Source organism: Lucilia cuprina, chromosome 2 (assembly GCF_022045245.1).
Source record: "Lucilia cuprina isolate Lc7/37 chromosome 2, ASM2204524v1, whole genome shotgun sequence".
NCBI classification, from domain to species: domain Eukaryota; kingdom Metazoa; phylum Arthropoda; class Insecta; order Diptera; family Calliphoridae; genus Lucilia; species Lucilia cuprina.
This window is the reverse complement of record NC_060950.1, coordinates 54,857,647-54,929,735: the sequence shown is the minus strand read 5'-3', so window position 1 is coordinate 54,929,735 and position 72,089 is coordinate 54,857,647. Positions and strand designations below refer to the sequence as shown.

Sequence of the window (72,089 nt, the reverse complement as noted above, 5' to 3'; positions counted from 1 at the left end):
TTTTAATTACATCTACTTCTACTCTTGAAGAAAGCAGAGGGATGTCCGGTACTTTTTCGATATTCGAACTTTTAAGGGGTGAGACACCTGTTTCGTACTTTTTTTAAAGGGATTTTTTATATTTGGGGGTAAAAAGGGAAAAAACCTTCTTGATTATCTTACACAATATTTGTTTTACAAGGAAAATTCTAATTACATCTACTTCTACTCTTGAAGAGAGCAGAGGTATGTCTGATACTTTTTCCATATTCGAACTTTTATTGGAATATTATTTTAACTATAGGATCCAATTCGGGTAAATTCTTTGATACAAACCTAAAATTTATTCCACTATTTCATTATTCAAATTGTATTTTTCATAACCAGTGCTTAATAAATAACATTTTATTTGGGAGACACTTTTGTACTTTTTAATATGTATTTTGTTTGGGTAGCGAAGCAACCAGGGTTGTATAAGTAAATATATAGCAAAATCACAGGGTCTCAGAATATATGTACTTTGTTAGGTTTAAGATAAATTTTTTTGCATAACTTAATATCAAAAACTTCCGGAGTTATTAAATTATTAATAATTTTATGTTTTTTTTTTTTTTTTTTTCTTTTTGTATGAACCACCAGGTCTTTTAAAATTCTTGTCTTACGATCAACTGAATTGTGCATAAAAATATTTTCTTATCAAACGCGATCGATGAAAACGAAAATATATTGTTTTCAATAAAATAAAACTGTTTAAATATTTGAATACTATTGCTTGTTTAATTTAATTAAATATACTAATATAATGTTAAACAAAACAAAGCAACGATTTTAGGTTGTTATAAAAGAAGTCGAAATATTTAAACAGATGAAATTCTAATCCACATACACGGAGAGAATAAGTAAGGCAGGTCCAATCTTAGGGTATCATACAACAGAAAAGAATTAAATTAAAATGTTATATGAAAAGTGTTTCATGTGTTGGTGATGTTATGATATGTTTTGAAAACATGACACAAATTTAATAATTCTCGCATGTTTAATTTTCCTAATTACATGCATTTCAATCTGTTATTTAAATAAAAATTTTGAATAGATTTTTTTTTAATCTATTTTAATTTAATAGTCTAAACAAATGTTTAGTTTTAAAGAACTTAATTGTAGAAAATTTAACATTTAATGTTGAAAACATTTTCATGTTTTTATGCTTGACAATTTTTTAAAAGATCCAAATCGCGAGATTTATATAAGATATTTTTCAGACAAATTGTAACTTAAAATGTGCATATGTAAGTTGTTTAGTTGTAAATTAAATAATTTGACATAAATTAATTAAAACGCAGCTACTGCAGATAAATTATGAAAATAATAAAGGCAATGAATCTAATTGGAATTTATTCAAAAAGCCGCCTTCACGCGAGTACAAATCTGTCAAAATTTTGTTTAGAAGATTACGGATGGAATCGCCAAAACGCAATCTGTAATAAAACACATTGAGAGAAAATATGAATGGAAAATTTCAAAGTCAAAGTTTATTCATAAAGCCGCCTTCACACTACTACACAAGTAATGTGATCTGTCAAAATTTTGTATAGAAGACAAATTGGTTCGGTTCAGTAAACCAGAGTAATAAGGTCGACTTGCTAACCTAACCTATGTTATACGGATGGAATTTCATTTAGCTTTACGTACATAAGTGTGATCATGTGAAATGCCTTAAGTAGTTATTGTTTGCACAAATGTATTGACTAATTTAAGGCTAAAATATTGTATATAAATAAAGTCCAGAGATGTATAATATTGTACATATTAAAATTTTGATATTAACGAATAATTTAAATTCGTAAATTTAAAGTTTTTTATTTACAAGATGTTAAAATATGTAATAAAATGTTACAAATACATATGTATTTTCTAAATCGAGGATGGACAATTTTGATACTAATCGATTGACTGCAACTTTCTCTATAGTCTATGGACTAGTTCATTGGCTAATTTATACTCCAGTCTACATGCTAGGCAAAAAAAAAAACTAATCTATTAAATAGTCTATAGACTATAGTACCACTAGACTAGTCAATTCGATAGTTTTAAATTTTAAACGCACACTTAGTTCGGTTTTTGACCTAAAAACCATATTATCAAAGTGACTTGATATTAATAAGTTAAAATATAATAAGCCAAAAATGTTACATTTTTTGCAATAAATTCACAATGATCATTTTTATTTCTAATACCCTATTTTCTAATAAAACTACTATAAAAGTTAGATAAGATTAGATAAAACGTAAAAAAGGTTTGGTTTTTTGATTAATTAAATTAAATTTTATTAGGCAATAATAATAGATTTGTTCTGTCATCTATTTGTTTTTAGTTATGTTGAATTTTAATTTTTATATTATTCATATAATTTTTTTACGAAAAACTGTTTTTCTGAAAGAGTCTTCACATGAGGGTAAATATCAATTATAAACCGATCCATAGAGATATTTTCCATACAATTAGTAATCTTTTTAAGTCCAAAGAGCTTTAGTTCATATAGCTCTCATATAGAACCTACTTACTTCAGAAAATCAGTTGGTAGCCAATAAACATACACAAACAAGTTCTAGTTAAGTTTTAGTTTAGTTCTAGTACTGCTCTACTTCAGTGGTTGTTCAGCTATAATACTATTCTAGTTTATTTCTAGTTCGATTCTCCAGCTGTAGATCAGATTTAGTTCAATTAAACATATTTCATTTGTAGTTCTGTTCTAGTTCTGTTCTAGTTCTGTTCTAGTTCTGTTCTAGTTCTGTTCTAGTTTTATTCTAGTTTTGTTGTAATTCTGTTCTAGTTCTGTTCTAGTTTTATTCTAGTTTTGTTCTAATTCTGTTCTAGTTCTGTTTTAGTTCAGTTCTAGTTCTAGTTCAGTTCTAGTTCAGTTCTAGTTCAGTTCTAGTTCAGTTCTAGTTCAGTTCTAGTTCAGTTCTAGTTCAGTTCTAGTTCAGTTCTAGTTCAGTTCTTGTTAAGTTCTAGTTCAGTTCTAGTTCAGTTCAAATGATACTGTTTAATTTGTGAACTTTATTTTATTTATTTAACAATTAAAAAATTAATTGCACTTTTTAATTTTTTTAAAGATTTTATTATAGATTTTATTTAATAAAATAGATTACAGTTGTAGTTTAAATACTACTGCATCGCTTTTCTAATGAAATTATCTTTGCAGTTTTTTTTATTCTTTATACACAATTGAACCCATTTGACTTTGTTCTGTCTGATTGTAAGTAGACTGGATTACAAACAATTAAATAAAACTAAATTATAATTTAAGCATTTGCACTTCAATATTTATTTATACAAGTTTTGTAAAATGCATTTTTTCTTAAGTTTTTTTATTAAAAAAAAAACGACGTATGTAAGTATTTGTACTTTTCTTTGTTATATTTTAATTGTAATTGTTGAACTAAAACATTGTAATGACTAATACTTACTTAAAAAATAACATTTCAATGACTACTACATACCGTCTGCATTACTTAGAAGGAGTCAAGTAAGGACTCACTAATAGCTTTGACTTGATATATTGTTTTCAAATTAATTTCTTTTACACAAAAGGGAAAAACATTTTTGTTTCAATACTATTAGTAGACGGACTGGACATTCATATCATCGTGTTGTAAGTAATTACTGATTTACTGATTTGTAAGCAAGCGTGCTAATTGCCTCCAATGTATCACAAAGTTAAAATAATGATTAAAAATGCTATTTTTGGTACGCAATAGTTTTGGATCGCAATAGTTTGCGATATGAACAGTCCGTTTCATTGTTCAGTCTCATATTCATTATCAATTAATTTAAAATATAATGTTCAATCACAAAAGAAATGTAATTATTCTTACATACTTGTAAATATGTTTCTTTGAAAAAAATGCAAGTTTCTCTTTGAAGTGTAAATAAAATTTGTATACGATAAAATTCCAATAAAGTTAGGAAATCATAGAAAGGTTCCTCATGTTAACTTTATAAAGAAATGTTAAAAACTTATCATTTAAGATGTAATTCAATTAAAATATACATGTTTACTTAATTTGAAAAACAAGTAAAAACTAAAAATTATTTTCTCACTTAGCAGATGTCATCAAATAATATAAAAGAAATAGTAAGTAACATTACATTAGAGCGGTAGTAGAACTGAATTAGAACTGAACTAGAACTGAACTAGAACTTCACTAGAATTGCACTAGAACTGAACTAGAACTGTACAAGAACTGCACTAGAAGTGAACTAGAACTGAACTAGAACTAAACTAGAACTGAACTAGAATTGACCTAGAACTGAAATAGAACTGAACTAGAACTGAACTAGAACTGAACTAGAACTGAACTAGAACTGAACTAGAACTGAACTAGAACTGAACTAGAACTGAACTAGAACTGAACTAGAACTGAACTAGAACTGAACTAGAACTGAACTAGAACTGAACTAGAACTGAACTAGAACTGAACTAGAACTGAACTAGAACTGAACTAGAACTGAACTAGAACTGAACTAGAACTGAACTAGAACTGAACTAGAACTGAACTAGAACTGAACTAGAACTGAACTAGAACTGAACTAGAACTGAACTAGAACTGAACTAGAACTGAACTAGAACTGAACTGGAACTGAACTAGAACTAAACTAAACTAGAACTGAACTAGAACAGAACTAGAACAGAACTAGAACAGAAAAAAAATAAAGTTCACAAATTAAACAGTATCATTTCAATTTATCGACCAGAACTAGAACGGAACTAGAACTGAACTAGAACTGAACTACAACTAAACTAGAACAGAACTAGAACAGAACTAGAACAGAACTAGAACAGAACTAGAACAGAACTAGAACAGAACTAGAACAGAACTAAAACAGAACTAGAACAGAACTAGAACAGAACTAGAACAGAACTAGAACAGAACTAGAACAGAACTAGAACAGAACTAGAACAGAACTAGAACAAAACTAGAACAGAACTAGAACAGAACTAGAACTGAACTAGAACTAAACTAGAACTGAACTAGAACAGAACTAGAACTGAACTAGATCTGAACTAGAACTGAACTAGAACTGAACTAGAACTGAACTAGAACTGAACTAGAACAGAACTAGAATAGAACAAGAAAAGAACTAGAACAGAACTAGAAAAGAACTAGAACAGAACTAGAACAGAACTAGAACAGAACTAGAACAGAACTAGAACAGAACTAGAACAGAACTAGAACAGAACTAGAACAAAACTAGAACAGAACAAGAAAAGAACTAAAAAAGAACTAGAACAAACAAACTAGAAAAGAACTAGAACAGAAAGAAATATAATAATCTCTGTACATGCCTAACACATTTCTTTAACTACCCTCGATACTAAATTAAAAATAAATAATATTTTAACAAAGAAATTGTTAAGAATTTCAAAACCATTTTATCGTTATCAATAATATTGTCGGCAATTATAATTAATAACACTCATAGGAGGCAAGGCTAGATAGGAAACACAGATGCACATAGAATTGCAGCAGAACAAAACAAATATTTCTTGGGTCGTAACTCAAAATTTCTTATTTCATATTTGCTTTAATTTTAAATATTCTTCTGATGTCTAAATCTTAAAAATATATATTTTCATTGAATGCTGCATCTAAGTATATAAAAGTGTTAATAATCAATTTGTGTGCACAATACTTCCCCATATGCACATTTGTGTGCGTGAAGCAATGATAATATGGTGTCAAGTGTATAAGATCTGATGACAGATGACATTTGCTTTTGTGTACGAGCATTGCTCTGCAGATTAAGGAATCATTCATTGCGACCGTCATTTAAAATGCAATTTGAATATAAAACAACAAAACAGAAAACAAATGAAATGATAAAATAAATAAATTTATTTTAATCTGTCCCCAACCACTTAGTATGCCGTAAAAATAAAAAATTTAAAGAAACTACTACAATTTTTTTTCATATAAGACGCACTGAAACATTCCACAACTAAACATACATACATATGTACATACATATGTATGCCTAAGTACAGCAGCAGTTGTACAGATTAATCTCGATTTAAAATAAAAAATGTGTTCAAAACATAAGAGGGGTTTTCTAGTACTAACTATTAAGTATGAGTAGATTTCTATACATATTGGGGGGCGTTGACACAGGGGAAGTTCTCACAGTTGATCGTTGTTGCATGCTTAATTTAATCACCATATTTTGTTGGGGTTGAAAGCTAAAATAAAATACAAAACAAAACTGATTTCGTTGGATATTTTGAACAGCTATAACGAATTTAAAAATCTCTAAATTAAACACAATCGAAAACGATCAATTAATAAAAGCTGTGCCATATAGATCAAAAATTAAATTTAAAATGTGATGTTGTTTTTTTATAAAATACCCCTCGGGGGCATGTTACCTTGGTGAAGCCTCCACCTTGGTTTATTGCAATCCCGGGGAATAAAAAGGTGGCCAATACCTGGCCGGGGCAAAAAAATTTGTTACAGTCTAATGCCTGGCTTAGTCCTTGCATAGATTGAAAAGAGGTCAGACCAGAGCACCGCATAATCTGGTAATACGGGTGGCCAGTTGGTTGAGGTTCCTTCGGGATCCACGTAGTGTCTGTGGTTTAAACCCAAATTCGCGGGAAGGATATGTGGGGCTTAAAAGACTCATGTAAGGTAAAGCCAATATTTCGCGATAAGTTGTTGTTGTTGTAACAGCTCGACTGTGGCCGATAGTTCTTTCCTGGGGAAAAAACTTTCGGTTGGTACAGTTGTCGCTAGGTTGACAATCTTTGGCCGAGTATGACGCGGGTCGTTCCGGAGCGAAGATCCAATTGTCGTGGGAACGTCGCGATAAGTTCGGAGCTGTTGCTGAAACAACAGATACCCCGCAGCGAAGTGACTGTGGGACTAAGCGTTGGAAATGAGCTGGTATTAAGTGTATATGGTACGGGACGAATGTGAGGTACGGCGGGCCTCATCCCACGCGTCTACCTATAATGAATGTGTCGTATGTTTTTCTCTCATGAATGTGTTCTATGAATGACATGTGTGCTGGGTTGTATAATGATGGATGAAAGGTTCCTTGTCCAGTTATGTTCAGAGTATGCTCTGTTCATATCAGAATTACCACAGTGTGTTTCTGTGAGTAAAAACAGTGTCCCCGGCTTATTTGATGGATTCGTACTTCGGTCTACCGGTTACGTCTCTAGGTGCTGTTGCCGAATTAACAGAGGCCAACCACTGGTTAGAGATTAGATAGCTCGAGTACTTCAGTAAAGAGCTTGTACATGGACCGGTCAAATCCAATGTACAAAAATTGCCACCTGAGTTCTTCATTGATGAATTCAGGAGCGATGGTAGACCGTTGTCAAGTCTACCAAGTGGATGAAAAAGACCACCGTGGGGTAGGGCACCATGTCAGGTACTCACGTAAAACTCTCGACATTCATTGATTTAAAATTTCAGCCACGATTTACAATAACTGTTTAAATAAAGATTTATTTTACTGATCTTTATATTTTTGTAAAAAATAAACTTATAGTACCAAATATATGCCTCTTCTGTAAACAGGATATGCAAAACTTACTATTCCTACTTGCATGGCAATTTTAATTGTTTATGCCTACCAGCACTCAACATATAATGTCCACAATTGAGTAGTAGCGGTCTATAAAAACTCAAAACTTGATGAATTCAGGAGCGATGGTAGACCGTTGTCAAGTCTACCAAGTGGATGAAAAAGACCACCGTGGGGTAGGGCACCATGTCAGGTACTCACGTAAAACTCTCGACATTCATTGATTTAAAATTTCAGCCACGATTTACAATAACTGTTTAAATAAAGATTTATTTTACTGATCTTTATATTTTTGTAAAAAATAAACTTATAATACCAAATATATGCCTCTTCTGTAAACAGGATATGCAAAACTTACTATTCCTACTTGCATGGCAATTTTAATTGTTTATGCCTACCAGCACTCAACATATAATGTTCACAATTGAGTAGTAGCGGTCTATAAAAACTCAAAACTTTTTTTCTACATAAAACGGAAAATAATTGCGATAAAATTTATAAGTATGTACAGTGGTTTGTACTTATGTATAGGGTTTATTAGTTTTAAATGTTGTTTTTAATTTAATCATCTCTTTACATTTGTTGTTAAACCACAAAATGTTATAAATTTATATTTAATGAAAATGATTTGATGTTTTAATTAAATTATAGTTTGAAACGCATTGATAAAAAAACATAAAATGTTTTTAGAAAACTATAAATTGACTATCTATTTCGATATATTAAGTCAGAATGTTTTACAGGAAGTTATTAAAAGTACGGTATAGCTGTCAGGAAAGAGTATTTCTAAGTCGGGATTTTATCTCTAGTATTCTGAGTAAACGATGCATAGAATCCTTAGGAGTTTAAACGATGCTGAATTTAGAGGTATCTGCTACGAAAAGTAATATTTCTATTTAGCAAGATTTCAACTAGGACAGAACTAGAACAGAATTAGAACAGAATTAGAACAGAAATAGAATAGAATAGAATTAGACCAGAACTAGAATAGTACTAGAACAGAACTAGAACAGAACTAGAACAGAACTAGAACAGAACTAGAACAGAACTAGAACAGAACTAGAACAGAACTAGAACAGAACTAGAACAGAACTAGAACAGAACTAGAACTAGAACTGAACTAGAACAGAACTAGAACAGAACTAGAACAGAACTAGAACAGAACTAGAACAGAACTAGAACAGAACTAGAACAGAACTAGAACAGAACTAGAACAGAACTAGAACAGAACTAGAACAGAACTAGAACAGAACTAGAACAGAACTAGAACAGAACTAGAACAGAACTAGAACAGAACTAGAACAGAACTAGAACAGAACTAGAACAGAACTAGAACAGAACTAGAACAGAACTAGAACAGAACTAGAACAGAACTAGAACAGAATTAGAACGGAACTAGAACTGAACTAGATTTGAAACAGAACTAGAACAGAAAGAACAAGTAGGAAAGTATAGTCGGGCATGGCCGACCATATAATACCCTACACCATGAGTATATTTTTAACATTTTTATTTTTTATAAAGAAACTTTTATGTTGAATATTTTGATGACCTAAAAGTGATTAAAATTTGATCCCGATATATGATTGAAAACTAATTATTCAAAAAAACAATAACAAAATGATCACAACTGGTGTTTAATATATGATAGTTTTAAAAACTTATTTTGTGATCATATTTTAAGCAGTTGGAAGATCAAAAATGGATTCTCATATAAATGTTTTTGTTTATAATTAACCAGCAACACTTTCACCTAAAAATTACACGAAAACAATTAAAAATTTAGTCGAATCTGATTAAAAAAAGCATTTCTGTTGTAACAAACATAAAAATCACTCCAAAAGACTCAAAAAAGACTATAATATGATTCGAAAATAACTCTAAAACGACCAGTAATTTGACTCATTATTGAATCAAAAAAAGAGTCAGAACTGATCAAAAAGTGGGGCTCATAAACCACTCGTTTAGAGGAGTCGCGAGTAGCGTACCATTTTCTCCCGACGAATGCATCATTTATGATCAGAAAATAATGCATATATGAGCATTTTAATCGTGCAAAAGAGTCATAAAAGACTCGAATGTGATCAAAAATTTCAAAAAATCTTAGATGGGTACTTACTTATATACTATATACATACATATGTTTTCTATGTATGTATATGTCAATCAACAAAATGCCAGACAATTCTAAGATAAAATTAAATAAATTTTTATTCTCTTCTATTACTCAACCATAGCAAAAACTATTATTCAATCCAAGCAAAATCTTGGTAATAACATGTACTAACAAAAATACTTACTTTTCAGGTGCTTTTATAATGACATACATATAATCAGATTCATAAGTACTTAATTTTGAGTTTTAACGTTTTAGGTCCAATCTTTAGGTAATGATTTGCAATTAAATTAAAATTAATTCTCGAATGTTGTTTTTGAGTACTCAGTTGGTGTTTAAATTTAAGACGAAAATGCAAACAACTGATGCAAAAACATTAATATAGATTTCATATTTTTCTTTTTTTTTCTTTAATTTTCATAATACATTTGCAATAGTCTTCTTCTTTTGTATAAAACATGCATTGTTTTGATAACAAACAGTGACGTTTTGTGTTGTTTTGTATGGCAACTCTGCGAAGTTTAATCTTGTTTTCAAAAATAAGGTGATTAACATCAGATTCATTAATTTGTAGATTAGGGGCGAGTTTTTCTAATAAAGATAATCTTCATTCTTTGGTTAAATCTGGTTTAATATATGTTTCGTGTTTTTTCAGTTATCAGTAAAGTTACTTATTATTATAGTTATTTAACTGAGTGTAATTGGCCAATTAAACTCAAGCTATAAGTGAGAAACACAATTAACAAAAATAATAAAACAATGAACTTAATATTTAAAGTAAATTACAATTTCTGATTTGTTTTGTTTTATATTATATATTGTTTTAAAAGTTTATTTAAAAATTTTCCAAAATTGCCACTGCTGTTTATGTTTTTGAGTAAAAAGTTGGCAATACTAACAAAGTTAACTGAACTTAAACCTGAAAAACACAGTCATCAGTTAAAGTCGGCCTAAATTTGTTCCGAGTTTAATCTAACAGCAAGTTAAGCTTAGTTTAACTGAGAAGTAAGAAACCCGCCCTAACTAATCTAAATTTCAATTGCATTTGATCGCTAATTCAAAAACTTCCTCTTATTTGCTAATATGTATATGTGCTAGCAACTCTCTTTTACTCACACGAAAAGACATAAGTTCTTGATGCTCAATGAAATTACTAAGCAGTGGTGTTGTGAGTTACAAACAAAAGGCCTCGGTTCATATTCTGTGTGAGGTTTTTAAGCCTAAAATAAAAAAACTTGAACTCTCCATTTGTAAGTACTTATTTAAGTAGTTATTATGTAAGCGAGAGTATTATGTAATGATTAAAATAGCTAATGACAAATGAAATTAGTTTTCAATCAAAGTTTTTGCTAGTATGAATACGCATTTACATCTTTTAAATGAGTATTAACCACTTAATACAATATTTATTACAACAAAATGCAATATTAACGTTTTTTAATTACAATAATCTAAAAAAATCATATGATTAATGTACAATGTTTTACAGTACACCGTTATATTATGAGAAAATTAAATAAAATATTTATTTTTCATAAAATCTTGTTAATATCAAAGATATTTACAATTTTTTTTTTTATTTTTCAATTAGCATAAAATAGTTTCTAGTTAAAGGTCACAGAGTAAATAAAACATATCAATATGAATAATTAAAAAAATATAATACACACACAAACTCTGATGAGTAAGATCATCATCATTATATTTTTTATTATTTGGATTTTTTTTATTTAATTGTAAAACTGAATAAAAAAGCAAATAATAGTAAAAAAATAAAAAAAAACATTGTTGTTATGGTTTTTGACTTTTACTTTCTTTTCGAAACCATGAGATAGATTCATGGCCCTGTATATAGTTTTATTTTCATCTTCTCTTTTCTTTTTGTTTTTGTCATTCGTGGCAATTGCAAAAATTGTCACTGTTGGCAGCATTTCTGGTTTAAATTTATTTTGTTTTCTTAAGATTTTTCAATGAAAAGCGTTTAAATTATTGTGGTTTTGAGGAAGTTCATAAACGATTTCTTTTCTTTATAATTTATGATTATCGTTCAGTATTTATTTTTTTCGTTTGTTTTCTTATTACCTTTTTCTACTTTTGCTGTGAAAGTAACTTCAACTTCATAAATGATCTACTAGCAAAACACTAGAAAAAGTATGAGAAAAAAAGAAAAATAGTCATCAATTTGATCATAATGATGACAACATTTTATTAATATTGTTATTTCTATTTTTGTTTGTATAATCTTTTTTTATTGGCAATATGTTAACTTGGTTTACTTCCCTCTCCTGCTGTGCTGGCGTCAAGTAGATGATAATTAAAATGTTTCTGTGTATATGCAATATCTTATCAAAAATACCGTAATGTATAGAAAAAAGTACATATATAAGGAATATATGTATTTAAGTTATGTTTAAACCCTTCACTAGTGTATATGTATAAAAGTTATACAACATTCGATTCGAGAAATGTTCTATTGAAAATCAGTGAAATCGTTCATAAATAGTTGGATATATAGGCAAAAAATCAAATAATTTACAAAAAATCAAATATGAATTTAGTTTGTCATAATAAAACATTTATGCATACATTAAAGTGAAATATTTGATGGGGGCTATTTCATAGCGTGGGGTCATATGAGGACCTATATAATAGAATTCGTGAGGTCGTCAAGTCTAGTACAGAACTTATAAAACTAAGTTTGTCGAGTTACGAGTATAATTATGAACTTAAAAGCCCTATTTGGCGGATTCAGTTGTATGAGGGCTAGGTCAAATAATGGGCCTATGTAAACCAATGTCAACAGGCTTCGTCAACGGTATCATAGAAGATTATGTGTCAAATTTCATTTAATTATATCAGTTGGGCTAGGAGAAGAGCATGTGCAAATTTCATAGAATTATCTTCAAAGTTGCGACCTGTAGTTTTGATTTATCTATCTATCTATCTATCTATCTATCTATCTATCTATCTATCTATCTATCTATCTATCTATCTATCTATCTATCTATCTATCTATCTATCTATCTATCTATCAGGGATGGAAAAAGAAATTTTGTTTGCAGTATCAAAAAATATTTCAGAGAGTACTTTTTTGGATCTCAAAGTACTTAGGTTCGGTTGATAGGAGGATCTGTACTACATCAAATCCGAAAAAATGCACCTAGGCCACAATCGGGTGTGTTGTGCACTCTTTATCATGAAAAAAATAACTAAATGAATTATTCCAATCAGTGTTAGTCAGGAATGTTATTTCCGGAATAACATCACTTCCAAGATAGTTGGATCTATCTTCGACGAATGACAGGCAGTGGCAAAGAAGTGCTCCAGAGTTTCACTGTCCTCTCCACATGTTCTACATACGTCTGAATCCGCACGTCCAATTTTGCATAAATGTGCTCGTAATCCTGTGTGTCCACTCAGAACACGTACTATTATACTAACTTCAGACTTGCTCATTTTGAGGAGATTTTTTGTCTTGCTCTCATCAGGGACACCTCATAGGATTTTCGTAGTTTTACCCACTGTTTCATTATTCCAAGAGGTCTTATGGGATTCTCTCACCCATATTTTAGTTCAGCTTTTGTTGCGTCGAATGGTTTTGCGTTTGTCAGTTTAACTGCCTTGAGCTCCCTTTCCTTTAAAGCTATTACATTCGCTCTTTCGTTACAGACTACTCCCGAGTGGGCCTCTGGGAGAGTATTCTGTTAAAGCTTTCTTACAATCCAAAGTACAATCTTTTTATTTTTTTTTTTTTGCTAAAAGTTTATAATTTCTGAAATATGTTTATACATTTTAAAGTTCAAAGTTATATGTTGATATGGTGTCCGTCCCTCAATGTTAACACCTTTGATAAAATTTGATGAAGTTTTCCCAGGAAGTGCATGGTATCTCATAGCTACAATACAAATATTACCACGATATTGTACTTTGTAAAATGTTATATTTAAAGCGCTCATGGCGCGTTTTCTCAAAACTCAGGACATAATATCTTAGATTCCAGATGTGATGGAGAATATGAAGTAAAGTGGTGTAGGGTAGAAAAATTATTTTACTAGACAGATTTACTACCGGTCAAACGATAATCGGATATTGAGATTGTAGCCCTGAAAGTATCAAATAATACTCGGGAATATCACGGTACTTTTGCACATCAAATAGTATCAAAAAATGTACTATCGTACCAATTTTGCCATCCCTGCTATCTATCTAACGTTTTTAGCACATACGATCCGACAGAGGTCCAGTAAAAACCTTTATCGAATTCTTACTAAGTGACTACAGAATCCTAATCCTGTTAGTTCTTTGATTTGTCCAGAGCAGTCTCTATATTTTACTAGTAGTGATATCTGTTCCATTCAAAGTCAACTATTGTGAATAAATTGTTCACAATAAGTTCACGATAGCAATTTTCCCTTCTAGGGAAATTAAAATTTCAAGGGAACAAAATTTTCACTTCTATTGGCGATAAGAGTGAATTACATTGGAGTTAAGAGCAAGACTGTCCATGTATATAAATATAGATATTCGAGATTCAATATCCGTATACTTTTTGCTGCTGTATCGATGCAATATATTTCTGCCTAAAGGACCGTTCAGGTGCCAGGTAGATTCCAAGATCTTATACACCTTTCTGTCTTTGAGTTAATTATTTATAATTTACAGAATTTATATCAATTCTGTTCCACTGTATGTGTTGACTTTTACAAAGATATAGATTAAAAAGTAAAGCATACCTTTAGGTATTTTATAAATAAACGTTATATATATATGATTTACAAATTAACTAGATCACTTTAATAAAGTTCCTACTAGAATCATAAGTATAAGTGTATTAAAGTTAGATAAACATCTAAATTGGCTTCCATATTTTAAGTAGCTTATTAATTATGATATCATTAACCGATTTCACAATAGTTGGTATTATTAATATATTGTAGATTACACTTATTTTTATTTTTTTAACCATTCATTTGACCATAAATTACATATTAATATAAACGTGTACGTTTATTTATATTTAATCATGTTGAATAATTTAAAAAAGTACTTAAATTTCCCAATCAATATTGACTATTAATTATGTGTAAAATATTCTCAATGATTTTCGTCTTGATATAATGAAATCACGATTATTTCTTTTATTTTAAAATAAAGTTTTAAGTATTAATCAAAATTTAATGATAATGAAAAGATTTATTAATTTGCTATTAAATCATAAAAAGGAATATTTGGAAACAAAGTTTCCAAACCTTTAATTCAATAAAAATTTATAAATTTTTAATACAGAAAAATTTCTTTCTCTTACAGAAAATGTAAAACTTCAGGAAGTCATCCATTAAAAAAACCCAAAATCAAATACCAAAGAATATATTAATAATAAGTATAATATAAATGTGATATCGTCAATATTAGTTACAAAAAAATATTGACAATAATAATAAATAAACATAAACCAACAACTAAAATCTAAAAACTAGACTTAAGAAGTAAGACTAATAAGTTGTAACTGAAACTCTAGCACTAGCCAAACTTAAACAGCAATCAATCAATCAATCCGCAACGCCTTCATCAACACCTTCAAAACTCCTGCAAAACGCGAATCACAGCAACAGCAGCCAAATGTCATCAAACAGTTTAATAAATGGTAGATCTCTATTACATGAAGGCAATTATAAAAATGTCCTCCATTAAAGATAAATGTAATAACTTTGTTTTTTTCCTTTGTACAGGTGCTCGTTCAAATCGTCGTTCCCTGGTGTCTATGATATTGGGTCTTGTAATAGGTTTCTGTTTAGCAGAACTATTTGTTTTGTCAACACCGGCCAAGCCGGAATGGCTGCTATATGAAGGACACCGACATGGTGATATTAATGATCCACATGCTAGTCATGATCTCATCGATGCCTCAGGTCCTGAATTGGATGTGGGTTTTCATCAACATGAACATGAAAATAGTTCGGTGGCACAGAAATTATACAGCGAGGTACGTGTTCTCTGCTGGATCATGACAAATCCTAAAAATCATAAAACCAAAGCACGTCATGTTAAGCGTACCTGGGGTAAACGCTGTAATAAGTTAGTGTTTATGAGTTCAGAAGAGGATAAAGATTTGGGCACTGTAGCTTTGCCGGTTTCCGAGGGTCGTAATAATTTGTGGGCCAAAACCAAAGAGGCTTATAAATATATCTATAAACATCATTTAAATGATGCCGATTGGTTTTATAAAGCTGACGATGATACTTATGCGATTGTAGAGAATTTACGTTATCTACTATATCCCTATAATTCCGAAACTCCCATATATTTTGGTTGCAAATTTAAACCGTTTGTTAAGCAGGTGAGTTAATATTTATGTTAAAAGTAATTGATAGTTAACTGAATTTGTATTCTATTCCTTAAAGGGCTATATGTCCGGTGGTGCTGGCTATGTTTTGAGCAAAGAAGCTGTACGACGTTTTGTGGAACAGGCCATACCCAATAAGAAATTATGTCGTGCGGACAATGATGGTGCCGAGGATGTGGAAATTGGCAAATGTTTGGAAAAGGTTAATGTAATCGCTGGCGATTCACGTGACCATCAAGCGAGAGGCAGATTTTTTCCCTTCGTTCCAGAACATCATTTAATACCCCATCATACGGATAAGAAATTTTGGTATTGGCAGTATATATACTATAAAACAGATGAGGTAAGTGAAAGAGGACATTTGGAATTTGAATTTTATTTGAATTATATAGATCGGTCATATTGGTACTGGAACCTCCATGATAAGTTCATTATTTACTGTTTAATTATCATAAACAAATTTCCAGCTTTGCCTTGTGTTCTCCGCATGCTAGAGATTCCTCTTTGATACCGTTCGTTCAAGTTTTTGTAGTCTAATCTGTCATATTAATGACATCAGACTTTTCCATTCATTCGAATGATAGTATTTATTCCTCCATGTTTTTAATTCTGCCTTCTTTACGTTAAACGGTTTTGAAAACTTTCTCAAGTTCTCTTTCCTATATATCAAATACATTTCCCGTGATTTCATCCCAATATACTGCTGTCTTTTAACTTACTTATCTTAGGTATTCTAACAATAAATTTGTGAACATTGGTTCCATATCCTCTCCATTTCGACATTGAAATAAAGACTGGAAATTCCTCGTTCCTAGTATTTCTATTATGTTGTAGGAGATTACAGTTTTAGATGCGAAAGTCAAACTTTTGATCTGTAAAAGGCTAGTCATTGACTTCTTTTCGATATCACCCACAAGAAGTGAGCTATGATGGTTATCTTTCCTGTAAAATATCTGCTGCTTCTCCACGGCCAGTTTAAATTGTTTAATTTTCTGTCACATCCTTGAACATATAAAGTAGATTTGTAGTTTTAAACGTCGTCATAAAGAAAATGGATACTAACCCTGTTGAGAAAAGGGATACTTCCCCTGCTGTACTCGATGCTCATCGTGCTCTATTAGTAGTTTGAGAAACGATGGCCTGGTCCAATATAATATTGTAGCCTAAAACTTCTACATTCTGCAAAGTTCTAGTAGAATTTGGCCTGTTGGGGTTTCCGGTGTCATATTCAGCGTAGCTAAGATTGTCTTAAGTCTCTTCTATAAGGCGTTTACCTTGTTGGACGCTATCTACCAAGGTATTTAGATTGAAATTATTAGTATGGTCACCATACTATGGTGACAAATTTTATAATAATCAAATGCCCCGCTTCTCATGTCTATTTATTTGCACTTAGAAATTATAGTCCTCTATTATTAACAAAATTATCTACCTTAGTGTACCATTCTATTCCACCCCCCTGAAGGCATGTTACTTTGTTGAAATCTCCATCTTGGTGTTATTTCAAAAGAGATGCTACCAATAACTCCAGTCTGCCAGGACTATAAACTGATGATGTCAAATGTGTTCTCGACCTTTCCTTGGAATGATTTGATATGGGGTCAAACCAGATCACTAGATAATTTGGTACTACGGTTTGATTTGATTCTTGGTGAATTTATATCTTTTGCAAGATAAGTTTCTTGATAGGCAGTGGAATAAAATGTTTGGAATGAGCTAAGATTAATCATTGAAATGATGTCATGACTGTTGGATATGATCTATCGGATGAAAGAGATGGCTGGCCAGCTGGATGGATTGTTATGAAGATGGTTGGAGTTAAGAAGGTTAATGAGAGCCGAAGAGTGGAAGTGATGTTTTGCTACATACTTTTAAGTATGATTGATGTTCTTGGGCGGTGGAGTGGTGATGTTTAATCTTGGTTTTATCATCAATTTTCCAGCATTTTTGGATGTGTTTGGGGTTTTCTGATATCATGCCAGTGAAAGTTATAAGAGGAATGGGAACACCAGCTATAACGTCGCTCATTATTGCACATATACCTGTTGCTCTATCTCGGTGTTTATCCCCAGATTATAGATTCAATTGGTGGGATATTAGAGTCTTCATTGACCCTACATCGTCTGTTACATTTCAGCCTGTTGTGGTTGCTTGTTACCCAGTTATCACTCGGCTAAAGAATAGATAGCTTGAGTACTTGAGCAAGGTGCTTGTGCATGGACCGGCAAAGTCATGTTCAAAGAATTGCTACCAGAGTGGATATTTTCTTTCTTGCAAAGCTGCTCAGGGACGAGTGGTCCAATTTCACCCAAACCATCGTGAAATAAGGTCATAAAGGCATATGTTCACGTTAAGCACATTAACATTCTATTGGAATTTGTCAAGTTATAGGCAACGTACTTTGCGTAGCTGAGATCTTAGGTGACTTCTTATAAACAGTCTCAAGACAGATGACAACTCTTGGCCTTGTTTGGCTTCTTATTTTATTATTAATAGATATTTTAATGAAATTATCTAAATAAGTTATTAACCGAAATAATATTCTTTACATTTCCATTGTCTTTCAGGGTCTAGACTGCTGTTCAGATTACGCCATTTCATTTCACTATGTAACACCAAATCAGATGTATGTTTACGACTATTTAATCTATCATCTGCGACCCTATGGTCTAATTAATGCTCCTGAACCATTACCAGAAAAATTAAAAGTAGGTGAAACAGAAGCACCGCCTGTGGAACCTGCGGAGAATCAAGCCCAAACAGTAGAGTCATAAAATTGAATTAGTAATAAGTTAGATTTTCATAAAATTACACAGATTTTAATATAAAATTATTATTTTAAGATTTTTTTTGTTTTGTATAAATTTCAATGATAATAGAGATGACATAAAGAGAGGAAATGTGTTTGCATATGTAATCCTTAAATAGTGTTTTTTTTAAAACCTGAGTTTCTACTCTATGTGTTTTTCTCTATGCCATACAAAAATTGTATATAGGAAATATTTGTATTTAAATTATTAATAATTTTGCCATAAATGTTTTTTATTTTTTTTATTGTTTTATTACTTTTTTTTTAAATTTGTTTAATTAATTTTTATTACTCGTCTACATAATTTTTGTTTATGTAATTGTGCATATTAATTAAAAATTAAACAAAAAAAAACTTAGTTAGCTATTAACAAAAAAAGAAATTTCCTTTAAATAATTTTAATATTTAAATTAGACTATAAGTAACTTTTATATTTATAGTTGGTAATTTGTAAAATTATTCATTTTATTTTTATAAAAGTCATTACTGTAAAGTGTTTATAGTTTTTTTCTAAACTTTTTCCAAAATTCTTAAAAATTCTTGAAAATTAAATTTTCATAAAATATATCCTTGAGAGATATCTACTTGAGATAGCCCAGTGTAAGAAACAACTATTGTATATCGTGACACATACATATAGTTATAGTGTTCCATAAGAATTAAAAGAAAAGTTCGTGAAACATTTAGATTCAAAATGTTTATGAAAATATTGCTTAATTGTCGGCGCCTTAGAACTAACGGAACATAGATCACTTTGTGATATTGTTATCAAACCAAACAGAATATATCAATTTCTAATAGAACAAGCGTAACATTACAAATGATTCTCTTAGAAATCCGTTGCTACACAAATGATTACAATCTGGCCTGAGATTCTGCATTGAAACACATTATTAGCGTGACGATAAAAGTACGTGCGAAAATGGAATAAGTAATTGGATTAGAGTAAATATGGCGCCATTATTAGTTCATATATTAACAATTAAATAGATATTAAAAACGATAGCAGATGTTAAAGCCGGAGATTTTTATTTATTTTGTATCTCTGCACACATGCCACACATAACATACACACAAACAAATATAAAGTATAGCAGAAAGAAATATTAACCGTTGTACTGTAATACCACCGTCAAACTGTATTACCACCCTCAAACAAATATTAGCTGTATTACCAACATATTACTGCTTTATCACCTTGTTCTTGTTATACCCACTTACCTTCGTGAGAACAGAACAACATCCAAACATACAAAAAAAAATACACAGCTGAATAAAACCAAATACATCTCCACACACACATGTACATCTTTATCCAATTCACAGTGTTGTTGTTGCTTTTTTAACAAAGCATGAAAAAATGTGGCTTTTTTGATGAAATTTTCAGAGGTTGTCTCGGATTTTTGCTCATATCTCCGTTATTTATAGACCGATTTTGCTGATTTTAAATAGCGATCTTCTCGAAAGCATGTCTAACTGAATTATTGAAGATTCGGATCTCGCCGATATCTGGGGACCTCTAAAAACTGATTTCAACAGACAGACAGACGGACATGGCATAATCGACTCCGCTATCTATAAGGTTCCAGAATATATATAGTTTATAGGATCGGAAAATTATATTATAGAAATTACAAACGGAATGAAAAACTTTTATATACCCTTCTCACGAAGGTGAAAGGTATAAATATCAGGAGAAATAAGAAATAAGAAGTTTGAGTTACATTATAGGGCTATGATTATGTCAGAAGTTTTGAATCAACTTCCTCCGGTTTGGTCGTTTCCACAACAATTGGATCTGCGCTCCGGAACGACCCAAATCTCAATCGGCCAAAGATTGTCAAATCAGCAACAGCTGTATCAACCGGAAGTATTTTTTATCATATTATAAAAAGTAAAAATTTTAAAAATATACTCATGGTGTAGGGTATTATATGGTCGGCCAAACCCGACTATACTTTCCTACTTGTTTTTAATAAAATTTCTTCATACTGCATCTTCAACTAATGAGACTATTCAAAAAGACAGTCGACGTGCGATTTAACTTCTTTATACTTTTTTCTTTGGACTTCAGATGATTTTTAAGTCCATATCGAATGCAAAATGATCTATATATTGGACGATTTGTGCGTTTCAATTATGTATATATTCCATTCAGTTAATATTTTTATCAGCGTCTCTGTGGCATCGAATCACTTCCATCATTTTCATGACCCACAAAAAAAAATTCTTCTTCAATCATTCAGATTAAAAGTTTTCTTGTCACTTTAGTTATATAGATATCGGTTTATACGTTACTAAACGACTACGACATGCTAAATTCAAAGTCCACAGGTTGGTTTTTCAAATTTTTTGTCAAAATTTGGTAAATGAAGTCGGAAAAACTTGATATTGAAAAAATCTGATTTTCTGTTACATTTTAGCTTTAAAGTTTCCTTATTAAATAATCACTTTACAGTAATGGCTTACGCAGTCATTATATCATAAAAACATTAAAGTCATTTATTTTTAATTAAATTATCTAAATAATTAAAATAAGTATGATTTTGTGTTTGAAATTTTTTAACTTTTGTACAAATATCTCTTACCTCCAATTAAACAATTACGACTATATACTCGTAAAATGCGAAGTAATATAATAAAATAACATTTTTAAATCAAAAATTATTTTAAGTAAATTGTTATAGTTTTCATAATTTTCATTCGTAATTTTGTTTTTAAGCACAAAAGATTTGAAATTTTTATTTGTTACATGATACAACCATATAAAGATAGAGTCAGTAGGAAGAGTTTTCAATTCTCCGTTCTTGTTAAGTCAAACAAAAAATCATTAAAAAGAGAAAAACTTTAAAATCTTCAAATGGAAAAGCATGAAAAATGCCATGAAATGATTCTTGAACGGAACATGCAAACAGCATTCCACACTTCTGTAACCTGTTCTTCATTTTTATTGGTTTTGCATTTTTTTGTGACATTTCAAGGCGTGTGGAATTGAAAACATACTTCTCTACTGATTGTACCTTATTATTGTTTTATTATGATTTGTTACAAAAAAATAATAATAATATAGAATAAAATAAAATAGAAAAGAACGATAAAATTTAATAGCTCTCGCTCGCATTTATTATAAACTAGTACTACTTACTATAACTTTTAATGTGAATAATATGAAATTAATAAAAAAAGAAAATAATAATTCAAATTAAAATTTATTTGTTTTGTCTTAGCTTTTTAGAACTGAACTAGAACTGCACTTTAACTGAACTAGAACTGAACTAGATCTGAACTGGAACTGTACTAGAACTGAACTACAACTAAACTAGAACTGAACTAGAACTGAACTAGAACTGAACTAGAACTGAACTAGAACTGAACTAGAACTGAACTAGAACTGAACTAGAACTGAACTAGAACTGAACTAGAACTGAACTGAACTAGAACTGAACTAGAACTGAAAAAGAACTGAAAAAGAACTGAACTAGAACTGAACTAGAACTGAACTAGAATTGAACTAGAACTGAACTAGAACTAAACGAGAACTGAACTAGAACTGAACTAGAACTGAACTAGAACTGAACTAGAACTGAACTAGAACTGAACTGGAACTGAACTAGAACTGAACTAGAACTAAACTAGATCTGAACTGGAACTGTACTAGAACTGAACTGGAAATGTACTAGAACAGAACTAGAACAGAACTAGAACTGAACTAGAACTGAACTATGACTGAACTAGACCTGAACTAGAACTGAACTAGAACTGAACTAGATCTGAACTGGAACTGTACTTGAACTGAACTAGAAGCGAACTAGAATTGAACTAAAACTTAACTAGGACTGAACTAGATCTGAACTGAACTGAAACTGTACTAGAACTGAACTAGAACTGAACTAGAACTGAACTAGAACTGAACTAGAACTGAACTAGAACTGAACTAGAACTGAACTAGAACTGAACTAGAACTGAACTAGAACTGAACTAGAATTGAACTAGAACTGAACTAGAGCTGAACTAGAACTGAACTAGAACTGAACTATAACTGAACTAGAACTGAACTAGAACTGAACTAGAACTGAACTAGAACTGAACTAGAACTGAACTAGAACTGAACTAGATCTGAACTGGAACTGTACTAGAACTAACCTAGAAGCAAACTAGAAATGAACTAGAAATGAACTAAAACTGAACTAGAACTGCATTAGAGCAGAACTAGTGCGGATATATCCACTCACTGTAAACAAAATCAATTTGTTTGTGATTTAATTCCAATATCATTAGGAATCCTTGAGCTATATACGATTAAGTGATTATAAACCGATCCATGTTTAAATTCGTAATGCAATTTCTATCGATAGAAGATATCTGTGTGGTCTTATAAAAACTAATTTCAACATACAGGTAGACAGGGCATGTATTCTTGATGAGTGTCACATTATGGTGTTTTGCAATCCGGGGGTAGATAGGTGCTACTAAAACCTGTGATTTTCCGGGGCTATAAATTGGTGTTGACAATTTATTGCCTTGCCCAGTAGATAATCTGGTATTACGGGTGGCCAGTTGCACGCAGGACTATTTCCTGGCAGGTCAGTTGGTTGAGATTCCTTCGGGATCCACGTAGTGGCTGTGGTTAAAACCCAAATCGCGGTAAGAGGGTAGCTTGGTTAAAAGCCTGATACACTTTGAATATGATTTTCATTATACATTTCTGGTATCGTTCCTAGATACTGGAGCGGTACGAATACAGAGAATGACTGTGGATTGATAAAATGTTAGATTTCAGCTAATAAGAAAAAGATAGGTTAAATTTCTGATGTCTACTTGCATTCTATAAAGAGAATGAAGTATCTGATGGATTTGACTAATGGAGTAGCGGAGTGATGTGTTAGAATGTTTAATCTAACAAGAAGGGAAGAATAGACGTGGTGCAAGATCATCACTGCCCTCTCTTTGATTTATTTAGCGATTTTCCTACATGGTTGAGTGTATGCTCAACTTATCACAGTGGGTCTTTGTGACTACTGAAATAAAGTCTTGTTAATTAATATGATCCATGTTTCGGACTACCAATTACGTCCCTTTAGGTGCTGTCTTTCCCCAACGTGACTACTATGGCAATAGATAAGAAAGCTCGGGTACTTGAGCAAAGTGCTTTTACATGGACCGGTATATCTTTATACAAAAATTGCAAACACAAAGTGGAACTGGAGAGTTGTTTACTTTTTTCAGTGCTTTGAAAAGTATCACCGTGAGATAGGGCAACAAGCCAGGTACTCACGTAAAGCACTTCGACTTCATACAAACAGACAGTTAGACGTATATGACTAAATCGACTTCGCTATCTATAAGGATCCAGAATATGTATACTTTATAGCAGGATTACCCAAAAGTTCCATATGAAAGAGTAGATAACAATACATTTAAAGAAAAACATATTCAACACCATTATACAACCAAGCAAAATCTTTACTTACCCGATAGCAGGCAATTAATATTGGAGAAAAGTGTAAGTAGTTACTTTTTGATTGAAGAAATACTTTTTGTTCGACGATGGCCAAAAAATAACTGGTTACAAATCTCATTACCCAACTTTTCCGGATTTAAAACTGGTTTTACAGTTATTATTTATGTTTGCTAGTCTATTTTCTTATTCAATGTCCCATCATTCTATCTGGCATGGTTTCCATACAAATATAAATATCAACATTTCTTGAAAAAAATTCTTTATAATTCCTTATTGGACATACGCTACAGACAATTGACTATAAAGTCTATTAAAAAAAATAATTTATGTTTTTGTTAACGACAACCTACTACCAATAAATGTATGAAATAACTTTATTACTTACAATACCCGTTACCAAAATTTTAAAAATAGTTTACTGGGAAGGAGAACAGAAAAACGTTTTTTGGGAATGAGCAGCTATCAATATTTCTAAACATTTTTTTCCGATTGCGATAAGATTTTAACATGATTTTGATGTTTTTTATACTGAAAGTATAGTTTCCAATACATTGATTTTGTAGTTCAAATTTAGATGGCAATAAGAATGGTGTGAATTGTTTTTTCTTTTAAAAGTTTTTTTCTTTAAATTTGTAATTTTTTAAGGCGTTTTGAGACAATATTTGTAAGTATTTTGAGAATGTGAGTTTAGGTGCGGAGCACGTAGCACAGTGGGACAGACTATACTTCAGACTATAGACTGGACTATAAACTAGACTATGAACTAGACAAGACAAGGCTTGACTATAGACGAGACTAAAGACTAGACTATAGACTAGAATATAGACTAGACTATAGATTAAACCATAGACTAAACAATAGACTAATCTATAGACTAATCTATAGACTAAACTATAGACTATTCTATAGACAAAACCTTAAACTAGACTATAGACTAGGTTATAGACTTGACTATAGACTAAACTATAGACTAGGCTATAGACTTGACTATAGACTAAGCTATAGACTAGACTAGATTAAAGCCTAAACTATAGACTAGACTATAGACTAGACAACAGACTAGACTATAGACTAGACTATAGACTAGACTATAGACTAGACAACAGACTAGACTATAGACTAGACTATAGACCAGACTATAGACTAGACTATAGACTAGACTATAGACTAGACTATAGACTAGACTATAGACTAGACTATAGACTAGACTATAGACTAGACTATAGACTAGACTATAGACTGGACTATAGACTAGACTATAGACTGGACTATAGACTAGACTATAGACTAGACTATAGGCTAAACTATAGACTAGACTATAGACTAGACTATAGACTATACTATATACTAGACTATAGATGGGCCCCTGTATTAATTATATACACCTTTTTTCCTATTTACTTCTTGAAATATTTTAGATTATATTCGTAAAATAATAAAAATTTAAGTTATTTATTATTTTACGAAACTAGATAAACTTAACTAACCATAACAAACTTAAGCAACAAACAAGCACCAAGGCTTTCCTTTCTCACCACCCGAACTGAACTCTTTCAAAATAATAGCAGACATGTCATCAAATTGTATTTTTATTGGTAGACCTATAAAACATGAAGGCAATTGTTTACGACCAAATCGTCGTTGCTTACTTTCTATGATATTGGGCCTCTTAATAGGCTTCTGTTTAGCCAATTTTTTAGTTTTAAACACATCGTCCCATCTGCCGAGTAAGAGGCACAGATATGCTATTGTTAATGATAAATATGCTAGTCGTAATCTTAGCGATGCCTCTGGACCCGAGTTGGATGTGGGTTTTCACAAACATAAGCAAGAAAACAGTTCAGTGGCACAAAAATTATACAGTGAGGTACGTGTTCTATGTTGGATCATGACAAATCCTGAAAATCACAAAACCAAAGCACGACATGTCAAGCGTACCTGGGGTAAACGCTGCAATAAATTATTGATAATGAGTTCAGAAGAGGATAAAGTTTTAGGCACTGTAGCTTTGACGGTTTCCGAGGGTCGTAATAATTTGTGGGCCAAAACGAAAGAGGCCTTTAAATATATTTACGAACATCATTTAAATGATGCCGATTGGTTTTATAAAGCTGATGATGATACTTATGCGATTGTAGAGAATTTACGTTATCTATTATATCCCTATAATCCCGAAACTCCCATATATTTTGGTTGCAAATTTAAACCGTTTGTTAAGCAGGTGAGTTAATATTTATGTTAAAGTAATTGATATTTAACTAAATTTGTATTCTATTCCTTAAAGGGCTATATGTCCGGTGGTGCTGGCTATGTTTTGAGTAAAGAAGCTGTGCGGCGTTTTGTGAAACAGGCCATACCCAATAAGGAATTGTGTCGTGCGGACAATGATGGCGACGAGGATGTGGAAATTGGCAAATGTTTGCAAAATGTTAATGTAACCGCTGGCGATTCACGTGACCATCAAGCGAGAGGTAGATTTTTCCCCTTCATTCCAGACGATCATTTAATACCCAGTAGTGATAAACAATTTTGGTACTGGAGTTATATTTACTACAAGACTGATGAGGCAAGTAATATATATTAAACATTTTAGGTTTTAAACTAAAGAATGTTCTTTACATTTCTAATCTCTTTCAGGGTCTTGACTGCTGTTCAGATTATGCCATTTCATTTCATTATGTGTCACCGAATGCAATGTATGTTTACGACTATTTAATCTATCACTTAAGGCCATATGGCCTAATTAATGCTATGGAACCACTACCGGGAAAATTAAAAGTCAGTGAAACAGAAGCACCTCCTGTGGAACCGGAGAAACAAAGTCAAACAGTGGAGTCTTAAATTTTGTATTTAGTGTTATAACTTTTGTTTATGTATTGTGCATATTGATTTATAACTTAGTAAGCTTTTAGAAAACAAGTAAGAGTTCTATAATTGGCTGTGCGAATCTTATATACCCTTCAAATAATGTGTCAGTACGAATTTTATTACAAAAAATTCAAAAATAACAATTGTAAAACGGTAAGGTACCAAAAAGTCCCCTTTTATGGATTCTCACTTAATGCGGGCTCTACTTGCATAATTTAATATTTCTAGGTTCAATATTATAGAAGAGGTGGTCTCGGATTTTTTCTCAAATCTCCGTTGTTTATGGGCTGATTGTGCTGATTTTAAAAGCGTTCTATTCGATCGTATTTCCGATAGACTTATTGAAATTTTGAATATCTGGGGTCTTTTAAAAACGTATTTCAACATACCCACAGACACACCCGGGGCATGTTACCTTGGTGAAGCCTTCGCCTTGGTGTTATTGCAATCCCGGGTTATAAAGAGGTGGCCAATACCTCTAGTCTGGCCGAGATTAAAAAATTGGTTACAGTCTACTATTTGGCTTAGTCGTTGCATAGATTGAAAGAGTTCAGACCAGAGCATCGCATAATCTGGTACTACGGGTGGCCAGTTGCCCGCAGGACTATGTCCTGGCTGGTCAGTTCCTTAGGGATCCACGTAGTGACTGTGGTTTAAACCCAAATTCGCGGGGAGAGTAAGTGGCGGTTAAAAGACTGATGTAAGGTAAAGTTTTTCTTTCTTGTCCAGATATGTTCAGAGTTTACTCTGTTCATATCAGTATTATCACAATGTGTGAGTAAGAACAATGTCTTCGGCTTATTGATGGATCGTACTTCGGTCCACCGGTTACGTCTCTAGGTGCTGTTGCCGAATAAACAGAGGCCATCCAATGGTCAGAGATTAGAAAGCTCGAGTACTCCTGCAAAGTACTTGTGCATGGACCGGCCAAAGCCAATGTACAAAAATTGCCACCTGAGTTCTTTATTAAAGAACGATGGTAGACCGTTCTCAAGTCTACCCAGTGGATGAAAAAGACCACCGTGAGATAAGACCGACAGGGCAGGTGCTCATGTTAAAACTCTCGATATTCATACCCACAGACAGACAAACAGACAGAGACTTGGACTTGGTTAAATCGACTCGCTTTTTTCATTTTTCAAAAGGTACTTTTTGAGTTTTCTGTAATAATGAATTTAGAAACATGAAATTAAGTCCGGATTTGACGAGAACACGTCAAAGGGGTTAAATCGACTCGCATTTGGTGCTTTTTCGTTTTTCAAAAGGTACTTTTTGAGTTTTCTATAATAATGAATTTAGAAACATGAAGTTAAGTCCGGATTTGACGAGAACACATCAAAGGGGATTTTTTAGTACTTTTGTGTTCTATAAAAAGTACTTTTTTGAAGTTTCTATAATATTGAACTTAGAAACATGAAATTAGGTATGTGGAGTCGGAATTAGGTGAGAACAGGTAAAAAGTGAACTTATTGGTACATTTTTGTTTAAAAGGTACATTTGAATATTCTATAATATTGAACCAAGGAACATGAAATTAAGTACATATGTAGATTCGAAATTAGGTGAGAACACATAAAAGGGAACTTTTTGATACTTATTGATACTTTTTTGTTATTGAAAAGGTACTTTTGAGATTTTGTATAATATTAAATCTAAAAACATGCTGAGAGACCCCATAGGAATAAAATAGAAAAAAATCGTATAACTGAGAAACTATTAGACCTAGAATCTTTAATATTTATTTGAAGAACTTTAACATTCATCTGCATATTTAGAGTATAAAGGGCGGACTTCCAATGGGGGTCACTTGGTACCTCCCATATGAATTAAATACAAATTTTCGTTTAACTGGAAAACTAATAGAACTAGTTTCTTAAAACACGAATTAAATAGAAAAATTCCTATATTTAAGAAACTATTAGAGCTAGTATCTTCATATTTTACATGAAGAACTTTGACAGGTAGCGAAGCACACTGGGTATTAGCTAGTTATAAATAAAATTCACATAGAACTCCTCATAAAGATGGGGTATCAGTTTCTTTATAAAAATAAAACAATAAAAAAATAAACAAATTACTTAATTTTTCTAAAAATAATTGTTAATTGATAAAGTTTTTTCTTAAAATTTAGAAATTACTTAGTTGATGTGATGTTATAACATCGCGTCATTTGAAAGTATATTGAAAGAACCTCCGTTAGATCTTCATTATCTTTCCGAATGAATACACAGCATTTCTGATAAATAATAATGAAAACAAATTTTTTATTAAAACATATTTAACTATGTTATTTTTATATATTAGCATTACAAAAATCGGAAGTGTGCCTTATATATTAGAGCTATGACAAATAATGGACCGTTATTTCGGAAGTGGGCCATCTAAGCCAGCTATAACCAAAAATGTTTATAGGTATGTCACAAAACGTATTCAAGTCGATTTTTATATAATACAATGAAATATATGCGTTTAAGTGACTTTTTTAAAGTAGACCCTATATGTGAGCCAATTACTGGCCTATTCGAAAACAAAACATTTTTGCTTTGAATTTTATCACAGTAGCTCAATTAATGTGTGTTTAAGTGAATTTCGGAAGTAGGCTTTGGGAGCTGTGACCAATAATAGACCGGGAAAATTGAAAATGTACACAAAACATACTCAAGTCGAATTTTATTCTGACAACGTTATAATTGAATAAATTATGAATATTGTATAAATTATGTGCATTTAAATGATTTTCTGTGGAGGACCTTATATGAGAGCTATGACGAATTGTGGACCAATCCGGAAAACATTTTGCAGATTGATTGATACATACTTAGAACATATTCGTATTTATAACTATATCTTTATTTATTAATGTGGTCTTAAGTGAAAGCTATGATCAATTGTGGACCGATTCCAAAAAAAAAAAAAATTGTAAAATTATTAATACATATATGGAACATACTTGTGTTGATTTTATTTCGATAGCTTTATTTGTCAATGAAATATTTCCACTTAAGTGATTTCCGGATATGGGTCTTATATGGAAGCTATCACCAATTAAGGACCGATCCGAAGCAAATTGTCTAGAATTGTTTATATCCACACATAACATACTCAAGTCGAATTTTATCCCGATAGCTTTATTTTTTAAGGAATATGTCCGTTTAAATGATTTTCGGATATGGGTCTTATATGGAAGCTATGACCAATTGTGGACCGATCAGGAAAAAATTGTTGAGAATGGTTTATATGCACACATAACATACTCAAGTCGAATATTATCCCGATAGCGTTATTAATCAATGAAATATGCCCGTTTAAGTAATTTTCGAATGTGGGTCTTATATGAAAGCTATGACCAATTGTGGACCGGACCAAATCTACATTTGTATATGATTTCTATTCATAGTTTATTTACAGATACAAAATTTTGAGTTGATACCGCTATATATTTGAGGAAGTTATTACCGAATAATCCATTCCCGGAAATATATACCTTTGTATGGGGCCTATAAGAAATATTGAATCGATTATTATGATTTTTAAAATAATTGAAACCTGTTCGAAAAAAATAGTGTATGACAAAATACATCGATTTATTTTCTATAGTTACTGAGAAATCTCCTTCAAAAATAGAAAAAACGTGATTTTTTTGGAGGTAGTCTGAAATTTTTACTCTCAACCTTTTACGTTATAAACCGATTTTGCTTGTTTTCAATACCAAACTGCTTCGGATAACAATGAACACTTCCAGTGAATTTAATCTATTTGGACAGACAGACGGACATATCTAAATCAGAATTTCATAAGAACCCAGAATATATATACTTTGTTGTGTCTCAGATGAATATTTCTTGGTGTTACACATAGAAATATGATACTAGAGTTCGTATGTATGTGTAAAGCAATACAGTGTCTTTCCGTTTAATATTTCCTCTTTTCTTTAAAGGTTACGTACCTTACACCTTATAAGTATCCACGTTCCGTTCCGCGATGAATCAGCTGATACGTTTTTCCTTTACGAAGGAAAAAATATATGAAAAACACTAATCAGCCGATCTGACATGAAACGTAATGGAACGTAGAAACTAATTGCGCTGCTGTTTTGGGTTTAATATTATAGAACAATAAGTAAGAGTTTTATATTCGGCTCTTATATACCCTTCACCATGGTATGTTAAAAAACAGTCATTACGAATTTTATTACAAAAAATCAAAAAAATACCAATTGTAGCCCATTTTATACCATATAAATTAATCCGAGCTCTACATGCTTAACTTCATATTTCTAGGTTCAATATTATAGTAATTTTAAAAAGTACCTTTTGAAGAACGAAAAAGTACCAAAAACTCCCCTTTTAAGGGTTCCCACTTAATCCAGGCTCTACATAATGTTTCTATGTTCAATATTGTAGAAAATTCAAAAAAAAACTTTTGTAGAAAGAAAAAGTACCAAAAAGTCTCTTTTTGTAGGTTCTTACCTATTCAAGGCTCTACATGCTAAATTTCATGTTTCTAGGTTCAATATTATAGAAAATTCAAAAAGTACCTTTTGTAGAACGAAAAAGTACCAAAAAGTCCCTTTTTATAGGTTCTTACCTAGTCAAGGTCCTACATTCTAAATTTCATGTTTCTAAGTTCACTATTATAGAAAATTCTAAAAAGTACCTTATGTAGAACGAATAAGTACCAAAAAGTGTTCTCGTCCCTTTAATGTGTTCTCGTCTAATCCGGGCTCTAGGCATATGTACTTAATTTAATGTCTCTAGCCAATAACAACGTAACGTAACGTCATGCAACCAGCATGCACGAAAAATGTAAATTTTTCATGAAATATTCAGAGGTGGCCTCGGATTTTTACTCATATCTTCGTTATTTATGGACCGATTGGACTGATTTTAAATAGCGTTCTATTCGATCGTATTTCCAATAGAATTATTGAATATTCGGATCTCGCAGATATCTGGGGTCTTCTGAAAACTGATTTCAACATACACACAAACAGTCAGACGGACAGACTTATAAAACTTATCAAATCACATAGCTTATAGCGTATAAAAGTTATCAAATCACAATATGTTCCTCAATGAATCAGCTGATATGTTTTATGTCGTATCAGTTGGAAATCACACGGTCGTTAGTTTAACCGTGTGATTGCCAAAGCTCGATCTACAGATCATAAAAGATATGTTACTGGAATCTATGTGCAATCATACAAACCTTTACAAATGACAGCTTAGATGTCAAAGATCAAAAGACATCTATGAATCTTCACAGAAATTTGCGCTAAAATTCAAAACTTTACAGTCGTAAATCCAGAGTTGGAATTGGTTTATATATAATTTAAATCATAACTAATATAGTTTTATTTAAATCTATAACTATAGCTTATAAAACTTATTAAATCACAATATGCTTTAAAATTGTAACAAAAATAAATAAATAATTCTAAATTCTATGACTTGGCATTAGTGTTACTAACTTAATGGACTACAGTGGATTATCCGATATTTCATTACGCCATTTATCCAATAAAACACTCATATTCCTTTTCTTGGGCATATCAATATCTTTAGGCACTATACCATAAGGTCTTAATTTATAAACTAGGAAATCCATGACATACATATAGTTGGGTTGAACATAATGAAATGATATAGAGTAATCAGAACAGCAATTGAGACCCTGAAAGGAAATTTATATAAATAATTTTTTAATTACAGAATTAATTTTCTAACAAACTAAACATACATCTTCGGTAGCATAGAATATATAACGCCAATACCAACTGGATTTGGGTTTTGGTATAATGTGACTATACAAACTGGTGGGGAAAAAGCGTCCTCGCTTAAGCTCATCACGTGAATCACCGGCTACGACACCAACATTTTGCAAACAAGTACCCATTTCTTTATCTTCTGAACCGCCTGGAGTTTGACGACATAAAACACGATTCGGATAAGCATGTTCGGCAAATAGTCGTAAGGCTTCTTTACTTAATACATAACCAGCACCTCCAGACATATAGCCCTACAATGAGATAAATATTAGTAAGGAAATTTTTGTGTAAAAGTTTCTCAAACCCACCTGTCTAACATGTGGCTTAAATTTACTGCCGAAATATACCGCAGCATTTGGTGACATGCTATATAGAAAAGCTCTTAGATTTTCCATTATAACGTAACTGTAAAATAAAGAGATTTTTGATATGTATAACAGGCGATTACTCTGCTAGCAACTTACGTATCATCATCAGCTTTCAAAAACCAATCGTATTCATTAACATGATGATCGTAGACATATTTAAAGGCCTCTCGAGTTTTATTCCATAAATTACCGCGTCCTTCACCCGCCTTCAGATCAATTGCTCCTAATGCTTTATCCTCCTTTGAGCTCATAAAAAGTAACTTATTACACCTAGAGCCCCAAGTATTTTTAACATGTATAGCTTTCTTTTCATGATTTTGAGGTCCAGTCAAAACCCAACACAGCACTTTAACTTCTTTAAACAAACGATCCGCTATCTCTGTATCAAGATCATTGGTTATTGCTGTATTTGTTAAAAGCTTTTTGATTTCTTCCTTAGATTCTTCATAAATTTCCAACGGCTTAATGATTTCTTCAGAATCTATACTCGATAATGATTGTAGTATTTCATGATCTTTGCATAAATTTTGATTTGATTTCATTGAGGTCGTTATCATTAGGTTATCGTGTTGAGTTGTATTTAAGAGCTGGGAAAATGTAAAACCAATGGCAACTCCAACTATGAGCGTTATGAAAAGTTGTAGCAGTGATATATTGCTTTGGAAATGCATTGTTTTGGGATTTTTAATGGACGCTTTTGGATTTTGATCTATAAGAAAAAATAAAGTGATTCTTATTTGTTACAAACGTCAGCATGTTTAAGCTCCCTACTCTAGTAGTAAAGTGTATGAAATATATTTTTAAAACAATTTTTACATGCAATTGATGTCGTGCCCCATAAATATGCAAAATGATACAATAAATCATTTAAATACAACATCATATTGAATTATAAACCGATATTAATGTTATTCATATAAAATATTAACATTGGAATTAAGAATACAGTGGGTCCTTGAAATACATCAACTTTTAAATAATACCCACAACTAAACGTTTTTAGCGAATACCCACTGTTAAAAGAGAGTTGTCTGAATAATGATTTAACGATTTGTTGTTAATTGTTAAATAATAACAACAAATAGTCATATTGACATAAGAGTAAAATACAAGGTGAAAGAGGAATGGGAAATTTTCAAATTGCGAAAAAAAACAATAAAAAAGTGAAACTATTTAATTCCGTAAAGATTTACAATCTTAAATTACTTGTTTTAATGATGAAGATGACGGAGATGCTATTTATCAGCTGTAGGATGATGCTTATGACGGCGATGATGATGACAGTAAATTATTTAATATTCACAAATCCTGCCCTGTAGTTCAGGGGGTATGTAAATGAGAGAGCTCATAATTAGTGAAAAAAGATTTCAGTTGTTCTCTTACTTATACTATGAAGATAAAGTTCTTAAAGTCCTTTTTATTTGATTCCAAATTCACTACATCTGAAGTCATTCTCAGGAAGTAATTTTTATGTTCCTTTTTTGGAATTTTTATTTAAATTTAAATAAATTAGATACTTTTCGATTCTTTGGACGTTAATAAACATCACTTTCTCAGAAGGTAAATAAATTCACTTAGTGCTACTTTTGAAGTGGTGATAAATGTTATTGTTTTGGAAGTACTTCGTTTTATTTTTGCTTTGATATGATTTATAACTGTCTTATTGTGTCTTGCAAAAAGAACATTCAGGTGCACATGTTCGATCTTGGTTCATGTACGACCTCACTACTGGGATGGGCCTTATTTATTAGTAAAAACTTGCATCCTTACACTTAGGGTAGATCGGGAATGATCAAAATTAACGCCGAAAAATACCTGCACAAAGAAGGGATCTTATCAAAGGCACGAATATTGTAATCCCGGGAATTTTCCATCTTAGTGTATTGCAAATCCGGTGTAAGGAGATGCCACCAATGCCACTAGTCTTCAAGGACTATAAACCAGAACACCATATAAACTGGTACTATGGATGGCCAGTTGCTTGTAGGGCTTTGGTCAGTTGATTGACGTTCCTTCAAAATCCACGTTGTGGGTGTGGGAAAGAAACGCTTCTAATTTCAAATACTTGTATTTTGTGGATAGGAGAGATTTCAAGTGCTTTTGAGATGTGACGGAGTAAGATGTTTGGCGGAACTGAGTGAAATGTCTTAGCTTTATTGTATGAATTTTGTATGGGAAATGTGAGTAATAAACCTAAAATAAGCGATTAATATCTTTATGAGAACGGGGTTAATCATTAATTTATACGGGATTTTCCTTTAAGTGTGTTGCGGTCTACTCCAAAACATGCTCAGCTTATCACAGTTAGATCTTGCGGCCACCGCAATAAGTTTTGTCAATTAAAAATGGATTCGTACTTTGGATCATCAATTAATTATTTAGTTATCAAATCCGAAATAATAGGCATCTAAAGAGCATGTTTTGCGCTCCTTTTCCTGTGCCTCAGGAGCCACATCCGATCTACCAGTCTAGAACCTACCGGAGATCATTTCGGACAACCATAGGTCATTCCATCTTAGTGGTTGTAAACAGAAATGATGTTTTTGAATCTCGAAAGTTAAGTAACATGACAACAATGGTCAGAGATTAGACAGCTTGAGTACTAGAGCAAAGTGCTTGCACTACATGAGCAATTCACCAAGATAACTTGCATCGAGTTGAACTATTGCGATAGTTTAGACTTTAACTCTCTATTTAACTTGTTAGAAGAGGATAATAGGGTATAAAATGAGCACTTTTTGTATAGGGACGTATCGACCACATGCTATACTATCGGGTTCAATAACCATTAATAAATATTATTTCGTAAAATTTTAACACTTTCGTGTATGAATGAAGAGAATCATAAAAAGAAGTAATAAAAATAAACAAAAACAAACAATTACAACAAAACTGCAAAAATAAAAAACTACAAGATGCAGATTTTCTTGGTGACCTTTAAAAAAATAACAACAAATAACGCAACAACATGTTGCAGCAGCAGCAACAAAATGATGAACAGCAGGAATGTGCAAGAGTTTAAATTAAGTCCATGGAAATGTTGTTAAAAAAACAAGTAAGAAGTTATAGTCGGGCGAGGTCGACCATATATTACACTACACCTGTATACGAATAAAATGTGATTTAGTTTTCATAATAAAGCATTTAAGTTGAATTGTACCTTGCCTCGGATATACTTAAGCCATTTATTTCTTAATAAATCTGTGGATATTTAAGTAAAATTTTGATGGGGGTTGGGATCAAATGAGGCCCTATAATTATAAAGTTCATGAGGGTCATCAAGGCTAGTATAGAACTTGGTTTTGCAGCTTTTTGTCGAGATAAGAGTATATTAAATATAATTATGAACTTAAAACGCCTAATTGGCGGGTTCAGTGGTATGGGGCCTAGTAGAAATAATAGACCGATGTTAATTATTTTCAATAGGCTTCGTCTACGGTATCACAGAACATAATGTGCAAATTTCATTGAATTGTCTCCAAAATTGAGACCTTTACTTTGATTACAAGGTTTACAAGCCCTATTCGTGGATACAGTTGTATGGGGGCCAGGTGAAATAATGAACCGATGTTAACCATTTTCAATAGGCTTCGTCAACAGTACCATAGAAGATCATGTGCCAAATTTCATTGAATTGTGTTAAAAATTGCATAGACGTTTACATAGACGGGCGGACATAGCTAAATGGACTCAAAAAATGATTTTGAGCCGATTGGTATACTGTAAGGTGGGTATAGGCACATTATTATTGTGCGTTACAAACATCAGCACAAATACAGTGGTGTAGGGTAGGGTATAACAAGTAAGAAATTATAATCTGACAAGACTGATCATATGAAACGCTATAGTAGCTATATTTCTTTGTTTGGGTAAGGTTAGATTGATAGGAGGATATTTACTACATCAAGTGCAAAGAAATACACCTAGGCCACAATGGTGCCTGTTGTGCGCTCCTTTTCATGAGAAAAAAGGGAACTGAATGAATTATTTTTCAGTTTCCTGAACATAATATCTAAGAATCTTCCAATCAGTGTTAGTCAGGAATAACTTCCAAGATACTTGGATCTAACTTCGACGTATGCCTGGCAGTGGCTAAGAAAGCGCTTTAGAGTTTCACTGCCCTCTCCACAGGCTTTACATAAGTCTGAATCCGCACGTCCAATTTTGCAGAAATGTGTTCGTAATCCTGTGTGTCCAATCAGAATACGTACTATAATACTTACTAACTTCAGACTTGCTCATTTTGAGGAGATTCTTCGTCTTGCTCTCATCAGGGCCACCCATTGGATTTTCGTGGTTCTACCCACTGTTTCATTATTGCCAGAGGTCTTATGGGATTCTCTCATCCATATTTTTAGTTCAACTTTTGTTGCGTCGAATGGTTTTGCGTTTGTCAGCTTAACTGTCTCGAGCTTCCTTCCCTTTAAAGCTATTATATTCGCTCTTTCGTTACCGACTACTCCCGAGTGGGCTGGTACCAATATGATGTGAACCTTATCTCTGGGAGAGTATTCAGTTTAAGCTTTCTTAGAATCCAATTCGTTCTTAGATTTGTTTGGGTTTATAATATGAAATTTTGTAATTCTTAAAATGGAGCGATCTTCATAGAATATAAACCAACTATTGTAAAATTTCTAATATTTATTAAGATATTTATACATTCTGAATAGGACTTTATATGAGATTTTGGATAAAATTTCCATTAAACGTTATTTTCCATTTCTGGAGGATATTGTTAAAGCGTAGAAATGAAATAATGTACCGATTATTAATCATTTCCAATAGTGTTCATCTCTGAAAACGATTAATATTCCGGATTTCTGTGTGTTACAAAGCCTATATCCCCCACACTACCATAGTGTAGGGTATGAATTGCGACAAGTTACAACAACTTCACTCACATACACTTGCGCGCGCAATTAACACACATTCGTAACTTTTTGTTTCAATTCATTCGAACGTGTCTTGTTCACTGTGTCATACACTTTAGTCACGTTTAACGATTCACAATATATTGGATTATTTTACATTACAATTTTTATCAGACTAACTGCTGTTCGCAAGTTAGAGTACAAACAATTATATATCTATAAAAGTATAATTTTTAAATATAGTTCTCTGTAGATCAGAAATGTTTGGTAATAAAATTGAACGGGATCGGTCAAATGAAGAAGAGCTAATAAACAACATGAAAGGGTTGTTCTTCGACATAATAGGCTGGTATATGAATATCTTATCTTTTAACAATATTTATAAGGAATTTTATTTATAAAATATAATTTCACGTTTACAACGATTATAATAACAATTTGCCGGTGTTAATACATCATCACACAAAAAAAAATTAAAAAAATCGCAACTTATATATTTATATAACGTACACACACACCTACATAGATAACTAACTATCAATACAACTATCTATTTGTAAAATAACAATTTACCAAGTATCGCTTACAATAACAAAATAACTTTAAAAATGACTCACTCGAAGTCATCGTTATAAACATATAAACGTAAAAATTAATTAAAAAATCAAATTTATAATTTTGTGGTTTGTCCGCTTAAGAGAATGAGTATTGAAGACATAATAAAAAAATAACTTCAGTGTACTCTTTATGTGCATAAACAAATATTTAGTGTTTTAAAATTCTCGAAAATTTAAATTTTGCAGTAAAAGTGTTGCCAACTTGATCACTCAGTTTTTTATGAATTGTTTTTAAACATAAATGTAAATGTTCGAAATTCTTCAAATCTGAAAAGGCAAATTAGATATTGAAACATCCTTTATCTGTTTACTATATATATTAATTATACCCTACACCACTTAAGTGGAGAGGTTATATTGGGTATGTGCTGATGTTAGTAAGGCATAATAATATTGGTCCTATGCCCACCTTAAAGTATACCAATTGGCTCAGAATCTTTTTCTGAGTTGATTTAGCTATGTCCGTCAATGTAAACATTGAAATTTGATACATGGTATTCTATTATCGCTGGGACGAAACCTATTGAAAATGGTTAAGATCGGTCCATTATTACACCTAGTCCCCATACAACTGAACCCCCTAATAGGGCTTTTAAACCTTCTAATCAAACTACAGGTTGGAGATCAGACAAATCAGTCCCTAGGTCTATCTATGGATGACTAATTGACTTAAATATTTACTGACTTATTTATAGACCATTCTTATTGGCAATCAGATCCAGTAATTTAATTCATCTAGAGAACAACATTTCTTGTTCAATATTAAAACTATTCTCAAGTGCTACCAAACTAAGGATCACTCTAACTAATTTATAGTGATATACTTTGGATAAACCTCTGTATAACGGACTATTTGTCAGTCTATAGACTAACCTTTAGATCAGTTAATAGACGAGTCTATAGATCAGTCTACATATTGATTTACAGATTAGTCTATAGAAAAATTTACAGATCGGCTTATAAATACATTTATAGATCAGTCTAAAAACTACAGCTTGAGATCAGTCTGCAAATCGGTCTATAGATTAGTCTACAGATAAGTCTTCTGATCTGTCTACAGAATAGTCTGTCGATCAGTTTATAAACTAGTTTATAAATCTTTCTAAAGGCAGATTAGTCTATATACCAGTTTATATTCTAATTAGTTGGCATAAAGATCAGTCTATAGATTTGGTTATGTTAAATATATTTTCGTTCTTTCTTTGAAATGATTTGACCTGAGGCCGAACATAGTACCACAGAACCGGTTGTCCACAAGACAAAGTTTTGGACATTGTCTTGACCTGATTATTGTGGTTTAAACTCGGGAAGAGAATGTTGTTCAATGTCTGATGCACCGTGAAGTCTATATTTCGGGATAAGTTCGGTGCTATTATGGAATGACAACATATACCCCATAAAGTCGTAACTGTGGTACTTAGCATTGGCAATGAGTTGGTGTTAAATGTAAATACAGGCAAAATGTAGGTGGATGCGGGTCTGTATATAGAATGAGTGGCGGATGAATGAGAAGTGTGAAGGGTTATATGATGATGGATGAAGGGTGATACCATTGAATTTTCATTCCTTGTCCATCTAAGGTCAGAGAATACTCTATTCACAGTAAGAACAAAGTCTTATTTAATGGATTTGTACATCGGTCTACCGGTTACGTCTCTAGATAAAGCCTCCGCTTTAACTGTGGTTGTAAACGTTTTTGCGTCCCGGAAGTTAAGCAACGGGGCAGTAATGGTCAGAGATTAGGTGGCTCAAGTACTTGAACAAAGTTCAAGTATACTGGAGCGTAAATTTCCACCTGCGTATTAGAAGCACAAAGGGGTGGTGTTAAGTCGTCACAGAAGCTCAATCAGTGGTTGAAAAAGACGTGAAAGAAGTGCCCCTCAGGCAACAGGGCAGTAATGGTCAGAGATTAGGTGGCTCAAGTACTTGAACAAAGTTCAAGTATACTGGAGCGCAAATTTCCACCTGCGTATTAGAAGCCGTCACAGAAGCTCAACCAGTGGTTGAAAAGGACGTGAAATAAGTGCCCCTCAGATAACTATTATCGCGGGGACGAAACCTATTGAAAATGGTTAAGATCGGTCCATTGTTACACCTAGCCCCCATACAACTGAATCCCCTAATAGGGCTTTTAAACCTTGTAATCAAACTACAGGTTGGAGATCAGACAAATCAGTCCCTAGGTCTATCTATGGATGGTATTTTAAGACTAATTGACTTAAATATTTACTGATTTATTTATAGACCATTCTTATTGGCAATCAGATCTAGTATTTTAATTCATCTAGAGAACAACATTTCTTGTTCAGTATTAAAACTATTCTTAAGTGCTACTAAACGAAGGATCAATGTTAAGCAACGGGGCAGTAATGGTCAGAGATTAGGTGGCTCAAGTACTTGAACAAAGTTCAAGTATACTGGAACGTAAATTTCCACCTGCGTATTAGAAGCACAAAGGGGTGGTGTTAAGTCGTCACAGAAGCTCAATCAGTGGTTGAAAAAGACGTGAAAGAAGTGCCCCTCAGGCAACAGGGCAGTAATGGTCAGAGATTAGGTGGCTCAAGTACTTGAACAAAGTTCAAGTATACTGGAGCGCAAATTTCCACCTGTGTATTAGAAGCCGTCACAGAAGCTCAACCAGTGGTTGAAAAGGACGTGAAATAAGTGCCCCTCAGATAACTATTATCGCGGGGACGAAACCTATTGAAAATGGTTAAGATCGGTCCATTGTTACACCTAGCCCGCATACAACTGAATCCCCTAATAGGGCTTTTAAACCTTGTAATCAAACTACAGGTTGGAGATCAGACAAATCAGTCCCTAGGTCTATCTATGGATGGTATTTTAAGACTAATTGACTTAAATATTTACTGATTTATTTATAGACCATTCTTATTGGCAATCAGATCCAGTATTTTAATTCATCTAGAGAACAACATTTCTTGTTCAGTATTAAAACTATTCTTAAGTGCTACCAAACGAAGGATCAATGTTAAGCAACGGGGCAGTAATGGTCAGAGATTAGGTGGCTCAAGTACTTGAACAAAGTTCAAGTATACTGGAACGTAAATTTCCACCTGCGTATTAGAAGCACAAAGGGGTGGTGTTAAGTCGTCACAGAAGCTCAATCAGTGGTTGAAAAAGACGTGAAAGAAGTGCCCCTCAGGCAACAGGGCAGTAATGGTCAGAGATTAGGTGGCTCATACTTGAACAAAGTTCAAGTATACTGGAGCGTAAATTTCCACCTGCGTATTAGAAGCCGTCACAGAAGCTCAACCAGTGGTTGAAAAGGACGTGAAATAAGTGCCCCTCAGGTATTCATGTAAAGCACTTCGGCATTTATTTCGCAAAGCAGTGACTGTCGGACTAAGTCTAAGAAAAAAGTTAACTTTCAAGTGTATTTAATACGCGATGGATAAAAGGTTATGGTTATTATACCCCGGAGTATAATAATCTTAAAGGGGTAATGATGAGCCGTCTAAAAAGCACCCCCTGTGGTTGTTAAAGTACCACATTGAAGTAGTGGACTTAAATGCGAGGTAAGGAAAAATTTTTGACCTTATTGCAAAATTTTATTATCTTGAAATTTGCGACAGGCAGATGACAGTTGAACTTAGATTCTGAGCCGATTGGTATATTTTAAGGTGGGAGTAGGACCAATATTTTTGTGTGTTACAAACAAAATTAACAGAAGCACAATACCCCCCCCCCCACTATGGTTGGTTGGTTTACGTGGTAGTTCACAACGCGCGAACTGTCAAGTGGAATCTAAGAGACTACGTTTTGACCGGACCACTCCGCAGATGTTGTATTTTTAGTATTAGATCCAGCCGGTAGCTGTGAGAAATCAGAGGATATCATTAAGCTTAAACTCAGATATCTCACCAAGGTTAGATATGAAGTGATTGCCAAGGAAGCGCAGGGCATTCGCAGAGGAGATGGAAGACCGTTTCTGTCTTTTACCTGTCTTTGCTACTGCGACAATGATCATTGTAAGGGAGACCAAGCCGACTTGCATATCTGCCTACTACCCAGTGTTCTGTTATTATTGCTATCAGCCTTTATATGTCCCGACTACTTCGGTTTACAAGGTGTCTTGTGTGTTTCTCATTGAAGAAGGGCCACAATAACTTGGTCCCTTTACATGTGTCTATAGTGGTGTAGGGTGAAAATGTATTCATACCCAGCAGTTCGACAAAGAGTCAATGCATACGAAAAAGACAGTAATTTCCACTAATAGTTAACCACCTGAATGATCGTAATTCGTATGTTTTGGGTCATTCGTCACGAATGTACCCTTTGTAATCGAGAATGACACAGTCGTCACTTCAGTGTCCTCTTTGTAAGCGGGAGCGGAGACAGTCTTCTCTTTACTATCCTCAAGTAACCTAAAGATTATACTCTTAAAAGTAGTTTTTTTGTTGTACTTCCGAAAGTAGTATTTTTAGCCATCTTTTGGAGAAATGATTATTACTTTCTACTAATATGCCACCATCTGATTGACTCAAATTTATATCTTTCAGGTCAATCGTCACATTATTGTCCCATAGTATTCTAGAGAGTAGAAACTTGAAATGTTTAAAATTTAGTTCCATTAATTTCTTACCACCTGGCTGACTCCAATTCGTATTTTTTTGGTCTTTCGTCACAAATAAACTCTTTGTAATCGAGAATGAAGACAGTCGTCACTTTAGTGTCCCCTTTGTAAGCGAGAGCGGAGGCAATCGTCTCTTTACTGTCTCTTTGTAGGGTGTAGAGTGACGATTGACTTCCTCGTAGGACAAGCCCATGTTATAATGGTCGGTCACCTGGGTAGTCAGGTGGCTAGGGGCCACCACAAGTGGTAGGTTAAGTGGTCAGTTCGGGACTGTCCCGTCGAACTGCTGGGTATACTTATTTTGTAAAGTTGACATACTTACATACTATTTATAAATATGTATGTATATATTTGTTGTGGAAAAGTTTTGCCAAAAGCCGGCAAATTGTCTTAATAATACCGGTATGATATTATTTAAACCACATAAACAAAAAAACCGTTAATAATTGAAATCAAACCAAATTCTTGTTGCGTTGCCAATTTTTTACAAATGTGTTAGGAATGAATATCAAGATAATTTGTACTTTTTAATTTATTCGAAATCTTACCCATTCAAATTTTTGAATTGAATGTTATCAGCTTTCAAAACACATCTCTGCAGTCGAAAGAGAGGAATAAGGGGTTCAGTGACAACTTTTATTTAAATATATTTTCACTTTCGTTAAAATTTATATAAAACGTTATTGGTTTACGCATAAATTATTTATGTTATTTTTTTAATACAACAACACACTAAGTTGATTTTGAAATACTGTTTTTTTTAAATTTTTGTTTAACAATTTTTTTTTTATTTATTTATTAACACATGCAATTATTATTATTTGCGTTAAATAATCTTTTCGATATTATTTCATATTTATGCCAATAAATTATTATTAAACTTCAGTTTAAAAATTCCATTTGTGGTCTTGAAAGAACACAAGAACAACAATTCATTAATGTTTTTTTTTTTTGATTTTTTTTTATTTATTTGTATTTATTTTTTGTTGTTGTGTGTTTTTGTTTTTATTACCAGCAATCGACCGACCGAACGTACCCGCTTATGGCTCGCTGCATACTTGACTGTCACTGTTTAAAAGTCATCGTTCAGAGGCGATGACGATTTTAATGTGAGTATTTTGTAGGTATTTTATTCATTTTTTTCTTAAACAATTTTGTATTTTTTATTTATTTATTTTGCTGCCGTTGTGTTGTTGTATTTGATTTCTTGTTTAATTTTTTGGGAGATAACACAAGCTGCTCATACGTCCGTAGTACACAAAAACACATATAACACCGTCATCATCATCATCAACTAGTAATACGCTACTGCGCTAATAACAACCAGATAATAACAAAAAAATATCTGTAAAAACTGATTTAAACAAACAGAAATACAACGAAGAACACCACCAACAACAACAACAAGAAACATATAAATTCATATACTACACATCCAAATAAAACAATACAAAAATCGAAGAGAAAGAAGAAAAAACTGTATTTAATATTCGTAAATTGTACGCATGCGCAGCACATGGTTCTTCATCGAAGTAATTTTGTCACATCAAGTATACGGACACACAAGCATACTAACATACAAAGGTACTCAAATAAACACATATACATAATGACACACATACATTCTTACTCAATGTGAATAAAAAATTAAAATTCTCAATAAATTTAAATGTCAATTACATATTTTACTTACTTACATACAAACAAACATACATATGTACGTAAGTAAGTACATACATAAATACATATTTATCTGTAAATTTTTACTCAATTCTTTGTTTGTCTGTTTTATTTTTTAATCGTTTTTAAAATTTTTCTATAGATTTCAATGAATTTCATTAAATTTGACTTTCTTTTATTTGCAGCAATTAAAATTGTTTATTTTTCTTAAACATTTAATATGTGATTGCTTTGTGTTTAAAGCAGTATTTAACGTTATTAATTTTTGTGATGTTTTATTGGCCGCCTAGAAATATGCTTTATATAATTATAACATCTACAGTGTAGGCTAGGGAATTAGATACCCCTTGCATTATTCATTATCTAACATGTATTACTATGTCAATAAAATAAGACACCAGTGAACGTCAAAAGATATGAGTAGAATCGTTCAGCATGAATCAAAAATTCCTGAGGCCCTGTTATAGCAACCGTAATTATTTAAGGAAGATAGTCGCTAATGCAGAACGCATTCGCGAGAATACATCTAAGACGAAGCTAGTGTTCTTCACTAGATTTAAAGGGGCAATGTACTAGTTCACAGTGGTATAGGAAAAAAAGAGGGAAATAATTCGGTAACTTCTAAACGGCTAATCCGATTTTAATAAAATTTGGTATGCACAAAGAGGAGGTGTTGTCGAGTTTAGGTTTTGGACCTTATAGGCCAACCAGGGGCCCGGCGGGGGGTCCTCAAATTAGGACACCTCGGCTATGTTATATTTTTAAAACGATCCTATTTTTTCATTTGAGTTCCGATTTAAAAAAAAAATTCGTATCGGCTATGCGATTTGAGAATTTTTGCTCAAAATTTAATTTTCCATAAAAAATAGGGTTTTTTTTGGATGGACCTGGTCCTCTCGGTATCAAAAATTTTTAGGTTTTGTTTCATTTATCGTATTTAATGTAAAGCCAGCTTTCAAAAAAGTATAAATTATATACTTATCTTCTTAGAACACCTTTTTCTCCAAAAATGGCCTTTTTTTAATTTTTTAAATTAAAATGTCTATAACTTTGGACTCAGTCATGATTTTTACATAATTCTTTCACAGCTTGATATATAAACTTGTTGTTAAGCGAGTAAAAGAAAAATGGCGAAAATCGGGAATATTTAGACCCGCTATTATCAAAAAACTAAAGTAAGGACGGTAAAAATTTTAAAATTTTAATTTTCAAATGCAAATATCTCCTAAACTAAATGAAATTGGATCGTTTAAAAAATTTTAACATAGCCAAGGTGTCCTAATTTGAGGACCCCCCGTCGGACCCCAGGTTGGCCTATAAGGTCAAAATTCAAAACCTAAACTCGGATTAACCGTTTTGTAGTTACCGAATTATTTCCCTCTTTTTTTCCTATACCACTGTGCAGTTCTAGTTCGGTTGTAATTCAATTCTAGTTCAGTTCTGGTACAGTTCTAGATCAGTTCTAGATCAGTTCTAGTTCAGTTCTAGTTCAGTTCTAGTTCAGTTCTAGTTCAGTTCTAGTTCAGTTCTAGTTCAGTTCTAGTTCGGTTCTAGTTCAGTTCTAGTTCAGTTCTAGTTCAGTTCTAGTTCAGTTCTAGTTCAGTTCTAGTTCAGTCCTAGTTCAGTTCTAGTTCAGTTCTAGTTCAAGTTCAGTTCTAGTTCAATTCTAGTTCAGTTCTAGTTCGGTTCTAGTTCAGTTCTATTTGAGTTCTTGTTCAGTTCTATTCTATTATTCTAAATCTGCTCCCCATTGAAAAATATGTTGAGATGTGTAGCGACTAGAAACATATTTAAACTGTTTGTCTCAACTCTAGTGAGACCAAAGCGAGCAGGCCATACAAGAATACTGTTAGGCGTATGCAGATATTACAGGAACTGAAGTACGAGGGGTATTTCTGATCATTTGTTTTCGACCTTAAACTGCGGAGTGACAACTACAATTATGTTTCCTAGTAGTGACAAGCGGATTGGGTTCGTAGTACTGTCTAAGAGGTTTGCAGTATTTACTGATGGATCCATGAGTGAATTTAACCAGGCGGCCTGAGTTTATTTAGCTTACAGCAACAAGCAAGTGTCCTATAGACTTCCAAATGAAGTGATTTAATGAAGGTGATTTAAATACGAGGTCTAGCGAAAAAATCATTTTGGGCTGGGAAAACAGAATTAACTTCTTGCTGGTGTATAGAAATTAGTTATTAAAACAAAGGAACTTTAGAATATAGAAATATTTTTTAAAAAAGGAGGCACTTCAGTGGATGGCTACATCCGTCACATGGAAACCAGAAGTTTAAAAATGACTTCTGAAAAACTGTACGAAGGAGTTTTGGAAATATCATGGGTTACTCACACCTACGAGAGGTTAGAAATTATCGTTAAAACATCATTATACCATTTGAAAGAGGATGAAAACTTCGTCGATAGTTATACCCAAACACTAGAGTTATAAAGGTCTCACACTTTCGGTACTTAACGTTCAATCCAAAGAATATCCCCTGCGAAGTTTTGGATCCATATAAGAGAATTAGTAATTAAGGTACTGTACGGGTAATATACTGAGCTATTAAAGCTGTTAGGCTATATTAGATTAGCAAGCGTTTTCACTAGAATTACTTAGCAAGAAATAGTTATATCGTTGATTTTAGGTCAATAGCTTTATGTTTTAAAAATCAACCTGTGACTGAACATTCTGAATCAAAATAGTAACAAAAGTAAACTGGTCGCCAATCGGTTTACTTATAATATTTCATCCGATGGGTTTAGTATCCATTAGGGTCACTATTAGGCCCTCGTTTCGTCTATTGACTCGAATATACATTCTTTTGTTCTTTGTTGTTCTTGTAAAAAGACACATTTTCGTCTTCGCCACGTTAACACTTAGGTTTCTCGGTTGAACACAGATCAATGACGTATTCAGAGCCACTTAAGCAAATCAGTCTTAATAGTGGTTAGCCAGTACAAAGGAAACTAATTATCAAATGTTTTATCGTGAAATATTCTTTTCCTGATATTTATATCATACAACTCGCGGATTATCTATTTTTTCTTAGCACCATTCAGTTATGGAGCAATTGGTCAACATAATAATACACTTTTGTCTTTAATTCATGTGGGAGGTGCTATGACCTCAACATGGATTTCAGTGTTGCAAAACTAGATTTCCATATCTAATAGTTTTTTAGATATATGCATTTTTGCGTTCAATTCTTGGGGTGCCACGCCCCCCATTTGAAGATTCTAGCTCTAATAGTTTCATAGATATACAAATTTTTCTTTTAAATTCATGCGGGGACTTTAAGATACCATAATATTCTCATGAATAATATAAACGAGATTTTGTATTTAAATTATATGGGATTTGCCAAGTCCCCCCTTGAAAGTCTGCCCGTTATACTCTAAATGTTCAGACGAATGTCAAAGTTCTTAAAGTAAAATTTGAAGTTTCTAACTCTAATAGTTCTTTGACATACGAATTTTTATATTTAATTTATATGGGGCCTTCAAGTCCCCCAAATGAAAGTCTGCTCTTTTTCCTCTAAAGTGTTCTCAAGCATATTTCAGTTCTTCGTGGAAAATTTGAAGTATTTAGTTTTATTAGTTACCTAGATAAACATATGTTTGTATTTAATTAATATGGCAGTTACAGCTCCCCTTATGGATAGTCCGCCAATTTCCCAAAATGTTTACAAGGATGTTAAAGTTGTTCGTGCAAAATTTTAAGATTCTAAATGTAATAGTTTCCAAGATAAACGAATTTGTTATTTAATTTAAATGACAGGTACCACGCCCCTTATGCTAGTCGCCCATTTTTTATCCTAAATAATCATATTAACACTAAAGTGGTTCCGACAAAATTTGAGGGCTCAAACTCTTATATAGATTTTATATTTTCCGTAAATGGGCGTGGCTCCTCGCCCATTTGAAATTTCGAAATAAAAAGTAGATTACTCCAGACATAAAGCAATATGCTGAGAAAATCGAAAATGGGTTTAAACGTTTAGTAGTCTATGACTTTCAAACATACATACAAACAAACACACATTAATTTTTATATACATATATAGATATATATTGCTCCATATATTTCAAATACTTCATTCATCATTTCGTTTTCAAAATAATGCCAAATTTAATTATTTAATAAGTACACATACACATACATACATATTTATCTATAACACATTAAACTCCAATTAAATGACATTAATATATGTTTTTTAAAAGATGTAAATACAATAACTGAAACAGTAAATGATGTTGTAATAACAATTCGTTCGAGTTTACGAATCAATTCAATTCAAAATTTAAAGCAATTGTTAACAACATACAATTTTGCACCATCATATATTGGATGAATGAATGGACAAACCAAACAAACTTTTAAAAATTAAAAGTGTTTGAAAAACGATGAAAAGGCCAATTTATGAAGAAAACTGTATAAAAATCAATATTAATTACTAGTTAAAGTATAGTTCATCCAGAGTAACAGTTAAGTGTAAACAGTTTCAAACAAATTTCAATAGGAATTAATACATTTGAAGGAAATGACATTTAAAGTAAGTTTGTACAACCAAACAACTAATACTTTGCGATTTCATACAAAATGTTCTTTGTTTTCAGTTTATTGCAGTTTTTTGTTTGATTTCCTTGGCTTCAGCGGGAGATTATGAATATAATAAACCATTGATTAATAGCCAGGCCTCTGACACTTACAATACAAATCCCAGTGATAATAGCTTAAGCAGCAAACCTTTAGTGGATCCAACTCCAGTTCAACGTGATAATCAAGATCAAGATTCTTATAGGACAACATCAGAAAACGATAATTCATATCAACAGGAAAGCAGCAATGACAATCCTTCATATTCATCATCTTCATATTCTTCTTCTCATGACAATACCTACAATCCATCTGCCACACAAACTTATCAATCAGCTGTCTCGTCCACGTACAACGATAATCAATATGGTTATGACTATAATCCAGTTTACAATCCACCTGCCAAATATGATTACAGCTATAGTGTAAATGATCTCACTACTGGAGATATCAAATCGCACAGTGAATCTCGTGATGGTTATTATGTTCGTGGTGCTTATAGTTTAGTGGATCCAGATGGTTATAAACGTACTGTCACCTATACAGCCGATAATGTTAATGGTTTTAATGCTGTTGTCAATCGTGAACCTTATGTGGTCCAGTACAAGGTGCCGGTTGTTAAATTTCAATCTACTAAAGAAGTTGAAAGCCCGGAAAAGGATAATCATCAAAATGTAAATGCTTCTACTCAGGAAAGAGACAGTTATTCGAGTCCTCCAGCTCAAGATGGCAAAGGACCATATGCCTAACCAAGCCATATACTTTTTATTGCTTACTATTATTGTCATTTTAAATTTATTAATTAATTTCTAAATCAAAATACATTTATTATAAACAAATTATAAAGTAAACTTTAATAATATTTTAATTGTGGAATTTTCATTCAGCAGCAACATTTTTTTAAAGAAATGAAATGTTTCAAACAAAACTTACCACTTCTAATATGTTTCAGAGTTTTTATTCGATCAATGAAGAAAAAAAATATCGGGTTCTTTGATCCGCTATAATACAATTGCCATAAAACTTTTTTAAAATAACCTCTACTCCTAAAGATATGCCACATTATTCACAATAAATAATTAAATAAATGTTAAAACGCAAAAAATTAAATTTACAAATATAATATAGACTAGACTATAAACAAGGCTATAGACTAGACTATAGAATAGACTTTGCACCAGACGATAAACTAGGCTATAGACCAAACTAGACTATATAATATACTATAGACTAGACAATAGACTAGACTATAGACTAGACTATAGACTAGACTATAGACTAGACTATAGACTAGACTAAAGACTAGACTATAGACTAGACTATAGACTAGACTATAGACTACACTATAGACTAGACTATAGACTAGACTATAGACTAGACTATAGACTAGACTATAGACTAGACTATAGACTAGACTATAGACTAGACTATAGACTAGACTATAGATTATACTATACTATAGATTAGACAATAGACTAGGCTAAAGACTAGGCTATAGACTACGCTATAGACTAGACTTTTAACTGTAGACTTGACTGTAGCCTAGACTATAGACTAGAATAGACAATAGACCAGGCTATAGACTACACTTTTAACGAGGCTATAGACTAGACTAGAACATAGACTAAACTATATACCAGATTAGACTATAGATCATGCTTTTTACTAGATTGTAGACTAGAATATAGACTAGACTTTTAACTAGGCTATAGACTAGAGAACAGGCAAGAATGTTCTAGACTGGACTACACTAAACAAGACTAGACTTGTGACAAGAATAGACTGGACTAGACTAAACGAGACTAGACTTGTCTATAGACTAATATAAAATTTGTTACTTTATAATTAGCTAAATTAAGATAAATTATGTCAAATTTAACAACTTTATTAGAAAGTGACAAAGAATTTTAAATACACAGCATACCAGTTTGCAGTCACACACTTAAATTTCAAAAAAAGTGAAGGGATTTCAAATTGAAATAAGCATTATGTCTGCTCATAGTTAAGATTATTACACGTGTTTGAGTTGTAAAAAATACAAAGTTGAAATATTATATGTTTTATAAACATCATGTCAAAGCTGATCATGCATCATACGATCATTTTAAAGTGCAGTTGATCTTAACTGAATAATTTAATATTAATTGTTTAAGTTAAAATTAGCTCTGACTTTGGAGATTACTTGATTTAAAATGTTTGTGAGTGTTATGATGCATACATGAAAACTTTAATTGGCGCGATCACTTTAAGAAATGTTTAAATAAGAATATATTAAATTTTTTTGTGAGTTCACGTAAAGTTTTACTCACGTTACCCTCACTATGGTTTACTATAATTTGTCTGCGTGAAAAAGAAATAATTGGCTTTGCCATTATGCACAACTATGCCTATCAAATTGACACTTGGTGTGTAACCACCGCTTGCTGCAGATCAATTATCTTCAGCTCAAAATCAAAATGTTTGTCATTTGTGATATGTTGACTTTTGATATAGTCACATGTAAATCGAACGAAACTGTAACTGCATTTTTCTCATTCTTGCTGTTAAGATAAAAAAGTAGTCCACATCTGATTTTAATTGAGATGCTAATCAGTTTGCGCCTTGTATCCAATTAAATAAAATAATTTTGCTCATATCAAGCAACAAGTTACTCGCTACATCATGTAAAATAAAGTTCAATTTACTCTTGCTCAGATGTATAAAGTATGAAGTGATGGTATCTGAAACCTTAGAGATCAGTTAGTAATTTGGCCAAAAAAACAAGGATTGAATTATTGACTCTCAAGTTTTTTGATATATGGTAGCCTTTGACAGCTAATCACTTTGTCAATAGTGTTAGGCTTATTAATAACATCCAGGTATATGACATCTTCAGAAATAAGTTTTCGAGATCTGTGAGATATAAATGATATAGGGTATGTATTGTTATCCTTTTTTAACTACTTGAATCTTTTCCGATATTTGTCTCTTGTTGCGATAATATGTCTCTTGTTGATATGATTTTCGATCTTTTACACAACTCAAGCGAAGTAACTGTGTGATCAAATATATCAGGGATCAGGTAATAGAGTTGTATTCACATTTTAAAGAAAGAATTTACTTCTTTGGCATGATATACATATATAGGTTTACTGTGTTCATACCAGAATTACTGCGGTTTGTCTTCTGTGAGTAAGATCGAAACATTGGCTTATTAAGTACGATCGTACTTATATATTGGTAGTTGTCGTGGAATACTTCAAATTTGATCTGTGGAAGTAACGATATCGCAATATCACAAAAGGGCAATGAAGAGTCGTTGCTCATCCTATGGTTGAAAAAAGTAATCCCTGTATGATAATGCTATAATTCTCGTCAAATAATCAAAATTCCGTCGATTTCCTAATAACAGCTGAGATGTATTTTCTTTGTAATGCATTTTATAAAGCATCAAATTGACGTATTATAGAAAGCTCCTTATATGTCTTTTCGAGAGCCCTAAAAATTCTCAATTTAAAAGCGTAACGTATTTTCTTTGTCATGCATGTAATAAAACATCAAATTGACGTAAAATGGAAAGCCTTTTATAGATCTTGAACTAATTTTTGAGAACCCAAAACTTTTTCAATTTTAAAGTGTTTTATCGGGGTAAGGGTTCAGTTAGAATTCGTAATATTACTGTTAAATAATTATATATTAACTTCAAAATAACTTTTTTGACGATAGATTTTTGACAATTGTTTGGATTTGCCATCAGATCTTGCGCTTGGATTTAGGACTATATTATTACACTGCATTTGAAAAGTTATGACAGTCGTTTCAAGAGAATTTTGGTAGTTAAATTTTTATGCAGTCTATATAATCATTTCTTCTCTGAAAGTTCTTTTAACATTAGCTTGAGTTAGTTATCGGTTAAAACCATAAGTAGGAGAAAGCTATGTTCTCAGTCTGAGATCTTAACAATTTTTTGTTTTTTTTTGCACTTTATTTCCTAGTTTAAATAAACATTTACTTTTTTGGTGGGATATAGAAGTGATTCTTCGAGAATTCTACTTTTTGATCCTTTTTCTTATACCTCTCGAGAAAAACTGGACTTTGTCACTTCTATTTGTGTTGAAAATAGATTACCAAAATCAACTTTAGTTCTCTGGAGACCAAATATTTAGCTTAGGTTAGGGACTGATATAGATGTGTAGATTTGCCATCTGATCTTGCGCTTGGATTAAAGAACTTATCCTGTCTTTACATTAGATTTAAAAAGCTTTAACAGTTGTAGTTTAATAAATACAACCAAAAATGGTACATACCTAAAGAGAGATCTTTAGGGGTTTAATTTTGAATGCTTTCTTTCCTAATTGTTCTTTTTGGAGGAAAACTGTAACAGAGATACTTTTATTTGTATGTAAAATAGAAATGAGCAAAGTGATCTCTAGTTCTCTTGAGATCAAATATTTAGCCATAAGATTTTGCCTTTCGAGGAAAACTGATCTTTGATACATCTATTTGTGTGGAAAATAGAAATGATCAAAGTGATCCCTAGTTCTTTAGAGATAAATTCTTTGGCTTTTTTGATATATTTCTTTTACCATTCGAGATACTTCTATTTGTATGGTAAAATAGAGATGATCAAAGTGATCTCTAGTTCTTCAGGGAAAAATTCTTTAGCCATCAGATTTTGGAAATTTGATCTTTGTTACTTCTATTTGTGTGGAAATATAGATGATCAAAGTGATCTGTAGTTGTTTAGAGACCAATTCTTTGTTTTTTTGATATTTTTCTTCTACCATTCGAGAAAATCTGTAACAGATATACTTCTATTTGTATGGTAGATCAAAGTGTTCTTTAGTTCTTCAAAAACCAATACTTTAGCCATAAAATTTTGCCTTTCGAGGAAAACTGATCTTTGTTACTTCTATTTGTGTGGAAATATAGATGCGAAAAGTGATCTCTAGTTCTTTAGAGACCAATACTTTGGTTTTTATGATATTCTACCATTCGAGGAAAACTCTAAAGAGATTCTTCTATTCGTATGGTAAAATAGAGATGATCAAAGTGATCTCTAGTTCTTTTGAGATCAATTTTTCAGCCATCAGATCTTGCCATTCGAGGAAAACTGATCTTTGTTAAATCTATTTATGTAGAAAATAGAGATGATCAAAGTGATCTCTAGTTCTTTAGATACCAATTCTTTGGCTTAGGTTAGGGACTGATATAGATCTTTTTTATTTTATCTTTCATGAAAAACTTTGTGAGGAAAACAAAGATTACTAAAGTGAGCTCTAGTTCTCTTGAGACCAATTCTTTAGCTTAGCTTAGTCCCTATAGCGTTGTATTTCCAAGGATATCTGTATAAAGAATTCGATTTGGTATCAGAAAGTGATTTTCGTAACCAGCTCACTCGGTTAAGCTTTTATTAAAATTGCATTATTTCTTATCCATTTTTGTTCACTATACTAAAGCTTTAGTTAGATGATTTATAAGGTAAAAAGCCTAAGTAACATAAACAAAAAATTAACACAAATTGACAGCAAAAACTTACAAATCCAATAAAACTTTAATTGGACCATTTTATGAACTCACATTAAAATGTCATAAAACAACTTACCGCACAGTTAACTTTAAAACAAAAAAAATACCGACTAAAGAGAATCAGATACGCCAACGAAAGGAGTGGAAAAGAGAATTTAACAGCCCCTAAAGCGAAAATTATACAAAAACTTAAATTGAACTATTTTAAAAGCCATACCCTGCTAAAATGCTTGAGTTACGTACACGCCTGTCAGAAATAATTTATACTTTTATAGCAACAGATTAAGTAGTAGAACAAATACAATAAATATAACAGTCAATAAAAACTCTAATGATTTATATTGGAGAAAAAAAATTATGTTTGTGTTTTGTGACGCGTGTGCGTTCTCTTTTGGCATCATTAGTGAAGAAAAAAAAACTAGTTGCAGATCTACTACAACAGATGGATCAGTCTATCTTATAGCTACAGATTTTAGACTGAAAAACCACAAAAAAGACATTATAACAAATTCATTAACTACCGAATGAAATAGAGCCAAAGGCATTCTACTTCGATTACTTATCAAATTAAAATAGTTTAGAAAAAAAAATTTCAACAACAAAAACAATTCAAACGAATTGAAATTAAAAATAAAACTAAAATCGATCAAATCTGTCACAGTGTCTAGAAGAGCAAAGAAATCCATCCATGAAATTCTATTTGACATAAGCAAATCTAATTTGGCTAACAAGCTTAAAAAGTAAAAGACCGCCCGTTGCTTAAGTTAATGTTAAAATTTCAGACATAATTTGTAAATATGTATCTTTTCAGTTTATATAACTACCAATTACTTTTAAAACTAGTCGTCTTTATGTCATATCTACTACCTTCACATTGCGTGCTATATATTACAAACTAAGCTAAGTCTATGGTTGGTTCTATGTACAAATATCTAACCACTTATCCATTTACTATTCCATTTACTATTGCATTTACGAGCATTATACATTTAATTAATACCCAGTGCCAGCATTGACTTTGGCAATGATTTTTTTTTGTTTGTTGTTCGTTCAGCGTTCATCCTTCATGCAACAGATATTTTTATATATTCAAGGAATTATTTAAAGGCATTTGTACTTTGTAAGTTAGTTGAACAGAAGCAAAAAAAAAAAAATTAAAAACAAAAATTATTATGATAATTCTAAATCAAATCAGTTGCAATCAAAATAGTGCACATGCGGCACACTATGCTTAATTTGTTAAACTTAATATGAACGTCTGTACAAACACTGGGGACTTTATTTGCGATATTCAAAATAAATTTGATTTCAATACATATTTCACATTGGATCATAATAAAGTCACATTGGATGATAATATAGTCATGTATAAAAAACAATATTATAGTCTTATGATAAAATATTTCAACTGTATTTAATCATAATATGATTTTTGAAAATTGTTACAATAATCGTAAAATATTTAGACTACAATCATAATTTTAACCATAATATGTTGCTCTTAGAACTTGGTTACCGCAACCATGTTTTTTCTCTGCGCATATACATATTCTGAGTCCTTATTTTCTGAGTCGATTAGCTATGTTTACACGTTCACGTAAAAACTGAAATAAAACCTTGAAAACAGTTAAAAATTGGCGGAATCCGTTCACAACTTCATATACCTCCCATTCAAAGGTATATATTCTCGGAAATGTGTTATTGTTAATAGAATAGATATTCCATTAGAATGTGGATGTCTTCACAAAATTGTACAAATTAAAGTTTTATATCAATAGAATTCATACAAAGCTCCCATATAAGGTCCCCTACTGAAAATCACTTAAACGTCTATAACTCATTAACTAAATAAGATATTTATATGAAATTTTTCACAGATATTACTTTTGTAAACACCTTTGTATACAGAAATGTTAACGTAAAATATTTTTCTGATCGGCTCACAATTGGCCATAGCTCCCATTGGCCATAGCTCCCCTTCCGAAAATCTCTTAAACGCCCATAACTCATTACTTAATCAAGATATATATTATAAAAAATTGTCACAAATATTACATTTGTATACAGAAATAATACCGTAGAAAGTTTTTCCCATCGGTTCACAATTGGTCATAGCTCCATTAGAAGGTCCATAACAAAAGTGCAATTAAAATATATAGAAAAGAGTTATCTGCATTATAAAATCCTAGCTTTATTTATTGCCAACTTGTAATAATGGGCCTTAAGCTGTTTAAATATTGGGATTGCTCTATTCAAAAACATGAGAAAATATATTTTACAAAAAATTTATCAATTACAAAACTATTAATATAAAAGTAGCCGAATATAGCACTCTCACTTGTTGAAAGACATTTTATAAAGTTTAAAATATTGTTCATTTTCGATTTTAGGGTGACAGATGTCACCCTAAAATCGTGAAATGTTGCGTCTTCATGATAATTTAACCCAATTTTATGCCTTAGCTAACACAATCTTGATATATTGCAATTCCGGGATATAGAAATGCTACTAGTACATCTAATTCACCAGCATTATAAACTGGTGATTATCATATGTATCCTCGGAATTTCTCTGAAATGGTTTGACATGGAGGCGAACCAGAGCACCACATAATATGGTACTATTGGTGTACAGTTGCCTGCAGGATTTTGTCCTGGCTGGTCAGTTGGTTGAGATTCTTTCGGAATGTACTTTGTAGCTTTGAACCACACCCACTACATTTAGGTTGATGAATCAAAAATTTTCGGAATATGTTCCTGTTACTGCTCCCAGTTTCTAGGGGAGTAACATACCTTGCCCTATGATATGTTACTCCCCTATGGATTAATATAATAATAAGCAGTTGGTTGAAATGTTATCGAAGTTGTTTATACTTGAATTTTTAAGTTATCGGCGAGTTTCATGCTCAACTTATCAAAGTATGTCCTTGTGATCACTGAAATAAATCTGGCTAATTAAATATAGATCTGAGTTTAAGAATCACCAATTACTTCCCTAGGTGTTGTTGCCAAAATGACAGAGCCATATCAGTCACTTTAAGAGATCCGGAAATGTACTGCGGTGAGTCTTTAGATAATGAGAATGTTTAGGGACATAGCATCAATAGGGTGTTTTTACCTGATATTGGGACCGATCTTTTTTATCGGCTCTTACCAGTGATTTTGCTAAAACCTTTGCCGGGTTTAAATTGAGCTTGACTCACTTGTCATTTCCTAACGGGTCTACTATGTCAAGAAATTGGATAACTTGTGTACTTTAGCAAAGAGCTTGCTACAGGCGGCCGGCGCCTCTATAAATGTCGTTCAAAAGTTCTGTATAAAAAATAACTGCTTCTATGCACGAATGAACTTCCTGACATGCATCGGGGGAACATTTAACTGTGTAATGGTTGATCATATAGAGATTTGATAGAATTTCTCCCGTACATTCTTTTGTTGCTTTTTATAGCCGAAATCTCGAAATCTGAATGACAGTACTGCTCTAGACTACATTAAATATGACCAAAATTTAACCTCCTTCTTGAAGAGAGGTATATTCAAGTCTACAACCAACTGGTTTACAAAATTAAGATCTATAACGAAAGTTTTGTTGTAAAACCAAGATATCACACTACGATTTATAACGTGATTTAAGGTATAAAAGTACAATAATTAATAAAACTCTCATGGGTGAATCAGTTGATTCAAATGGTAAATGCTTAAAGTTGTTCAACAATTGTTTACACTGACGGTTCCAAAAACAGTGGAAGAGTGAGTGGTGGCTTTTGCATTGAAACATTTGGAATCAAATCCTTTTTAAGGCTACCTAATTATTAAAGCATTTTACATCAGAGATATCTTTTATTAAACGAGTCACTAACTAGCTGAGGTATTATCAAATATCGGCTGATATATATCAGTATACAGATAGCAAAGCTGTGATCAGAAATCTATCAGGTGTCCTTACCACATTTAGGTTAAGCGAAGATTTCCGGAAATCTCTGAATGAGATATCGAGACATTCTAGGATAACGCTAATAAGGATTCCTGGACATAGTAATTGTCAGGAAAACTGTATATCTGTCGAACTTGCCAAGAAAGGTGCGTTGAGTGGGGAAGATGAATCGATTTTACTGTTATCTCTATTACTAACTGTAAGTTACGGGTTCAGAATGAACTATATGAAATGACTCAAATCTGAAATCTCAATTCTAGGTCAATTTGGTCACTTTACGATGCTCAAACTTACTATTAAGTTTTCACAAAGAAAAAAATTTTTCTATAGTACGGGACACTGTACTATTGACAATCACTCCAGGAGGATGGGTGTCGAATATAGTGGCTACTGTAGTAGTTGTAATAATGAGGAGGGAGATGTAACTAATACCTCACCTTCTCTGCTATTGCCCTTCATTCAATGAAAGCAGGGAACAATATTCCGCCCTTGTTGCCTTATCTTATCTGGATTAGCTATCTGGGATATGCATTAAGAATAACCTAAACTTTGTCAATCAAACCGGAAATATGGAAGTAGAAAGTAATAATTAATTGATCTTCAACAACGTCTAGGGTAACGCAACTAGGTGGACCTATGTGAGCCACTCATGATTGATTGAGTGGCTGCCCTTCTTACCTTAACCTATAGTTAATCCCAATTCGCATGAGACCGAATAAGCCTTAAACTTATATAGTTTTGATTTAGGAGTGCTCTATTTCAACTAAATCGTAATTTAAGTTATAGGTGTAAAATATTTTCATTACATGCAGTTTTTTCATATTAAAATAATATCGTTACAATTGCCACCTTTAATTTCAACTATGATTCATAATTAATTGACCCAGTTTTTTTTTTGGCTCCATGTAAAATTAATTCATTATTAGTTTTTATATAAATTTTGTTATTAATTTATGCGTAAATTTGATATTGGAGTATTTTATTTTTTTTTTTTTGCAAAGCGGCATATTTTGTTAAATTTTTGTTAATCATTTCAATTTAGAATGATCATTAATAACTTTTGTTTCTTTAAATGCCAGCACTTAAAAAATATAAATGATTTAAATCGTTCAACAAATAAGAATTAATAGTTTTAACATATATAAAGGGGGGCAGGGCAAAATCTATTTGGTCTTTGGGGTTTCCAAACACAAGGTGGCAATGCGTGAGATATTGCCAGTAAAAACAATAAATCAGAAATTATTTTACAAAATAGATTAATTACATTGCAGGCTAGATTAGGATCAGTTTAAACTTATTTGATGTCAGTAAAGCAAATAGTATGATCTACACTTTCTATTTAATGTTTTGTGAGGCACGTAACCGACAACATACATATTTTCGATTTACTACAGTGTGTGGTCCGTTATTATTTTGACACATACATCTTAAACATGTGTCGCAGTTACAACTTTGTTAAAAAAAGAACAACAATTTCTGAAAGCGACAAAAATTGTTGTTATTTGAATGATCTACTTTTACAAACGCTAATAAAGTTTCAAATAACAAAAAAACACAACAGTTTATGTCAAAACAACTTAAAATTTGCTTGCAAATTTTTCTATAACATTTTTTGTCAAAAGCAATCTCTAGGGTATTTTAAGTATCACTATTTAGTAACAAGTAATATTTCTATATTCGGCTGTGCCGAATCTTATATACCCTTCACCAAGTATGTTTTAAAAAACAGTTTTTATTTATTTCGTATCTCTGCACACATGTCACACATAACATACACAAACAAATATAAACTGTAGTTGAAAGTAATATTAACCGTTGTACTGTAATACCACCGTCAAACTGTATTACCACCCTCAAACAAATATGAGCTGTATTACCAACATATTACTGCTTTATCTCCTTGTTCTTGTTATACCCTTCACCTTCGTCAGAACAGAACAGCATCCAAACATACAAAAAAATACATAGCTGAATAAAACCAAATACATCTCCACACACACATGTACATCTTTATCCAATTCACAGTGTTGTTGTTGCTTTTTTAACAAAGCATGAAAAAAATGTGGCTTTTTTGATGAAATTTTCAGAGGTTGTTTCGGATTTTTGCTCATATCTCCGTTATTTATAGACCGATTTTGCTGATTTGCTGAAAGCATGTCTAACTGAATTCTTGAAGATTCGGATCTCGTTGATATCTGGGGACCTCTAAAAACTGATTTCAACAGACAGACAGACAGACAGACAGACGGACAGACGGACATGGCTTACTCGACTCCACTATCTATAAGGATCCAAAATATATATACTTTAAAGGGTCGGAAAATTATATTATAGAAATTACATACGGAATGACAAACTTATATATACCCTTCTCACGAAGGTGAAGGGTATAAAAAACAACAGCAACGACAAAACTTTTAATAAGACATTTGCGTTGAATATCATGATTAAGAAAATTTGTTTATGGAAAAACTGGATTTTTTATTGAAATATTTGAAATTCAAAAAACAAAACATTTTCAAACAAATTGTGTGCAACATACAAAACGCAAAAATTTTTTTTATAGAAAAATATATATTTATGTTAACACCACGTGGCTGATGAAGAAACTTATAAATCAAAATTTTAGTTCAACAATATTATGTATTACAGGGAATTTTACAATATTTCCAAGGATTACAATAATGATGAGTTGTTAATGAAAAACAAACATCTTTAATTAATTCAATTAAAATTATTATTGTGAATGAACACGTAATGATTGTATTGTCAATCTTAGAAGTTATCGCAATATATAATTACATAATTATATATTGCAGGTCTGTGCAAAACTAGGCACAAGTCATTATTAAACTGTCTTAAATGATTTTTGATACTTCTGTTTGGAATTTTCACCCTAACCTTAACCTCCAGAACTTTCAATATTACAAATTGCGAAAAAACGGATTTTTTATACATATGTGACTGAAGTTTTGAATCTTAATGGAATATTTCAGTCTACCAAGTATTCTCTAATCGGGGGTTTTGCACTTCCACAGGTTTCATCTATAAATCCATCGGAGAAAGTAAAGTAGGAGCTGTACAGTTGAATATGTGGTAGGAAAACAATACCCAGCAGTTCGACAGAGAGTCAATGCATACGAAAAAGACAATAATTTCCACTAATAGTTAACCACCTGGATGATCGTAATTCGTATGTTTTGGGTCATTCATCACAAATGTCCCTTTGTAATCGAGAATGAAGACAGTCGTCACTTTAGTGTCCTCTTTGTAAGTGGGAGCGGAGACAGTCGTCTCTTTACTGTCCTCAAGTAACCTAGAGATTATACTTTTAAAAGTATTTTTTTGTTGTACTTCCGAAAGTAGTTATTTTACCCATCTTATGGAGAAATGATTATTACTTTTTACTAATATGCCACCATCTGGTTGACTCAAATTTATATCTTTCGGGTCAATAGTCACATTATTTTAGTTCCATTAATATCTAACCACCTGGTTGACTCCAATTCGTATGTTTTTGGTCTTTCGCCACAAATAAACTCTTTGTAAATGAGAATGAAGACAGTCGTCACTTTAGTGTCCCCTTTGTAAGCGAGAGCGGAGGCAATCGTCTCTTTACTGTCTTTTTGTAGGGTGTAGAGTGACGATTGATTTCCTCGTAGGACAATCTAATGTTTAAATGGTAGGTCACCTAGGTAGTCATGTGGCTAGGGGCCACCACAAGTGGTAGGTTAAGTAGTCAATTCGGGACTGTCCCGTCGAACTGCTGGGTAAGGACCCTGACCAAAATCTACACACATACATATTAAGAACGACATTGTATATGCTGGACCTATAAGCATAAAAACTGTTGCTCGAACCTACTACTCCTTTTTTTAAAAAGCTGCAATTTTTTCTCTGTTTCTACTATTTTGGTGTGCGAACATCAAATACGACATTTTTGTGGAGTCCTGTCGATCATATTGACAGCTTTCATGGTGATACATTCGGTATCACTTAACGAAACAGACCACGCATGATAAGAATTCTCAAGTAATATGTTCCAATATTTTAATTTGTGTGAAATTTCAGATCGTATAGGTCATTAACGTCATGACCTGTCGACATAACAGTACATAAGTAATCACCCCAAGTTCTTATGGAAATGTAAGGATCTTAGAAAGGTATTAATAGTATTTGGGGTATAAAAACGACGACTTCTTGTTTAATTCACAATCCATTTCATTGTAATGTCAAAAACTTTCGATCGTTCGAGTGCCACTATGATCGCTCCTGATGATTTAAATCCTCTAAAACATGAGTGGAAATGGTATTTAATGTTGTGATCATATTATAAATTTTACGTAATCCATGATGACTTTATTGATATTTCAAACATTACATACGACTACTCTCTGACTAAATACTAAGGTGTTTCAACATCATCATGGATATAACTATGGCGTCAATTTCTTTGACATTATTGTGATTGGCCTCGGAAACTTCAGAAGCTGTACTAAGTTTGAAACTAGAAGTTTATGAAGATTTCATACAACAAAATGTATTCGGGCACCGACCATTATTTCCTAACTACTCAGCTTAAAACCGTCCATTCATTTGTAAAAATCTGTTTGAAAGTTAGGTCGCACTACATCTATTCGTCCAACTGATAAAAATCAGACGGCTGATTTTGATAAATTATTGTGGAATTTCCTCTCTGCTTAGAATCAGTGTGATATAATGGAACATTGAAGATAAAATCGATGAATTCTATGAAATCAGAGCAAAAAACTTATTTAGTCGATTCATATAGACGATTATGGATAAGTTGTCTGATCTAAGAGAAACTACGACTCACCTGGTTGGTTAATTGATTATAATGCTGACACGCTATTGATATAAATACATATCTGGTGAAATCATCATTTAGGACACAGAAAGAGCAATCATCAACTTGTTCGGACAGTAAAGTACCTCTCATTCTTTCCATAAATCGGAGTACCAGAGTTAACAGATTCTCTGGAGCGCAATCGATCCAGTCCGGAGCAACAACAACTCTTAACACTCTTAATTGTGTTTTCATGCGATGTAAACGGTTCTGGAAAACATTGCAAAACCTTGAACAAATTCTGGAACGTACTAGCAGCAATACTATTCGGCCGGTAAAATTTTTTATTGTTGGTGCTGGATCTTACAGTTTTTAACCAAATAATTTGTACCCGCGATTGCGTTTTGAGAAAACTTCTATATATTGTCTGTACCGAGTGATTGCCTCCATCGAGGTATTCGTTGGGTTTAACTCATGTTGATTGTCATTCCAAAATAGAACTACTATGGCAAGAAATTAACACAATCGATTACATTCTATATTCGGGGATGATTGGTGGATCATCTTTAGTTATTGATCATTAAAAATGGGAAAGGCCGCGATTGAACTACCCAAAGACTCAAGTCACGGAATTTTCTTTTTGGACTTATGACTCATACATACATTTGCGATGATAATATCATTTCCGTAGCCAATCTTATAAATGTTGGTCATCATAGTTGTTTAACTAAAGTAACAATTTGAACGCCGCCGAAGTGCAGTAGTTAGTAATCATTGCCGTTAATGTCATTTATATTATATTGATAAATAGTTGTTGGGTTTTTGTCATCGTTTGCAGCAGTCTTTGGTTGGTTGGTTACTACATTTAGAGATTGTTACCAAAGTTAAAAGCTGCCTGCCATTGTTGGTATTTTAGTTTCCAGTTACCCATTGTAGACTGTCAATATCACTGTTTAGATCACAGATTTTATTCACTTGTTTCTTTTTTTATCGTATTTTGATTTATTTGTAAAGTCATCGCTAGTTTAAAAACAAAAAAGTATAAAAAGTCACCAAAGACAAAAAAGTCTAGTGCTGCTAACTTGGTGTCTCGCATTGATTTCAGAGTGTAAAACTTGATGCGTATCAGAGGGGTCTATTGCATTTAATTGAATGGAATAAATGTAATTTTTTTCGTGGAGGGTGTTTTTTATTGCAAGCTAAATCAGTTGTCATTACAAACATTGTTTTATTGATATTTTTTGTTTGATTTCTTTGAAAATCCAATTTCAATTGATTTCAACAGCTTTTGATGAATGATGCACTTTAGTGTGTACACCTGATTTGACAGGGGATTTTGTTTTTTGGCGATATTGGATTAATTTTATTATTTCAGTTCTTAGAAATTATCATTTCGTTAAGGGAATTAATTTTTTCAATATATAAAAAATAATGACAGTAATTTTTAATATTTAATGGTATGGAAGTACTTAAGTACTTAACTTGTACATTTTGATATGTAAAAACCACGATAGCCCCACGATCTAGTCTATAATATAGTCTATAGTCTTGTTAATAGTCTAGTATATAGTCAAAACTATAGTCTAGTCTGGACTGTAGACTAGACTATAAACTAAACTATAGACCAGAATATACATAGACTATACTATTAACTAGACTAAATACTAGACTATATACTAGATTATACATAGAGTTGACTATACATAGACTAGACTATAGACTTAACTATAGACCACACTATACACAGAATATACTATATACTAGACTATAGACAAAACTATATACTAGAATATATACTAGACTATATACTAGACTATAGATAGGACTAGGATAGTCTAGTCTATAGTCTAGTCTATAGTCTAGTCTATAGTCTAATCTATAGTCTAGTCTATAGTCTAGTCTATAGTCTAGTCTATAGTCTAGTCTATAGTCTAGTCAATAGTCTAGTCTATAGTCTAGTCTATAGTCTAGTCTATAGTCTAGTCTATAGTCTAATCTATAGTCTAGTCTACAGTCTAGTCTATAGTCTAGTCTATAATTATTATAATTTTTTAAAAGATACATTTTAATTTTATAACTTATTCATAAATTTAAATTTTACATTTCATTACGAAATCACTATTACTCTTATCTAATATTTAGTAACGCTTTGAAAACGTTTAATAAATATTATTTAATTTCGTTTTCAAATCAATTTATATTTCAATTTTTTATTAATTTATTTATTTTTTTGTAGTTGTTGTGTGTGTTTTTATCAACTAGTTTTTTTTTTATAAGTAATTGCATCTTTAATCATTGCCATTCATTCATACGATCGCTCGTTCTCTCGTTCATTCATATTTAACAATCGTAACAATTACTTGTGCGTGAATGTATCCATAAGTTGGTATAAATCAAATGTACTTTTTCTTTAATAAATATTGAAAAGTGTGCATCTGTGTATGCATTTAAAGAAATTATTGTTATTAAATATGAAAATATCTAATTATTAAATCTTGTTTCAGATCGGAACAACCAAACTGGGATCTTTCAATCTGCAGAACTAAATTAGGAATGAATTTAAAATGTGATTGAGTTCTCCGTGTATATGGCCTTAAGAAACTCGGTCTATCCATACACAAGTTTGTAAGATGTGAACATATATGACTTTATAATTCAGAATATTTTTGAAAAATCCCCCGAACTTATTATGTGGCACTAGAATGAAAAGCATGTCATGTGTTGCTGTTTCGCAATGATGTAGATTCTTTAAAACCACCACCTTAGGAAGGGATTTTAGACAAATTCAAATACAAATATGTTTCCTTTTACAGTCCTTTGTTATTATTTTTTAATTAAAAAGAAGGACATACTTTCAATAGGGATAAGTTGTTCAACTTCTTGGGTAAGATTTTAAGATTTGATTGGGGAGAGCACCTAAGGCAAATTAATGGTGTTGGACAATGGCACATTATATGTTTAGAGATTTCCTCTTGTCAACCACATCTACATTGCTTCGCCGGGCTAAATTGGTGATATTCGAGACAGTGTCCCTTAAATTGTCCTAGTATTCTAAGATTCCTTTTTTTAAGCGATAACAAATTTTGGAATTTAGTCTTTTTTTCTATATAAGCTTTGGTGCTTTTTCTATCCAAGCTTTAAAGCTTCACAGTGGCTAGCAAAATCCGATTCAACCCACGATTCTGACACATCCTTGTGCAATACCAAAGAATGATCCAGGGTCAATAAATGGTCTACGAATGCCTCTATTTGCTTCCACCCAGGGCCATGTTACCTTGGTGAAATCTACACCTTGGTGTTATTGCAATCCCGGAGAATAGAAGTGTTACCAATACCTCTAGTCAGCCAGAACTATAAACTGGTGATGTTAAATGTATCCTCGTGTTCGCCTTGGAATGATTTGGCAAGGGGTGTAGCCAAAGCACCAGTTAATCTGGTACTACGGAGCCAATAGTTGATTGAGAATGTTGAGGAGAGAATGTTGGTTTTAGAACTAATATATCCTATACCTAATGGTTTCTATAATTCTCTCTTCGTACAGGTCTATGTACAACGCAGTATATGTTGGATTCCTAAACCTGATCACTATATCTTACCGGTCGCGTAGTGGGACACTGTTATATGCTGGGGAATTATCAGGTTAGTATTCAATGGTTGCCTGTCATCCCGTATAGTGATCTTTATGATCATGGGAATGGAACTGATGTGAAAATTGGTGAAAGATCGGGAAAGTCTTCATATATTAGAGATTAGTACTGCTTTAGTTTGGCTGATTAGTATTGATACATGCTACGCGACTAATTGTTGGGGCAAATATTTGAATTTATTGACTTTGGAAATTGCTATTTTCTTTGTCACATAGATCGGTTCATAAAAAAAGGGATCGTGTTTCATTTTCTTGAGTATTTCGGACTACCATATACAGTATTGTTCGAAACCTAAGCAACTTTTTTGGCATTGTATACAAAGTGCTATAATTTCCATTTTAATTGATTTATTCAAAATTATATAATTGATAATAATATTATATGTCTACATTATACTAACAACAACAAAAGTTTAATTCCATTTCGCTGTGAGTTACAAGAAAATAATAACTGAATTAACTCCATAAATAGCTGTTCGAAACTTAAGCAACTTTTTGATCCAAACACCTTTATGGAATAGATTAGTTACTAGTGTAGTTCGTAATTTTAAGCAATTCGAAAGCTGCAATGTTTTCTAAAACTGCGAGTTTCGACCCAGCGCTTCAGAATGCCGAACAGCATCTCTAAGGGACTTGAGTCGGGGGATTTTGATAGACAATCAAATAATTTGGGTCGCATTACTCGATAACTACTCTTAGATCAACTTTTCCAAAGGTTTTGGTTCATTATCATGCTGAAAATCGCAATAAAGTAAGTTGTTCTGTTCAATGTACTTAATCCTATGGTTCATTTTGTTGGCCAAAAATGTCTCAGAAAGTAAAACAATCCAATTTTATTTGCATTTCAACATCAGGACTTTCTCTACTCACCAAAAATCTTGCCCACAACCTTAATTGTTTGACCTCCATGTTTTTTTAAGCCTTTAATGTACGATCATGTAACCGCATATGAATCCCGCAGTGACATGGCACAGAGTTTACTTAAAGAAATTCGATTTTTTTACAAATTCTGTACAATTTTGGGTAGAATATTGAAATAGATTACGCAAGACTAATATAAAAACAGTTTTATTTATAAACGGATCCACATTTTCCTTCTTAAATTCAGGCAAAGTATGTGAGGCTCAAAGGATGAAGGTAATACTATAACATATCCTTTTAGTGAAGGCCCAATAATGAATGGAGAGCAAAAATTTATGGGTGTTGCCATGATTTTTGAAGAGAAGGGTTAATCCTGATGTTGAAACACAAACAGAGTTGGATTGTTTTTCTTCTTGGGACGTTTTTCGCCAACAAAATGAATTATATGATTAAGAACAACGAACAGAACAACTTAATTTATTGCGATTTTCAGCATGATAATGAACCAAAACCTTTGGAAAAGATGATCTAAGAGTAGTTATCGAGTAATGCGACCCAAATTATTTGATTGTCCATCAAAATCTCCCGACTCAAGTCTCTTAGAGATGCTGTTCGGCATTCTGAAGCGCTGGGTCGAAACTCGCAGTTTCAGAAAACATTGCAGCTTGCGAATGGCTTAAAATCCGCTTGGGATTAATTACGAACTACACTAGTAACTAATCTATTCCATAAAGGTGTTTGGAACTCAAAGGGACCAAAGATTTTTATAAGAAGATCAAAAAGTTGCTTAAGTTTCGCACAGCTATTTATGGAGTTAATTCAGTTATTATTTTCTTGTAACTCACAGCGAAATGGAACTAAACTTTTGTTGTTATTATTATAATGTAGACACATAATGTTATCAATTATTTAATTTTGAATAAATCAATTAAAATAGAAAATATAGCACTTTGTATACAATGCCAAAAAAAGTTGCTTAGGTTTTGAACAATACTGTATGTATCTGCTATTGCCGGAACAACAGAGCCATTTCAGGAATGTGGTTGCACGGGCTTAAAGAGGTTAAGTAATGCACTGGAATGGGTCATTAGATGATGGGAATTGCATTTTTAGTAACGCAATTTTTCATGGCATCATAATGATGGTTATCTTCTGGACTTTAGACCAGTGATTGTTTTCTCCTTTTTGGGGTGCACAACGGGACTACTATGGCAAGAAATTAGATAACTCGAGTACTTCAGCAAAGTGTTTGTACATGGCATAAGTTCTTTATTGAAGGATTCAGGGTAGACCGATGTCAAGTCTCCCCAGTGGATATAAGGCCGTCAAGGCAGGTTTACCTATTTGCCCGTTCATTGCTATAGTGCCATTAATTTGTTGTATTCAGTGATTTCACTCAATCTATTAAAACACCCGACCTGATATCAAACGATAAGGTCTGTGTAAATTGATTATTGATTTGTGCTTTCCCATGGTGATTGCCTATGGAAAGTTAGGTCTATAAATACCCACTCTTGTATCACCATCAAAGTGGGCCACCAAGTTTCGGTATAGTTGGAATCATCGTAAACTTTGTTGCCTTCTTAGTCAACCGATTCTTAAAATAATTTAACGAAGTGGAGTGGACAGAAATAAACAGATTGGATCTAAGTAGATATTCTGATAATGAATTCGAAAGGGTTTACAAGATCGCAGAATAATTGACTTTACACAAATATTGATTTCAGAAACTTTGTTAAAATATTATATTCGTTCCAATCTTATTTAACTATATCATTTCTCTCAGTGTTTTATACGTTTAAATGTTCGAATAGCCGTACTACAAACGAATATTTTAGTTTTTTTCTTCGTACATGTGTTAAGAATTTTGATTTACTGCTTTATTGATGCAGCATTGAGTTGAATTCAATTTTCAATTTTTTTCTACGAATTTTACAAATGATCAATAATTTTTTTATAAGATTTGTTTTTTTGGAATTTTTCAATATGTTTAGTTTCTGGTAATTGACACAAATACTTTGTAAATAAATTACAATAAGAAACGTGGTTATTTCTATAATTAACACCATGAAAATGTGGTTTATCGATGGTAATTTAGAATTAATTTTTGTTTTTGAATGAATTAATAAAAAGCATTTAGAAATAATTGTAAAATCGAAAGAATACAAACGTTATATTATTATGGAGAATTTTTAATTGAAAGGAAATGTCAAGGACTTAAATATGCCCAGCAGTTCGACAAAGAGTCAATGCATACGAAAAAGACAGTAATTTCCACTAATAGTTAACCACCTGGATGATCGTAATTCGTATGTTTTGGGTCATTCGTCACGAATGTACCCTTTGTAATCGAGAATAAAGACAGTCGTCACTTTAGTGTTCTCTTTGTAAGCGGGAGCTTACCTACAGATTATACTCTTAAAAGTGTTTTTTTTTTTTTACTTCCGAAAGATAGTCGTCACTTTAGTGTCCCCTTTGTAAGCGAGAGCGGAGGCAATCGTCTCTTTACTGTCTCTTTGTAGGGTGTAGAGTGACGATTGACCTCGTAGGACAAGCCCATGTTAAAATGGTCGGTGGCTAGGGGCCACCACAAGTGGTAGGTTAAGTGGTCAGTTCAGGACTGTCCCGTCGAACTGCTTGGTATTGTAAAGATGTGAAGGGTTACTACTGATAAATAAAAGATTACAATATTTTAATGTTGTAGTGAAAAAATACTTTAAAGTTTGCCGAAATACCGCGATTTATTTAAAGGTTTTGTTATAGAAAGTATAACATATTTATTTGTTATAATCCACGATTAACTTAACACATTTAACCTCAGGCTGTTTAATTATTAAATACATTTCCAACTTTTTATATATAAAAACCCAAAAATCCACTTTAAAGAAAGAGGGATTTTACGCTACAGATGCAAACAAAACGTTCAATTAAAACCAATAAAATCGAAAATTACTTTACTGAAAATCCCACCTGTCAATTCCAAAACAGATTTATAATTAAAGCGCCAATAATAAGTTAATAAAATAAAACATAATTGTTAATATCCGTTAAGGAACTCGGGATTACCGGACTGTTTTTTTTTTTCTTCTTTACAAAGCATGAAAATTGTAACAAATATTATTCAAATTTGAAATTATAAGAAAAAAAATCCCAGTTAGTTTTAGGTGATTCAATACATAACAACCAGTTGTTATTGTGGAATTTCTAATTAAAGTGGAATAATATGAACATGTAAAGTAGATTTAACTACACAAAGCATTAAGAGTTGAACCAACAATTTATGTACTCATACATTGTACACCCACTGTGCTTGACCATTAAACATGCTTAATATTTGATTTGAGTTTAAGCATGAGTACAATTATATGTGGTTCATTGATTGCTGGAAGAAATGTTATTAAACGGTGTTGCCAATAGAATTAGCAGGTCAAATTTTTTAGTAGATTTAAATCTGAACGAGCAAAACAGTTTGGTTCAATTAACATTATTCATGCGTTCGAAATCAAGATGTATGTTACTGTCTTAACGGACTTAATATTTCACGGTGGCCTTTTGCATCCATCATGAACAAGAACCTAGCTTAGCTATAAGATCTATCTAATCTCTAATAAAGTAGTTAATTTGCGGAATGACAGACATCATAATTACAACGCAATGATACCCCGAAAAAG

The 72,089-nt window shown here is 32.2% G+C and overlaps 4 protein-coding genes across 8 annotated transcripts in view; 3 read left to right on the top strand and 1 right to left on the bottom strand.

The window, feature by feature from the left end:
• Positions 1-19,128, top strand: part of LOC111691051 (glycoprotein-N-acetylgalactosamine 3-beta-galactosyltransferase 1) — a 37,696-nt gene extending 18,568 nt beyond the window's left edge. For 2 of the 3 annotated variants that reach the window (XM_023453671.2, XM_046956337.1), the window contains exons 2-5: positions 14,993-15,350; positions 15,415-16,022; positions 16,087-16,371; positions 18,596-19,128. In XM_023453671.2, coding sequence (XP_023309439.2) covers positions 15,305-15,350; positions 15,415-16,022; positions 16,087-16,371; positions 18,596-18,802 — 1,146 coding nt within the window. In that variant the 5' untranslated portion in view covers positions 14,993-15,304 and the 3' untranslated portion in view covers positions 18,803-19,128. The remainder of the gene's footprint in view (positions 1-14,992; positions 15,351-15,414; positions 16,023-16,086; positions 16,372-18,595) is intronic. The other variant, XM_023453673.2, reaches the window with a different exon arrangement.
• Positions 19,129-25,742: 6,614 nt separating this feature from the next.
• LOC111691084 (glycoprotein-N-acetylgalactosamine 3-beta-galactosyltransferase 1-like) lies at positions 25,743-27,271 on the top strand. The gene is made up of 3 exons (XM_023453725.2): positions 25,743-26,519; positions 26,583-26,864; positions 26,936-27,271. The coding sequence occupies exons 1-3, from the start codon at positions 25,869-25,871 to the stop codon at positions 27,137-27,139; spliced, it is 1,137 nt and encodes a 378-aa protein (XP_023309493.2). The 5' UTR covers positions 25,743-25,868; the 3' UTR covers positions 27,140-27,271.
• Positions 27,272-32,457: 5,186 nt separating this feature from the next.
• On the bottom strand, positions 32,458-64,916 carry LOC111691062 (glycoprotein-N-acetylgalactosamine 3-beta-galactosyltransferase 1-like). Of its 3 annotated transcripts, none has more exons than XM_046956735.1 (5): positions 63,942-64,916; positions 33,398-34,010; positions 33,242-33,338; positions 32,906-33,184; positions 32,458-32,839 (listed from the first exon to the last, which is right to left on the bottom strand). In XM_046956735.1, exons 2-5 carry the CDS (start codon positions 33,970-33,972, stop codon positions 32,645-32,647), a joined length of 1,146 nt encoding a protein of 381 aa, XP_046812691.1. In that variant the 5' UTR covers positions 33,973-34,010; positions 63,942-64,916; the 3' UTR covers positions 32,458-32,644. The 3 variants fall into 3 exon arrangements, with proteins under 3 accessions (XP_046812691.1, XP_046812692.1, XP_023309454.2); XM_046956736.1 differs by lacking the exon at positions 63,942-64,916 and adding an exon at positions 44,423-44,664; XM_023453686.2 differs by lacking the exon at positions 63,942-64,916 and adding an exon at positions 43,935-44,662 and having other exon boundaries at positions 32,459-32,839.
• Positions 47,360-50,478, top strand: LOC111691085 (cuticle protein 18.6). Its single transcript, XM_046955541.1, has 2 exons — positions 47,360-47,486; positions 49,694-50,478. The coding sequence occupies exons 1-2, from the start codon at positions 47,360-47,362 to the stop codon at positions 50,410-50,412; spliced, it is 846 nt and encodes a 281-aa protein (XP_046811497.1). The 3' UTR covers positions 50,413-50,478.
• Positions 64,917-72,089: the final 7,173 nt, after the last annotated feature.

Bases quoted from the DNA above. Each gene is read 5' to 3' on its own strand.
- LOC111691062 (XM_023453686.2), bottom strand. The intron at 33,339-33,397 runs GTAAGTTGCTAG...TTTATTTTACAG, and splicing joins TTGAAAGCTGATGATGATAC to TTACGTTATAATGGAAAATC. The intron at 32,840-32,905 runs GTATGTTTAGTT...ATTTCCTTTCAG, and splicing joins TATTCTATGCTACCGAAGAT to GGTCTCAATTGCTGTTCTGA.
- LOC111691085 (XM_046955541.1), top strand. From the start codon at position 47,360: ATGACTTCTGAAAAACTGTACGAAGGAGTTTTGGAAATATCATGGGTT. The intron at 47,487-49,693 runs GTTATACCCAAA...AGTTTATTGCAG, and splicing joins GGATGAAAACTTCGTCGATA to TTTTTTGTTTGATTTCCTTG.
- LOC111691084 (XM_023453725.2), top strand. From the start codon at position 25,869: ATGTCATCAAATTGTATTTTTATTGGTAGACCTATAAAACATGAAGGC. The intron at 26,520-26,582 runs GTGAGTTAATAT...TATTCCTTAAAG, and splicing joins TTAAACCGTTTGTTAAGCAG to GGCTATATGTCCGGTGGTGC. The intron at 26,865-26,935 runs GCAAGTAATATA...AATCTCTTTCAG, and splicing joins TTTACTACAAGACTGATGAG to GGTCTTGACTGCTGTTCAGA.